The sequence below is a fragment of the Castor canadensis genome, chromosome 1 (genome assembly GCF_047511655.1).
Source record: "Castor canadensis chromosome 1, mCasCan1.hap1v2, whole genome shotgun sequence".
Lineage (NCBI taxonomy): Eukaryota > Metazoa > Chordata > Mammalia > Rodentia > Castoridae > Castor > Castor canadensis.
In genome coordinates, this window is record NC_133386.1 from 163,127,959 (window position 1) to 163,200,047 (window position 72,089).

The following is a 72,089-nucleotide window of genomic DNA, read 5'->3' on the forward strand; positions in this document are numbered from 1 at the left end:
ATTTGATTATTACAGAACTTGGAAAAAGAAAAAAAATCAACATTATAATCCATCATCATCATCTTCCAACATTCATTAACAATTTGCAATGTGCCAGATTTTTTTTTATTTTATTATTCATATGTGCATACAAGGCTTGGGTCATTTCTCCCCCCTCCCCCACCCCCTCCCTTACCACCCACTCTGCCCCCTCCCTCTCCCCCCCCCAATACCCAGCAGAAACTATTTTGCCCTTATTTCTAATTTTGTTGATGAGAGAGTATAAGCAATAATAGGAAGGAACAAGGGTTTTTGCTGGTTGAGACAAGGATAGCTATAGTGTGAGATTCCTCTCATTGCTTTCCTGTACATACATGTTACTTTCTAAACTAATTTTTCTCAAACTGACCTTTTCTCTAGTTCCTGATCCCATTCTCCTATTGGCTTCTGTCGCCTTAAAGTTTCTGCATTAGTTTCTCTGCATTGAGGGCAACAAATGCTATCTTGTTTTTTGGGTGTCTTACCTATCCTCATACCTCCCTTGTGTGTTCTCACTTTATCATGTGATCAAAGTCCAATCACCTTGCTGTGTTTGCCCTTGATCTAATGTCCACATATGAGGGAGAACATACGATTTTTGGTCTTTTGGGCCAGGCTAACCTCACTCAGAATGATGTTCTCCAATTCCATCCATTTACCAGCAAATGATAACATTTATTCTTCTTCATGGCTGCATAAAATTCCATTTTGTATAGATACCACATTTTCTTAATCCATTCGTCAGTAGTGGGGCATCTTGGCTGTTTCCATAACTTGGCTATTGTGAATAGTGCTGCAATAAACATGGGTGTGCAGGTGCCTCTGGAGTAACCTGTGTCACAGTCTTTTGGGTATATCCCCAAGAGTGGTATTGCTGGATCAAATGATAGATCAATGTTTAGCTTTTTAAGTAGCCTCCAAATTTTTTTCCAGAGTGGTTGTACTAGTTTACATTCCCACCAACATTGTAAGAGTGTTCCTTTTTCCCCTCATCTTTGCCAACACCTAACAGGGGTGAGGTGGAATCTTAGTGTGGTTTTAATTTGCATTTCCTTTATTGCTAGAGATGGTGAGCATTTTTTCATGTGTTTTTTTGGCAATTTGAGTTTCTTCTTTTGAGAAAGTTCTATTTAGTTCACTTGCCCATTTCTTTATTGGTTCATTAGTTTTGGAAAATTTAGTTTTTTAAGTTCCCTGTATATTCTGGTTATCAGTCCTTTGTCTGATGTATAATTGGCAAATATTTTCTCCCACTCTATGGGTGTTCTCTTCAGTTTAGAGACCATTTCTTTTGATGACCAGAAGCTTTTTAGCTTTATGAGGTCCCATTTATCTGTGCTATCTCTTAGTTGCTGTGCTGCTGGGGTTTCGTTGAGAAAGTTCTTACCTATACCTACTAACTCCAGGGTATTTCCTACTCTTTCCTGTATCAACTTTAGAGTTTGTGGTCTGATATTAAGTTCCTTGATCCATTTTGAGTTAATATTATTGGTATAGGGTGATATACATGGATCTAGTTTCAGTTTTTTGCAGACTGCTAACCAGTTTTCCTAGCAGTTTTTGGTGAAGAGGCTGCTTTTTCTCCATCGTATATTTGTAGTTCCTTTGTCAAAGACAAGTTGCTTATAGTTGTGTGGCTTCATATCTGGGTCCTCTATTCTGTTCCACTGGTCTTCATGTCTGTTTTTGTGCCAGTACCATGCTGTTTTTATTGTTATTGCTTTGTAATATAGTTTGAAGTCAGGTATTGTGATACCTCCAGCATTGTTCTTTTGACTGAGTATTGCCTTGGCTATTTGTGGCTTCTTGTGTTTCCATATAAATTTCACGGTAGATTTTTTGATCTCTTTAATGTATGTTATTGGAATTTTGATAGGAATTGCATTAAACATGTAGATTACTTTGGGGAGTATCGACATTTTTACTATGTTGATTCTACCAATCCATGAGCATGGGAGATCTCTCCACTTTCTATAGTCTTCCTCAATCTGTTTCTTCAGAAGTGTATAGTTTCCCTTGTAGAGGTCTTTCACATCTTTTGTTAGGTTTACACCTAGGTATTTGATTTTTTTTGAGGCTATTGTGAATGGAATTGTTTCCATACTTTCTTTTTCAGTTTGCTCATTGTTAGTGTATAGAAATGCTAACGATTTTTCTATGTTGATTTTATATCCTGCTACATTGCTATAGCTATTGATGATGTCTAGAAGCTTCTGAGTAGAGTTTTTTGGGTCTTTAAGGTATAGGATCATGTCGTTTGCAAATAGGGATATTTTGACACTTTCTTTACCTATTTGTATTCCTTTTATTCCTTCTTCTTGCCTAATTGCCCTGGCTAGGAATTCCAGTACTATGTTGAAAAGGAGTGGAGATAGTGGACATCCTTGTCTGGTTCCTGATTTTAGAGGGAATGGTTTCAGTTTTTCTCCATTAAGTATAATGCTGGCTGTAGGTTTGTCATATATAGCTTTTATAATGTTGAGGTACTTTCCTTCTATTCCTAGTTTTCTTAGAGCTTTTATCATGAAATGGTGTTGGATCTTATCAAAGGCTTTTTCTGCATCTATTGAGATGATCAAGGGGTTTTTGTCTTTGCTTCTGTTAATGTGGTTTATTATGTTTATTGATTTTCGGATGTTGAACCACCCCTGCATCCCTGGGATGAAGCCTAGTTGGTCGTGGTGAATAATCTTTTTGATGTGTTGTTGAATTCGGTTTGCCATTATTTTGTTGAGGATTTTTGCGTCAATGTTCATTAAGGAGATTGGCTTATAGTTCTCCTTTTTGGAGGTGTCTTTGCCTGGTTTTGGGATCAGTGTAATACTAGCTTCATAAAATGTGTTTGGCAGTTTTCCTTCCCTTTCTATTTTGTGGAACAGTTTAAGGAGGATTGGTATCAGTTCTTCTTTAAAGGTCTGATGGAATTCAGCAGAGAATCCATCAGGTCCTGGACTTTTCTTTTTGGGGAGACTCTTGATTGGTGCTTCAATTTCATTTTGTGTTATAGGTCTATTCAGGTGATTAATTTCCTCTTGGTTCAGTTTTGGATAATCATATGTATCTAGAAATCTGTCCATTTCTTTAAGATTTTCAAGTTTATTTGAATATAGGTTCTCAAAGTAGTCTCTGATGATTTCCTGGACTTCCATGGTGTTTGTTGTTATCTTCCCTTTTGCATTCCTGATTCTACTAATTTGGGTTTTTTCTCTCCTCATTTTAGTCAGGTTTGCCAGGGGTCTATCGATCTTGTTTATTTTTTCAAAGAACCAACTTTTTGTTTCATTATTTCTTTGTATGGTTTTTTTGGTTTCTGTTTCGTTGATTTCAGCTCTTATTTTTATTATTTCTCTCCTTCTATTTGTTTTTGGATTTGCTTGTTCTTGTTTTTCTAGGAGTTTGAGATGTGTCATTAGGTCATTGATTTGGGATCTTTCAGTCTTTTTAATATATGCACTCATGGCTATAAACTTTCCTCTCAGGACTGCCTTAGCTGTGTCCCATATGTTCTGGTAGGTTGTGTTTTCATTTTCATTGACTTCCAGGAACTTTTTAATTTCCTCTTTTATTTCATTGATGATCCATTCTTCATTAAGTATGAGTTATTTAGTTTCCAGCTGTTTGCATGTTTTTTGTGTTTACTTTTGTTGTTGAGTTCTACTTTTACTGTATTGTGATCAGATAGTATGCACAGTATAATTTCTATTTTCTTATATTTGCTGAGGCTTGCTTTCTGCCCTAGGATATGATCTATTTTGGAGAAGGTTCCATGGGTTGCTGAGAAGAATGTATATTGTGTAGAAGTTGGGTGAAATGTTCTGTAGACATCAAGTAGGTCCATTTGATCTATTGTATATTTTAGATCTTGCATTTCTTTATTGATTTTTTGTTTGAATGACCTATCTATTGATGATAATCTGGTGTTAAAGTCTCCCACAACCACTCTATTGGAGTTAATGTAAGCTTTTAGGTCTTTTTAAAATTAAGTGATTTGCACATATATTTCATTTGAAGCATGTAGTAAAACAATATGCTATGCTATGTTTAATCTCTTTATAGATGAAACTGAAGCTTGGCCACCATCATAGTACATAAATAACATTTCCAGAGCTTGAATTCTGGCAGCCAGCTTTCTAAACCTAAAGGACTTGTTAATCAGCATACCAATCTCTGCACATAAAACCTGAGATGTAGACTTGTATTAATATTAAAAGTAGTAGAAAGATTTTTAGAAAACTATTCTAATATTTCTCTAGATCTTTCAAGTGTTCATCACATGCACATTTTACCTTCAGTATGATTAGTCCTAATTTTGTAGAAGATGAAGCAGAGAGTTAAGGAAATTAAGAAATTTACATGTGATCCAAAACTAGTGAGCAATAAAAAGCAGATTTGAAAACAGAACTTCTAGGTATAAATCCCAACTCCTAATACTTTTTGAGTTTAAAAATAAGATATATAAATGTTTAGGACTCATAAATTATTGCTAAGGATACAATATATTCTAGACTCATAGAGGATGGGCACATTGGTTCAGGTCTGTAATCCTAGGTACTCAGGAGTCAGAGATGGGGAGGATGGTGATTAGAGGACAGACAAGGCAAAAAGCTAGTGAGATCCCATTTTGTCTGATAAAAACTAGGTTTGTTTTTGCATACTTGTCATCCCAACTACACAGGAGTTATAAATATTTGAATAACAGACCAGGCCAATGGAGGCAAAATGCGAGATCATATTTGGAAAATAACCAAAACAAAAAAGGTCTGGGGGAGTGACTCAAGTTGTAGAACACATGTCTAACAAACACGAGGCCCAGAATTCCAACCCCTGTAACATTAAGAAAAAAAATGGATGGGAGCAGTATGAGTCACTGAACAGCATTTATATGTGCAGAATGCACACATTACAGTTGCAAAGTTCAGGGTGGCAGCATGAGGGAGGGTTAAGATTTACGGCCAACAGAGGGATTTTTGAAAGAAAAACTTTTCTCAGCTAATTAAAAGAGCCAGTTTTAAGTTGATTCTTATAATGGAGCTTAAAATCTTATAATAATTTATGATGTCACAATTCTACCACTAGCAATTTTCCCTTTCAAGTAAAATAACATTTCTTTTAAAATACAGACATAGCAGAGAATAATTAACACTGTAGTGTCTACTTTTGATGCAAAGCCTCTGGAGTAGAAGTGAAAATAAAGCTTCCTCAATAAACATTAAAAAATGTTGTCTTCAAGTACAAGTTTCAAAGGTAACAGTCACTACATTTCCTTCCTTTACTCTCTTCCTGCCTCCAATTCTTTTCCTCTTATACTTTTGTGTCATTGTTTTTTCTGGGTTTTGTATATAAAAGACAACATGTGAGAGTTATCTTTCTGAGTTTGGCTTACTTTGTGTAACATGGTCTCCATTTCCAGTCATTTTTCTGTAAACCCCAGGATTTCATTCTTCTTCATGGTTGAATGATACTCCTTTCTGTTTATATGCCACCACAGTTTTTTATTCATTCATCTGTTGGTGGAGATCTGGACTGTCTCTATAACTTCTTGTTGAGAATAATGGTGCAATAAATATGGCTGTGCAGGATTCTCTACTGCATGTTGACTTTGATTCCTAAAATTATATACTTAGAAATTGTATATCTGGACATACTGAAATTAAAATTCTAGTTTTAAGAGGAATCATCAAACTGATTCCTTTAATTAGCTATACTATTTACAATTTTAAACATTGGTAAATGTGGACATAAAATAATCTGTCAGTATTTACGTCAGCAGAAATTCAGATTGCTAGTTTTGCACCATATGCACCTGATATTTACTGCACCATGTAATACTTAACACCATGTTTTCCTGAAGGTCAGGAATCAGACCCATTTAAGGACACAATGATTGAAAAGAATATGGGAGAGTTTAATCATGATCTTTCAAGAAAAGGTCAGACATGTATGTTCATATATTCATCTCTGTTATTATCTTCATGTGACTGGATGTGTTACTTACTGTCTCTGAGAGTTGAGTTCTCAGCTTCAATTATAGCTTTGCACTGTAATATTTCTTAGGGCTGTAAGTAAGGTTTACATGAATAAGCAAAGTATTATTGCACAGTAAATACTTAATAAATGTTAAAACCCCAAACCCTATACCATTGTTTCAGCTTATTAGGTACAATGAGGATACTGAATCATTTGTAGTTAGTGGAAATCCACCCTCAACTTTGCATCCTGTTAGTATTCAGCTCTCTCATGAGTTCCTATTCCTCCAGCATGAAATTCTGCAGAAATAGATCATGTGTCTTTGTTTCCTTGGAAGCTAATATCTACATGCTTTACAACTCCATAACATTAAATGACACCTTAAATGTTTTATATAGTTATCATATATCCATGATTGTCTAAATTAAAACTCAAGGAGTTTGTTTTAATTCTATGATAAAATATTAAGAATTTTATAAACAAAATGTTGGGTTTCTAAGGCTATTTACACAAATGTAATCACAAAAATGTGTTCAACACTTTTCCCAAATTAAGGCATGCATTGCAACATGGAGAATAAGTTAAATTTACATGATAAACTGAAAACGTACATATGCCTGTACATTTTACTATTCTGACATAAATGTTCAGATTTCTCCTTCAGGAAAATACCCATGCTTTTTAGTCTAGGTTAACTCTAATATACTAGAATAAAGACCATTTTTTAAAGCATGGAGTTGTGATTTAATTTGTGTCAAAATTAGGACTGTTAATTCTGCTCAATATATTGAGATGGAAAAGATCTCATTTAACATGGTGAAAAATAAATAGGGTGAAAACCTACCAATAAAATGGACAAACACGGGTATTATATGGATATAGATTTCCTGAGAATAAAGTGAGCACAAAAGAGCAAAGTCAAGAGAAAGTAGTCATCCTTGAAGTATATAATTTGAGTTATTTTAAGCCAGCTGTTCTTGCAAATAGGTTAGTCATGTCCTTTTGGTCACATGACTTATGATGTTTTCACTTATTTTACTATGAATTTGAATTCTTTCATTTGTATCCAAGAGTTTTGACCAATATAGAGCCAAACAATTCCAAAGAGCATAATGCATTTATCCTCATCTATAATGTTAAATTAAATCTATAATTCTCAAATAATAACTCATCAAATATTTATTAAATCTTTCTCATGCAAGGCTTTCATACATATCTAGAAAGGTAGGTGGAATTATGAAAGATCTTTATGAAGGATCATTGTATGATATTCTGTGACCTGAACTACAAAGAAATAATTCACACTATACTTAGAAAATACCAGAATTAGATATATTTTTAAAAGAATTTTTATATTCATTATATGGAGTAGATATTTAAAAAAGATTAAAAATAGTTGAATGAGATAATCAGACTCTCTTAAGTCCTCCTGCAGACTGGTCTATAACATTTGGCTAGTATATTGTAAATATAGTTATAATAAAAATACATTAGATTAGTAAATGAGAGTAATGGAATCTAAAATTAATCAACTTCATATTGTTTTTACTAAGGCTGATTTATGTGCATTTATTGCTTTCTGTGTCTTTAGAACTCTCCTAAACCTTTTATATAGATGTCATTAATTTCATTTTTAACTTAGGTGACTGAATTCACCTTGTAATAGTTTTTTTTATGATACCCAAAAGTATTTGTTAAATTTATGAACAAATACCAGAGAAGGTTCAATACATTCATGATTACTATAGTAGACACAAGCTTGTGAAATATACAGCAAATGCAAAAGTTGAAGTAATGTAGAGAAGTTACACAAATAGCCAGGAAGAAATGTTGAGAATGCTGATAGAAATGTGAGGTGGGTCCAGAGAGTGGATACAATTCTAAATTTTAGTTATCTAAGTACTAGTAGTAAGGAACTAATGAAAATGGAGGCAACCACTTTGGGACAAAAATTTTGAGAAAAGTAAAATAATATAGTGAAAGAAGAGAACTTTAAATAAAATAAACTCCTCTTATACTATACATCCAAGTGCAATGGTTATTTAATAAATAATAGTTTGTAATGGTTACACTGCATTTATTACTGAGTTCCCCAAATAACATTATATAGAAATGATGACAAAGCACTTCAGGGTTTTATACTTTTTATTTATAGAGAAAATAGAGGCTCGGGGAGTTAAGAAATTTGCTCAAGGTTAAAAGAGACAGAACTTCAATCCACAAAGGTTAGATTCAAAGTCATATGACTTTTTATTACCCTTGCTTTGCACAGTGTGATACCATCTGTGAGTCTGTGAGATGCTTATTTGTTGGGAACCAAAAGCCACAGCCTGACAAGGTCACTGTGGCTTAGCAGCATTCCAACAAGGTCGGCATCTGTGGGTGTACCATGTCACTATCATGGTGGAAAAGAACACTAAATGGTTTCCCTTAACTGAAAAGAAGTTTATACTTAGTCAAGGACTCTGGAAGTAAGAATGCAGGGTGGCCAAAACAGAAAGGTTGTAACTAGGTCAGAGTGTTTTTGATGTTTAAGTCTCTTCCTCTTTTGTATAAAACCTGCTGAGAAAAATAAAATTTTGGCAATTGGTCATCAGCCTTCTGGCCCTCTTGATATGTGTCTTGTCATTCATTTTCTGAATGAGTGAGTCTTTTTGTGTGTCTTGTCTGTTCATTCCTTTCCTGAGTCCTTTTGGATCAAGGACCTCTGTGATCCCTGCACTTATTATTCCCATAAAAGCAGGATACACTGCTTACTATAGTTACTAAGGATGTATCAAAGGCTCTGATCATCTTCTTAGTAAATAAAACTATTGAATTTTGTCTAATAACAGTCTTCTCCAAATTTGTCTGGTTGAGGACAGAATTTCTTTCCATATAACATCTGCTGTACTGCAGGCTGCTACAATTGATATCTGCATATAGCTGCATTGGCATCTTTAGGAAATGGAGCTTTCTATTCTGGTACAGATATTTCACAAGGGGGACATTGTAGTCAGTCCTTTTCAGAAATAAGCATTCAGTTTTATAGAGAGATATAAAAATGAGGTCTCATATAATGCTGAGTTTTTCTTATTTGAAAATTGACTTTTCTGAATAAGCCAAACCATGCTTAGCTACAGCTTATATTCTAGCTGGAATAAAATAAAATACTTTGAAGAGCATGTTTCACAATCCCTAGCATTCTTGAAAACACCACTTTTTCTATTTATTAGAAAAGTTAATTTGCTATTCACACAGTTTTCATGTCTTTGTGAGTTTCTTACAGATATGAATATCTATCTTTGATTCTGGGATACAGAATCAAAGATTTGCATTTCCAAAGCTCCTCATTTGCCACAAGGAAGTGAACTGGATGGCTACATTTTTATTAAATCTAAATAAATGTTTATATGTTTGTGTGTATGTGTATGTATAAATGATATATAACATGTAATTTATAAATATATATATTTGGGTATGTGTAAAGTTACTGGATTAATAATTGAATTCAGGAGTCCAAGTTCTGGGTTTATCACTCACTAAATGTATTCTTGAGGAATTTGGATAAATCCTCTCTGCCTAAATTTCATTTTCTATAAAATGAAGATAGTTATAATAACCACACTAATTTTGTGAAAAGACTATATTCCTTGTCCTCATGTTTGTATCTGTGAATATTTTAAAAAGCAATATAACAATTGCAAAATAACCACTTAATGTTGGGACAAAGATACATCTGAATTTCATTCAGGCTTTGCTCAAGTCTTCTTTTAAACCCATATTGTCCTCTATGGTATCAATAATACCATGGAGACTCATTAAGGTTCATGTTATTTCTGGAAAAGGATAAGCCATATTAGGACTAGGGTATTGCTCAATTGGGAAAGTGCTTGTAAGCACTTGTAAGCCATACTGAAGCTCCTGGATACATGACTACTGATAACTGTATTACCTGGTGAGACAGTGTCTGCTTATATTGCCCAAAAGGGTTAGGAGCTCTTGAGTTCAAGTGATCATCTTACCCAGTACTGGAATACAAGTTTATACCTCCAATGCTTAGCTTTTCAATGTTACTGTCTCTTATTTAACCCAAATTTATTAAGAAAAGTATTTTTTCTGCCTGTGTAAATAGTGTGAGTTAAATTTACCTACAGACATTAGGCGATAGCAAGTTAATAATTGTCTTGGCTTAGTCATCCTGTAGACTTTATTGGGAAAATAATATTGTCATTATAAAGTGAAAAAATAGTCTATTGTACCTATATTAAATTCCCCATTAAGTCACTTTATAAAAGTAGAGAGGAAACTCAAAGCTACTTTGAAAATATGAAAACTCAAGACAAAAATAAATTAAAAAATTAGTATATTTTTCTGGTCTTGAGAAATTCCAGTGGCTCTTTGATAAATTTTGGCATTGGTGTGTTCTTCAAATTCAACAATGTCTGAAGGCAGAATTATTTCAAAGACCTTCATATATTTAAATAGTTGAATCATGTATTATAAGGTGGATTGTATCTTTTCCCAAAAAAATTGTATGGGAACTCCACAACCTTTAGAAAGTGACATATTTTAATTGTAGATGTAAATCAAATACTTTAACATGATGCCATTAAGTTGGTCCATAATCCTCAATGACTGATGCACTTATAAACAGGAGAAATACAAGCAGAAATTTGAAAACATACATATATACATACAGACAGACACACACACACACACACACACACACACACAAAAGAATATCATTTAAAGATAGGGTCACAGACTGGAGTGATTTTTCTAAAAGTCACAAAATTGAAAAGATTACCAATGAATCAGAAGCAGCTAGGGAAGAGACATAGAAGAGATCTTTGCACTCACAGAATCAACACTGCTAACGTTGATTTTAAACTTCTACCCTCCCAAATGTGAAACATTGAATTTGTGTTGCTAAGCCACCACTCTTTGTGGTTCTTTGTTCTAGCAGTCCTAGCAGACTAGAAGGCCATCCTTAGCACTCAAGTCCAAACTATGAGATTTGCTTACCCTTCCAGTTTTAGACGGAAAATAAGCCTATGTAGTTTGAGTTTTACAAATCTCCACATGTTCTGGTTATCATGCCTGATTCCTATATTACCAGTTAATTCTGCCATCTAAATAATTGCCTTGGAAATTTTATTTCAATACTCCTGTTAAGACTTAACAATATTTACTAAGTAACAACTACACACATAGCACTGCTCTATGTGCTTTTCTCATTTATATTCAGGGATATTGCCTTGTTTTAAAAAAATCTCAATGAGTTACTGAGACAAATGTACACAAAAGGTTTTATTTCAAGATGAGTCAAGTAAGCACCAGGTAATGGATACTATTATCAGAACACTTTCAACATTCCAGAAAGTGTTTTAACACTTCACATGGGTTACTCTAAGTCATCCTCTTCCAATTTATATGACATAGATACTGTTAAATTTCATTTTACAAAATGAGATATTCAGACTTATTTCATTAAATAATATGCTAAAATAAAGGATGGAGATGAGTATAATTAAACAATAATAGAGAAGAGTAAGATTTATATATGTATTTAGAAGGAATACAGAGATATTTCAGAGAAAGTTTTAAAAAATATGTCATTTAAACTGGATCTTAAGATGCACAGCAGTTTGTAGGCAGATGGTCAGTGGAAGATTCATTCAGGAGAAGTTTAGAAATAACGTGTAGAAAAAGGGATCAAAAACATATTTATATATTTAAGTTGGAAAGGAAGCGAGAATATATATTTTGAAACAGAATATCTATCATCTATCTATCTTTCTATCTATCAATCATCTATCTATATTTCAGTATAGGGAGGAAAAAGCATTCATGCAGACCTCTGGATATAGTCCCTCTTGCTCATATCATGGAAAATTACAAGACTGAAAACATTAAAATATCTCCCCTTGCAATAATACAACATTTATGCCTGCATTTTAGAGCTCAGAAGACTGGCTCTTCCTCTTTACCAGTCTTGTGGATCCTACCTCAGAAACTTTACTTGTGCTATTTCTCCATATATATCATTGTCACACTGTGGTGATCTCTTCTCTGATGCACCCATAATTCTAGAGATGATAGAGGATGATGGAATCTGAATACACAAATCAAGGGCCAGGGCCTGGCACACATCAGAAATGAAACTCAGTTTGAGGAGTAGCACACTTCTGAAATTGATAGAGTCTGAAAGTTTCTTTTTTTCTCTTTCACATATAACTTTAGAAAGTAAAAAAGGAGATTTACCTTTTCTTATAATATCTGCCCCAGTCTACAAGTATCTTGCCAGTATAAAGTTATAAATATTATATACATATACACAATATATAAATTACATATATTATAAAATAACATATCTAAGCATTAAAAGTAAATGTTACCTTGAAGTGATTGTGTAAGACAACTATTAATTTTAATTTGGTAGGTAAAATTGAATTTGTCTTGAAAATACAAATGAAAGTAACCCCTTAATATATCTATTTTTATAAAAACAAGCATACTTCTCTTGTTAGAAAGATACCAGGAATGTTCATATATACACATAGGTGTAACATAATGTCACCTAACACTTATTCTCAAACCAGAACTCCATAAACATTTTTTTTCAGTCTGTAGGTTTTTGCTTACTTAGAATTTGTAAAACACATATTTTGGTTCTGATATCAGAAATTATGAAGTAGGAGAGACAAGTGATACAAATAATTTATAGTTTTTAAAACACCCTCAGTCTAGTCCATTCCCAGCAAAGTGTTAAAGGCACCAACCATCCTAATGCCATGTGAATTTCATAAACCAATAGCTTCAAAATACAACCGAAAATCCTTATTACTAAATTGCATATTACAATCTCAGATTCTTAAGCATTCTCCTAACATGGCTGCATTCTGAAGGATGCAGACACCGACGATGTGCAACTTAAACTTTTTTAGTGCTCTTAATGCATGCCAGATTTAAAAATTGCAACACACTGCAATTTTGCCTGCTGAGTCATGAATAGCACAACAAAAGAGTACCAGGAACTGACCAGGGAAAAGACTTCTGCAAAAGGATTTGTGTTTTATATTTTGTTTCCTATTACTTATTCTAACACAGATAAAACACACTGAGAAATTAAATATTACTACAGTAAATATTCAAATAGCTTTATGGTAGGCAATATGCTAAATATTTCTCTACTCTGTTTTCCTTTGGATGAACTACTTGGGTAGGTTTTGGATAGCTAGTACTGCATTCATAAATACTCTAGACTCTATCTTCCCTTTATTCTACTAAGTCAAATATAATTATACTAAAAATGTATTATTTGACAAGATTTGTGAAAAACCCTGCATAATATTTGAGTCTTTCTTTTACATTTATATGCTTTTAAAGCATTTTTGCAGCTCTGCTCTGTTGGTTGTCTACTTGCTCCATCCTTTTGTATTTGTAAGTACACTTTGACATTTTCAGAACTGGTGCATCTATTTCTTTTGGGGATTTGAGTAACCTAATGACTCCGAGATGAAGATGAGCCTCGATTTTGGGCGAAAAAGCAACATCTTCCTACAAAACATGGATAAACCATTTGTCTGGGTCAAAACCATGAACACTCTTCAGTTTATCCATTTTATTCCCAGACTACATTCCACAGGTGCATAATAAACCTTCCCAGAGATACTGTTTGATTCTCTTACTTCTGCTTTATGTGATTCATATGTTACCAGTGTATGCTAGCCTATATTCAATCATTCACTGCAATTCCTCAATACTTTAAAGCATGGAACAGAAGATTGAAACAAATGATCAGTGACAAAAGTGTGGGACACTTTATATGAAAGAGTATATTTGAATGTGAGAAAAAATTTTATTTGTACTGATTTAACTTTTTTGAGGTGTATTTATTGGCATCAGATGTAGATGCTCCATCAGTATCTGGCTGAATGTTTAACACTTGAGAGTAAGGTGTATGTTGGTAAAACATATTAAATAGTACTTAGATATATCAATAGCTTAGTGTAAAAATCATGTTGTTTAAGAATTATATCCATTTTTTTTCATTTTTTCCTACATGCATTTTCCAGCAGTAGTAATTACTTTCAACTAGAATCTGCTTTTAGCCCCAATCTATGAAACAGATAAAAAAGAAATTTCTGTGATTTAAATGTGGCCTGTCTTTTCAGGGTCAAAGACCATTTATTCAAGTTAGGAACTTCAAGGAAAACATTGAGATGAACAATGAACTAGACAGTGTTGACTTTTTTCTGTCTTATATTGCATACTTCTGTAACACTAAAGGAAGAACTGAGCTGGCTTAACATCTGTTGTGTAGGTCAGAATTAATATTTAACTCTATGAACTGATTTTCCCTTGAATGAGAAAATTGTCCTAGAAGATCAGTTTAAAGGAAGAGATAAAAAATTCATTTCAATAGCTGAGATACTTCTATGCATAAATAATTCCTAAAATAGTTGCAGCTATTGCATAGTGCAGCTTTTCTTCTGCACAGGGAGCAAAAGTGTGAAGATAGTAAAAAGATCAGTGGCTTCCAGTGATTAGAAAGGGAGAGGTATGAATAGGTGGAGCACAAAGGATCTTTAGGAGAGTAGATCTACTTTGCAGGATTCCATAATGGCAGATATGTGTCATGGTACCTTCGCCAAAACCCACAGAATGCACAACATCAAGAGTGGACCTTAACTGACGTGCGGAAGTAGGCTCTCAGATTGTAACCTATGTACTAACAGTGGCAGAGGCTGAGTTTTGTGTTTGCGCACCAAGACATGAGAATTCTGTACTTTTCACTTAATTCTTCTGTGAACCTAAAACTACTCTAGAAAAAAGTCAATGGCATCAATCACAATAATAATAATTAAAAAAGACTTTACTAGTAATTAAATGGGAAGATACTGGCGTTAAGTTTTGCTTATGAGAAATTCCTAAGTTAGCATAACTCAATTATAGAAACCAATGAGAAAACAGGCAAAATGTTACCTACAAGAAGAGAAAATAAACTAACTCAGACTTCTTCCAAACATGTAGAGGAATATAGAAGGATAATGTCATTTCATTAGTCAGATATGTTCTCAGGCACATATTTTTCTGAAGCATAGTATAGACAGATGCTAGAGACAAATATATCTGTTTCATTCTGTACATGGCCAAAGTTTCTTTGAAGTTATTGAACATGTTGAGTAATTACATCAGTAAAATGTTAACAATTAAAATATCATATTCAACTTATTGAATAAATAGGTCGAATATTACCACAGACATTTTATAGTCAGAGTTTATATATTCAGATTCTTACTTGGATATTTAGCAAAAGTTTGGCAAAATATGAATTTTTCATTAGAAATTTGATGCATAAATAAATTAACTACATAACTTGAAAAAAAATCACTCAATTTCCCAGCTTGAATCTTGCCTGCTGGGTCATTTTACTTAATTTTCCAATCAATAAGGAACTATTGGAAAAACATTAATGAAAAAATGTCTTAAACAGTTTTGAGGTCTGGCTCAAGTTGTAGAGAACCTACCTCCCAGACACAAAACCCTGAGTTCAAATTCCATTAGCACCAAAAATATTATTTTAACTGTGTTTTCAATTATGGATACTTTCGGTACAAAGTGTGAATGTATTCTGTCTCCAGAAGTGATTCAGATTGTAAGGCATCACAGTGACAGGATCATTGGAAGAAGCAACTACAGGAGTAATTATTTAGATTCTGACACTACATGTAGACATTTACATACATTTTAAGAAATAATTTTCATGATAATCTCACAATTAAAACCTCTTTCCCATTTTGTACACATAGAACATAAAGCCCAGGCAGGTAAAAGTTGGTCAGCTACTGCATGAATGAGCTGGTGTTTAAACACTGATATTTCTGGTTCTGAAGATCAATCTCCTTAAACTAAATTGGAAATTTATTTCCCCATCACAACCAATAAACATAATTTCCTGCCCATGTTTTTCAAATTTTCAGGGAAATTCCAAATCTCTGATTTTTTGAGTTAAAGCACTTGAACAAAAATGTACCATTTAGACCATTATACTGGGAGGCACTCATGCTCCCATGCACTGTGCACTAGGCCTATGCCTCATCTATCTCCTATGAACTCCTAGATGTACTTGCATGTCAATCTGTAAAGGCATTTGGGGACAATACAAAGTATCTGCTTTTTATACTAATTAACTGTGTGATCACAATGAATACATTTTATCATTCCAAGTCTCAGTTCTTTCATATATAAAATAGGGACAATACTTATCTTGTAGGAATAAAAGTTTGTATGTATGTATGTATACTTGCATGTATGTATGTATCTTTCTATCTGCAGGTTATATATAAAGATTCTACCAGAATATATGCATTATATATAAAGAGCAGTTGTTCAATAGACTTCAACAGTTGCTATTAAAACAAATCAAACTCAAAAATATCTTGCACAAAATATTGGGCTTGCGGTTTAAAATTTCAGATGTAAGATAAGTAAAACAGAATTTAACCTTTCTAGACCCATCTTTCTGAAAGAATTTTTCTTACATTGACCCCAACTTATATTTTTATAAAGAGGGAAAGCACATGGACTCCCATCTTAGCATGTGACCCATGGCCGTATGACCTAGGGTGAAGTATTATTGGACTTTATCTCAATTTTTGAGATAAATTTTGAAAAAATGAAAACCAAAGAGCACCCTCTCTTGGGCCCCCCTCCAACTCTGGGGACTGTACTTTTCCACTTTACACTTTTCTATCACAGTAAACTCTCCTGTTTTACTCATTAAAACTGAATAAAAATAAAAAAGAAAACCAAAATATCCTTTACACATTTTTGTTGTTGCTGTTGTTATTTTGAAGAATGAGTATGCTTCACTTAAATATTTTCATTGCCTATAGTAGTGAAGAGCATAGAATATGAACTTTGTAATGTTGGATCATTCATATTCTTTCTGAAATTTAGGATACTTTCTTTACTCTTTTTCTCTATTCTCCAGTGAATCCTCTGTATCCTATTTCAACTGAAATAGTTTTCTGTACACTAAGTCATTCACATATGGCTTTTATAGAGTCCCAAATTAGTTTCTGTTCTAACTTCATTTTTAGTATATTATCCAAGGATTAAATGTCAAATAATCCAAGGGAAATAGTAAAGCGATTTAGAAAATAAAAAAGCAAAGCACAATCCAGTAGACATAATTGAGGTAAGCAGAGGAATCTGCTTTCCTTAGTAAAAATGTCAGAAGGAAAGTGCATGAAAAAGCACAAAAGAATTATTTTAGGTAACAGAATGTAAGATGAAAAAATTGCCAAATTAAAGTGGTGTGTAACTGAATGATAGTTCTGACCTAACTACTGTTGGAGGTTGAAAACAGATTTCTGCTCTATATTGTTAAAGAAATAAGATAAGCTATGGAGAGTTATAGTAATTGTCCTCAGCAAATAGTCTATACCCTCTTAGCTGTTAAAAATATTTTTAGAGCAGTAGGCAGAAACAAGAACAAAGGAACAAAGCATTGCTTATAGAATTACCAGCTGTGCAAAGATTAGAATACAGGAGATTAATACAGCAGAAAAATAATATTTTAGTTTTACAATTTTCACCAATTTCAAGCTGAAATGTAATTATTTATTGACATAAACTTTTATATATTTAATATTTATGTAAAAGTAATCAAATGACTGAAATTATTAATACTAACACGTTTGGTACAAAGTTTTAGGTGTACTCAAGTCCTTAATTTTTAGCATGATACTCATCTTCCTGTAAGTGAGGTAAAAAGATTTTGGATCTTAAATTTTAAAATTATGAAAAGATATTCTGTGTTCATGTATTAGATGAAACAATATTTTTTAAAATGTCAATGCTACACAAAGTACTCTACAGATTCAATGCAATCCCAATCAATAAACAATGTCATTATTTAGAGAACTAAAGAAAACTTTGTTACAATATGTGTGGATACACAAGAAGCCCAGAATAGACAAATAAGTACTGAGAAGATCGGAATGCAAGAGGAATTACACTGTCTGACTTCAAAATGGACTATGAAATTAGGGAAAACAAAGCAGCATGGTACTAGCATAAAAACAGACTTATAAACCAGTGGAAAATAAACCCCTAGAAATAAATCCATGAATTTATAGCTAACTTTTTGTTTTGTTTGAAAAATGTGCTGAAATCACGCATTGGAGAAAGGGCCATCTTTTTAGTGAATGGTTCTGGGAAAATTGGATATTCGTATGCAGAATAATGAAACTGGACTCCTATTTGATAGACAGTTACAAAGCTCAACTTAAAATAGATTAAATAAAAATATAAACTGAACAATGAAACAGCAAGAAGAAGACATCAGAAAAATGATTCAGGACATTGAATCATTTTTCAATTCAGGACATTGGGATGGCCAAGAGTTTTAGACAGAAACCCCCAAGTCTAGGAAATAAAATAAATAATACAAATAGGATTATAGCAAATTGAAGAGCTTCTGCATAGCAAAGGAAATAATTAACAGTGATGAAATAATGTACATTATGGCACAGAAAAATTATAAACTGTACAATGAAGGGTTTATTATCTAGAATCTACAAAGATTTAAAATCCTCAATCTAAATAAAAGTAATGTGATTAAAAGTTAGGAATACATCTAAATAGTCATTTTTCCAGTGAAGGGATGCAAATGACCAACAGATACATGAAAAAACACTCAATGTCACTGATCATCAAGGATATACAAATCAAAACCACAATGAGATATAATCTCATTTCAGTGTCAATGCCTCTTACCAAAAGGCAAAAGATAACAAGTACTGGAGAAGAAGTGAAAAAAAAAAAAAAAAGAAAAAAAGAAACACCTGCCATTTTCTTTGTGGGGCTGTAACTTACTATTGGCATTTTGGAAAACTGTACTGAGATCCTTGAAACAAAATTAAAACTGAAGCTATCACATGATCCAGCCACTCCACTGTTTGGTATACATCCAAAGGAAATAAAATCAGTATGTGGAGAGACATCGACTCTCATCTTCATTGCTACACTTTTCACAATTGCCAAGCAATTAATAATCAACTGATGAATAAATAACAAAAAGATTTTACATCTATCTAAACAATGGGTTACTTTTGGCCATAAAACAGAGGGAATCAAGTCATTTGCAACCAAATGGATGGAATTAGAGATCATTCTGTTACATGAAATAAGTGAAGATGAAAACTGGATGATTTTGCTCACATGTAGACTCTATAAATTTGATCACACAAAATTTTTAAATACAATGATGGTCACCAGTAACTACAGGAGAAGGGGTAAGGAGTGATGGGGAAAAGTTGATTAATGGATACTAAGTTACAATTACAGTAGAACAAGTTCCAGGTTGTTATCATACAGTAGGGTGACTAAAGAAAATGATAGCTGTCGTATATTTCAAAAAGGATTTGGGATGTTTTCTAGGAATAGCATTTGAGTTAATTTTGAATGAAATTTAGACAAGAGAAGTAGATATATAAGAGGGAATATGAACAAGTGTGAAAAAGCCGTTCAGATTAATATATACTTGAGTCAAACATAGAATAAACTTAATTTCATTTTCTTTTATTTCTACCATCCTCTTTATCTTTCCTTTTCCTTTATTTTGGCAGCACTCTCAACCCCAACATCAATGTATACTTTCACCAAATAAAGAGAAATTGAGCTACTTAGAAAAGTATTCCACTGTTATTCCTCAAACTGCAATAAAAATCAAATTCTAACACAACACTATGTGAAAAGATGCCATGCATGCATACAGGGGTTGGCACACTAACTTTTCCTCTCTTGACAATGTTATCTTTGTCATTTTGTATTATGTTTGTAAAGTCTTTTACAAGGCTGTGACATGCTTAATTTTTAGCTTAAGGTACTGATTTGAAAATGTGAGAAAAATTTTCAAGCCGTGGTAATCTATGAATGTTTCTTACCATTTAACTCATTCAACTTAAACTAAAATTGAAATATCATTCTTTCTTTAATTCTGAGCTAACTCTTCTACATTACTATGTTGGGAATATTATTTAAAATCACTACTCATTTTACTTATCTATCACTCATATTTATTGTTATTAAGTATAATATCCCTATGAAATATTGCAAAATCTTTTAGCATTTCACAGGAATGTACCAATAATATGTAATTTTAGTCATTTTAATAATGAGGAATCATTTAATAGGAACTAAGGATAATTGTTTTATGACATTATAAGATTTCTAACATACATATTTATATGTCATGCAAAATGTTAACATATTTGTTCATGACTTTACATTTTTAGTTTTGTGTCAGTTTGTTTCCTAGTCATTAAATGTTTGTTTTCTACTTGTCAAATTATTGCCTGTTCCCCTACAATATATCCAAGAGGTTTTACTATTCATAAAACATTCCATAATCAAGCACATTTAAGAAATATTACAGTTTTTGTCCTCACTAGAGATATATGCAGCATATTTGTATCTTTAAGGCTTTGAGAAGTCTTGCATTAAACCTTTCTATTGTATTTATTTAATCAGTGGTTGCAAACTTTGCTACAACTTTTTTTTTTTTCTGTTTCTGCTGTAGCCATTACTGCTAGTTTTGGCCACATGACTTACTAAACACCCCAAGAAATAAATACTCAGGATTACTGAACTACAATATTACCTATTAAATGTTTCTTCCTTTGGATTACTCTGGCTAAGCATAATTGTCAAATAAATACTTGCTTTACTTAACTACATATTTTTCAGTGACTAGTTACAGATGCCTGCCGACTTTCTTAAATTAAAATTGAAGTTTAACTTGGTACTTTAATATGAAGAAAACCTCTCTAGGACATATGCATTTTAAAGAAAGATTGGGAAGGAAAATTATCTATGAATCTATTGAATGACAATTCCAATTTTCTCTTTATTCATGTTAAAATCTTGTAGTCATTCTTGACATGCCTTTTTCTCTTATATTCAGCTTCCAAGTTATCACAACTTACTTTGTTTTTAACATATACATACTCTTAGAATCTAGAAATATCACACAATTTGTCCTTTTCATATCTTTTACTCATGTTAAAACCATCTTAACCTTCTACTTAGATTATAGTAATAGCATTCTGACTCACTGATTCATCCCCTGCTTCTCCCTATGCTCTTAATGTATGTTCAAGCAAAAATCTCCAGTAATTCTATTAAAATACAGTTGAAACCCTGTCATACCTCTGTTCAGAAACCCTCTAGTAGTGTTTATTTTCTCTCAGAATAAACAACAAAGTCTATAGTATGATTTAAAAGGCCCCCTACATGACCGGTCTGTTGGTTACTTTTCAGTTCTCAATCCTTCCTCTTTTTGCTTCTTATTGTTTTGTCCCAGTCCTATTGGCCACCCTGTAGTTTTTGTAACATAACAGCAGAGCTTTTGCACTAGAAGTTCCTTTTTCCTTGAGTGAAAAATATACAATTTAACTACATGGTCTACTCCTATAAGTCCTTCAGGTCCATATTTAAGTGTCAAATGCTTAAATTAATTCTTGGTCCAGTTAATTTATTTCTAAAATAAATTAAAATAAAAAACATGCCCACAAAATTCTGAATGAAAAAAGAATTAATATAAACAATAAATATTTATATACCCACCTACACAGGTACACATACACACAGGTACACACATACATATATATACACACCCATAGAGCATGTATTATATATTAAGCATTGAATAAATGATAATTTTATATTGTGGTTACATATCTCTATGTGGAGAAAAATTGAAATATTTGTAAGCTATTAACAATAGAAGTTTAATAAAATTAACAGAATAATATAATGATATGCATGCATGATATGTAGATTTCAAAGTTTATTATAAAAATTAGTAATATGGAATAAGAAATAAATGAAAAAAATTCAAGTTTCTATGTTCTTATTTCTGAATCAGCTAGTGTTGTATATCTCTCTTTAAAAAATCTATTCTCAGTTGCTGTATATAGTAGGGGATTAATAAGTGATAATTTAGTTAAAGAATAACATGCAGTTATATATATATTTTATATCTATTTAAATTTATCTTGATGAGAAATGTATAGACAAAATCTAATTAGATCCATTAAAATGGTCAATTATAAGTTTTGTTAAAAATAGTTTTTAAACTAAAATAATTTGCCTCAGTCAAGTTCATGACTATCTAATCTATCTTCCTTATTTAGAACAACTTCATGACCTGGTAAAACACTCATTTATGAAAAAAAAAAGGAAATGACATTTAACACTTGAACACCGAATTCAATGTAATACATCTTCACAGTCTTCATACCAATAACTCTCTTTATATACATTCCACCTGTTAGCTTCAGAACTGCATACTCCTTCTAATACTCTGGTGTTCAGGTTACGTTTCTTTCTGTCATATTAAAATGCTATCTGTTGTTTGACACTCTGTATGCCTAGAATGGAGAAGCTTTCTGAATTGTCTCACCAATAAAATGCTCAGGAAAATGGGTTATGTGAGTTTAGAGACCAGGTTTTGGGTAACAGTCAACTGTAATTTCTAATCTCCATGAGCTCACTTTGACTGGACTGATCTTTTTGGAAGAAGTCCACCTATCCTGAGAACAACATGCATAGGTACACCAAATGAGGTTTTAGATTAGCTCAGCCATTTTAGTCATTCCTTAAAAAGAATCAAATATGCAAATGAAGACACTTGGGATGCTGTCCTCAAACCCATATTCTAGCTCGATATTGTGAAGCAATATGAACACAACATAAAGGACAAAAATGACCTAGGGTGGCCCAGCATTAATATCTAATCCTACCAAAAATATGACATAATAAAGCTTATTCTGAGCTTGAATCCTTCATTTTTTTCCTTTCCCCATCATACGAATTCTAAAATCATGGAAGTAGGAAGTTCCAGGTCTGGTAAGGACCACACCACAAAGAAATAGTATAAGAGGCTACATTCCATTTCCTAAGAGCAAATCATAAAGTTAATCTTTATAAATGAGGAAGAAAAATAGATATCATCTCCTTATTGTAAGAATTGTTAATAAACATCTAAAGAGTAATCCCCCAGAATCTCTCTGGTTAAAAATACAATAGTATTTTCCATTACCAATCATACTCACTCTTTTCTCTGTGAGTCACAGCTTGTTATGGGATCAAGCTCAAAGCCCAGGGCCTTGTGCTTTGCTTTATTTCCAAATGTAACAATAATGTCATTACTTAGTGTTGAGAAACATCAACTAAAATGACAAGCTATTTTATCCCAAAGGAATAGACAATATAGAATGAAGGATAGAAACACAATGTATATCTTAAATACTCTCCTTCAAAGGCTTGGGTTGGAATGTAAGACGTACGGAAATAATATGTCTAAGGCATTCTGAAATCCAGCCTCAGGTATCTTGCCAGTTCCTCTGACTCCAGAAGCAGGAAGTGGGTCAAAATTCATGCCTGTCTTGCAGCTGGCTTTTAATTTATTGTTCCTCATAGCTCCTGGTTCTGTCCTTTGTGTGCATCCTTTGTCATTCATGAAAAATGGAATGATTTTATTAACTAAGCATCCTTTCAACCTGCTTCCTACTTAGATATGTGGGGTCCCAGAAGTTGTACTATCTTTTTCCTTTTTAGTACTAAGGTAGGAAAACTCCCTTAAACTTTTATGGGGCTCTTGTGTAACAAAATAAAATTTTCCATTAGGCAAAAAAATTGAGCTGCCTACAAACTAATCTAAGGAATTCATACTTCTGCTCTGTGGTATGAAATTCATAGTTCTTTTGACAGTTGAGACAACCTAAATCAGCTTACATACTTCAGTGACATCAACAAAATTTTTGTAGAGATACTCAGTGGCCATATTTTACTGTTAGAGACCTGGAATTGGTCCTTGATCTTAGTGCATTTGTGTCCTGCCTGTGGTATTGCAAACATCCTGGCACTTGTATGTGTCCATCTGTGTGTTCATATTCTATATGCTTCTTACAAACTTAGGAGTTCCTTCTATGCTATCAAAAAGGCTAGTTATAACCAGTAGTATTCTGTCTATAAGTTTTTGTAAGTAAATCTGGATTTTTATTCTTTTTTCTTTTTTTTTTTTTTCTTTGTGATGCTCGAGGTTGAACTCAGGGCCTAGCCCTTGGTACATAGGCATTCTCCCACTTGGGTCATGGTATGAGACCATTTTGTGTTTGTTATTTTTGAATCAGAGTCTTACTTTATGTTTAGGTCAGCCTAGATTGTGCTTCCCAGGTTGCTAGAAAGGCAGGCACACGCCAGCAGGACTAGCTTTTTTAGTTCTCACCAAATTTTTGCCAAGACTGGCCTCAAACTGTGATTCTCCTGATCTGTTTCTATAGTAGCTAACATTACAGGCATGACCCACACTCCATGCTGAATTGATGGCTTTAATAGACATCTTTCTATCTTCTATGTTACCATTGTCAGTGGTTTCACTAACTGGTATGCCAATAATCGTCAGGACACCATTACCTAACTTACTTATGTTACTAAAAAGCTTAAGTGAGAAATTTTCTGTTGTCTATTGTGTTGATAGACAAATGTGTAGTTTTTATTTGTAGCTGTTACAATAATTTAAGCTAAAAATAATCATCATGCTATTCAAACCTGTATCAATCAAGATCACATATAGCTATCAAACCACTCTTCCATAACCATTTACAGGAAGCTCTTATTACATTCAAATTTGTGTAATCACTTCATGTATGCTGTCTATACATTCAAACTGATATGATCACCAAATTTACCTTGGCTTTTATGTACAATTTTCCCATCTAAAATTTCTAATTTCTTCTCTTATGCACTATATACTGTTCTCCCACCCCTAAAGCCTTCTAAAATCCTTATAATATATATTAAGCTTTCCATTCTGTATTTATAGTATATTTATTTTCCGAAATAATATAATACTTTCTTCAGGAAAGTAGTTAGTTCAAATGGATAATATGTGCTTTTAAAAATAAAAGGTAATGACTATGCTACATTTCACAAGGTGGCAGTGAGGATCGCGATTTTATCTGAAAGTGTACATAAATAGAGTAACAAGAAACATATCATTATTACATACTATAACATGTAATACCATGAATGACAAAGTCAACAGAGGTTATCGTGAGAAGGGGATCAGTAACCACTGTAAGGATCAATTAGAGATAAATCAACATGGGTCATAATACATGTACATGAAAGCAGTGCTAGGAATATTTCTGTATAGCTATCCTTTAACTCAACTAGCAAAAACACTTTGCCTTCCTTATTCTGCTTGTCTCTTTTCTTCAACAAAATTAGCGATAAAGGCAGAACAGGACTTGCCTGGAACTGAGGGGGGAAGGGAGGAGAGGGTAGGGGAGGGGGACAGGGGGGAGAAATGGCCCAAACAATGTATGCACATGTGAATAAATGAATAAAAAAAAGAATTAATTGGTTTTGGAGATGTCACTCAACGGTAGAGTACCTTCCTAACACAGATGAGGCCCTGGGTTCTTACACCAGTGCTGCAAAAAATTAGTAAGCAAAAAATAAATAATTGATCAAGTCAAAATCATAAGAATATATATATATACAAAGATAATAAAAAAATTTTGATACTAGCTAGAAGTAAAGTGCATCAAGTTTCATATTTGTGAAAACAATATCTGAAGGGAAATTTTCTTTCTCCTTGTCGTAGACATATCTGCTCATATTTTCATAACTATTGAAAGCCTTTTACCCATATTTTGTAAAACATCCAAAATAAGCAATATCGCCTCTGGGAAAAACACAAGAAGTATCTCATCTTATTATCAGACTAATACTGCAACATGAAGAAAGGAGAGAGTCCACCATAACAAACAAAGGAAAAGCATACAGTTTGTTCAAATGTATACACAGTGATCCTCATTGATGACTATAGTTGACACAAACATGAATTGTATTTCATGTCCTCTCCACTACCAATTTTCATGCACTTAATTCTCATAATATAAAAAAGGGAAAAAAAGCATTGTGGACATGCTATGCAAGTTTTTATGGTACAATTCTTAGTATAGCTACTATTTCCACTTATTATGCCTGATCTTTGTAAATGTTACCCATTGGGCTTTGAGGGAAGCACCACATCATAAAATTTATTTTGCCCTACAGTGTTCAAGATATGTCAGAAATGTCATGACTTAAAACAGAGGTTATGTCTCGGTAGAACAAGATTTTCACTCTTTTAACTTACTTCCTAACATCAACTACAACAATGTGATATTTCAGCACCACACAGTAATAGAGCCGACATTAAAAACACTAAGAATCCTCATTGTGACCTTGTGAGATATAGTCTAATCATTATTATTTCTTTTAAACATTAATAGTTAAAATATAGATTTTAATAAAAGGTGCACATCAATTCAACTCATGTCTTTATCCATCAGTTATGACTTGGATTAAGTTACCCTTTATTTTCATGTTACTTTTAATTCAGGATAAGAAGAATTGCTAAAATTAATGGCATAAAGATTAAATGAGATAATGTTCCTAATATAATTTGGCATATTATTTAATAAAGTTGTTAATAATGATGATGAATTGATAGTGATGATTCACTAACCTCTAGTACTCTTTCAAAAGATCACATGTCCATTCAATAATTATTAGAAAATGTAGAATACTTTTGCTAAAAGTAGCTGATGGCATATTAAATGAATTTATCTTACAGCATGTGAGGTGATAGCCAATTATAATTAGTTGTGCTTTTGATATTATATCTAAGGATTGATTGCTAACAAATTGATCATGAATCTTTCTCCTACATTTTCATTCATGAATTTGGAATTTCACATCTCAAATTTTTAGTCTTTAAAATTTGAGTTATTTTTGTGCATTGTACAAAATAAAAGTCTAACTTCTTTCTTTAGTGTGTGGATATCTACTTTAAAAAACCTATTTGTTGAAGAGGCTATCATTTCTCCATTGTGCATTCTTGACACCCTTACAGAAGACCAGTTGATTGTACACATGTAAGTCTCATTCTGGATCCACTGTTCTGTCCCAATAGTCTATGTATCTGTTTTAATGCCAATTGTATATACTGTTTTGCAAAAGATAATAAATATTAATGAAGATATGAAGAAACTATAACCCCTAAAAAAAGAAAATATAACTCTCATACACTTTTTGTAGGAATATAAAATGGTACATCTGCTGAGGAAAGAAATGTGAAGGTTCATATATATATATATATATATATATATATATATATATATATATGAAACAGATTCCAAATAGTTCATATATATATATATATGTGATATATATTCCAAATAGTTGAAAATAGAAACTTAAAGATATTTATGTCTTCTTGTGCTTTTTACAGTACTATACATACACAATAGTTAAGATATGGGAATGTCCACAAATAGATGAATGGGTAAAATGTTTTATAAGCACACAGTAAATCAGTTTTCTACATTAAAGGAAGAAAGTATGCCACATGTGCTATTAGAAATTAACTTGGAAACTACGCTAAGTGAAACAAGCTAAGCACAGGACATACAATGTATGATTCCACTTACATGGAGTACCTAAAAGAGGCAAATTTACTGAAGCAAAATTTGAATTATGGTTACCAGAGTCTGCAAGGGAATAGGAAATGGGGAACTGTTGTTGAATTAGTATAGAATTTTATTTAGACAAGATGAATAAGTCCCAGGTATCTGATGGAAAACATGCATTCTGCTTTAATGATACAATGTTGTGCATTTAAAATTGTATCAAGAAGATAAATATCATGTTAAGCATCTTTATCACTGAATAAATACATAACAAAATGCTGATAAATTAATTTCAATGCCATAGTTTTAATATACTTCCTAGATATGCTACCCATCAAGAGTAAAGAATAATTTTCTGAGGAGACTTTTTCACACCCTCCAGCATAAATATTGTCTCCTTCCATCTTTGAAGATGAAAATAAGCATATATGTAAAGAAAAAGTATGGATGGAAAGATGCAGACTGTGGTTTTAGGACAGGCACATCTTGGCAAGAAAGTTAGTGAGAACCTATCTCAACCAATAAGCCTAGTATAGTGATACATGTGTTAATTCCAGTTATGTAAGAGTCCTTAGGTAGGAGGCTTGCCTGAGACGCTGAGCTCAAACCCCAGTATTGCCAAAAATACATATTAAGAAAAATCAAAATTCAACTTTTATAACTTCTCATTTTTCATGAAGCAGATTGACCCCACAGCCATTATCCATTCTCAGTAAACCAAATTGCCCCCATAACCATTATTCACTCTCTTCAAATTGATCAAACACCAAACTTTCCACTTCAGCATTTAAAGCAGTGGATTTCACTTTCTTTTTTAGAGAAAAAATATTATGATTAATGTTAAAGCTGATAGTATATGTATTAAATTTGAGTTTTTATATCAGTTAACTTACTTGTGCTATCTTATATTATCCTCAAAATAGATATATGGCGTATATTCTGTATATTCTATTGCTATTCCCATTTTAAACTTAAGGAAACTGAGGCACAGTGAGTTGATAAAACTTGTTGAAGACCACATAACTCCTAAGTATTTCCAAGTATTAAATCCCTAGTTTGATTTTTCAATGGTTGACATCATAATCTTAATTCTCAACCATTAGGCTCTATCACTCTCAACCCATCAATTTTGAATATTGATCAGCACTAACTGATCAATATCAAAATCCCAAACATGCTGGCATCTACACATATTCTTTTTCTCTCTTTCTCATATTATAGGAGAAAACATTTCTCCAAATCATAGATAAAGCTGTTTCCCACGCATGTGCTTGGGAAGGTGTACCTAACCTACTGTGCCTCATCCTTAGAATCCCTGAACCAACTGTGGGAGTTAAAGTTTTTCACCATGCCCAACTTTCCATTCTTATTGCCTAATTACTCACAAATATGATTTCAAAAATTACTGAAACTCCTTTTTAAATCACTCTGAAATATATTGAATTTTAAATGTATAAACTGTGAATTCACCCTATATGCCAGATGTGATAAAATAATTTGCATAGAAAATTCTGTTATTCAAGGACCTTAACATCACCCAGAACTCTAAAGGTAGTACAGGAAAGAGCAGGGAACACTTTGGAAGAAATAGGTATATACAAACACTTTCTCAATAGAATTCTGGCAGCTAAGAGAAAGGATGGACAAATGAGACTACATGAAATTAGAAAGCTTCTGCACAAGAAAAGAAGTGGTCTATAAACTGAAGAGAACAACCACAGAGTGGGAGAAAATATTTCCTAGCTATACATGAGGCAAAGGACTGATAACCAGAATATACAGGGAACTTAAGAAACTAAACTCTCCCAAAACCAATGAACACATAAAGAAATGGGCAACTAAACTAAACAGAGCTTTTTCAAAGGAAGAAATCCAAAAGGCTAAAAAACACATGAAAAAATGTTCACCATCCCTGGCCATACAGGAAATACAAATCAAAACCACACTAAGAGTCCACCTCAATCCTGTTAGAATAGTTATCATCAAAAACCATTCAACTGGAGCAAGCTTTCTCTCAGTCCTGGTTATTACTGAACCTAACTGGGAATAGCTGGTTGCAATGAGAGATGAAGAAGGGATACAGAATATACAGAAAGACAGAGAGTTGGGGCCAGGTGTTTTGGCACTTGGGTGGAGATGCACAACAGCCTTGTTGCTTCTTATCTCTTCTCTTTACTCTACTTCTTTTCCCTATCTTTATTCTTTAAGGCCTTACTCCTTTACAATTCTTTAAAATCTTGCTTCTAAAGTCTTCTTTAAAACCTTGCTTCACTATTCTTTAAAATGTCTTTCCTTAGATTCACTCTGTCCCATGTTTTCTCTTAGCTTTTCTTTAGCATATTCTCTCTTAAAGTCTTTGCCCTCAGACTTGCACTGTCCCGTGTTCTCTTTAGCTTTTCTTCACTTAGCTTTTCTAAAACCTATGTATAAACTTCTCAGTGCAGACTTTCTATCAACCCCTCTTTACCAATTTCCCTTTAGCAATTCTCATTCAGCAATTCATTTCCCTACAACAATCCTCCCTCCAGCAATTCATTTTCCCTCAGCAATTTCCCTTCAACCAAAAACCCCTTCAGCAAAGAGCCTCCCACACCCTTCAGAGAGTTTTTATATCCAGTGGTAAACAAGGAGGTGGAGCAACAGTTTTGGGAGAAGGGTATGGCATTGGAATAGGGGAAACCTGCTTTAAACAACTTAGCAAAAGTAGCTGAGCTGCATCTCACATTCTAGCTCTCTTCTGTGGGTGGGGCTGTGCCAAATCTCAGCATACAGATTATTTGACCCAAACATCTTAGGAAAAGCAGCTGCTCTGCATGGTAATCTAGCCTTATTCTGTGGCTGGGGCTGTGTTGAACTCAGACTACAGAACACTGAGTACAACTGAGCTTCTCCTACTCCGCTCTCCACAACCAACAACAAATGTTGGCAAGGATGCAGGGAAAAAGGAACCCTCATATACTTCTGGTAAGAGTGTAAGCTAGTATAATGATTTTGGAAAATAATATGGAGACTTCATAAAAAACTAGACATAGATGTGCCATATGATCTAGCAATATCACTCCTAGGGATATTCCCAAAGGAATGTGACTCAGGTAACTTCAGATGCACCTGCACACTCATGTTTATTGCAGCACTATTCACAATAGCCAAGTTATGGAAACAGCCAGGATGCCCCACTGCTGACGAATGGATTAAGAAAATGTGGTATTTATACACAGTGGAATTTTACTCAGCAATGAAGAAGAATAAAATCTTGTCATTTGCAAGTAAATGGATGGAACTGGAGAACATCATCTTACGTGAAGTTAGCCAGGCTCAGAAGGCCAAAAATTGTATGTTCTCCCTCATATGCAGACTTTAGACCTAAAACAAATGCAGTAATATTATTGGACATGCTTCACATGCTAAGGGGAGAACACATACAGGAGGAATAGGGAAAGGTAGGGAAGTCAAAATTTGAAAGTGCTTGATGTCCCCACAGTAGAGGAGCTAATATAGTAATCTTAAACTGACAGAGGCCACTATGGGAAGGTAACTGGGAAGTAGTGAAGCGGTTCCGTAGAGATGAATCAATTCAGATTGTAATACACATGTGAATGGAAGCAATGCTAGGAATCTCTCTGTAAAGCTATTTTTATCTCAAACTAGTAAAAACACTATGTCTTTCTTATTATTGCTTATGTCTTCTTTTCATTAAAATTGGAGAAGAGGGCAAAACAGGTTCTGCCTGGAAGTAAGGGGTTTGGGGTTGAAAGGAAGCTGGTGGGGGAAGGGGGCATGGGGCAGGGGGAAGAAATGGCCCAAACAATGTATGCATATATGAATAAATGAATAAAAAGAGAAAATTATGTTAATCAAATTTAAGCAAAAACAACAATAAGCATGCTTGGTTTAATTGTTAGAAGCTCATTGTGTTTTGAAATTTCTAGCTTATTTCTAATGCATCTTTGATATCTATTTTTTGAATGGAGAATATGTTACCCAATGCTTGATTTATTTGTACTGCAAATTGGAAAATAATACATTATTCTGTTTGTGCAGGAAACATCAATCCTGTATTAGCTGTTTGGATGGGCATGGGGGCATAGAAGATAATCTATTGTCAGAATAACTAGTATACACAGTGCATTCCAAAGCTGGTAAAGAATTGATTTGTGTGCCATGGTAGGTCTAGAACAAGAAGAGACAAAGCAGTTTTGAGTATAGCAGTGTCAGGCAATGGCAGACCATTCTTCATCCTCTCTCCATAGCAGTATACCCTTCCTGGACAGAGAAATATTTATTTTTAATGACCAAGGGTAAAGGTAGCTCCATTTTTTATTACTACTGAATTGACAAGAGTTTTGAATATTTTTGGAAAGATGAAATTATCCATAGGTAGGAAAAAAGGAAAAGAAAGAGAAAAGGTGAAGAACAAAAGCAGGATATAAATGGCATGGTTAGAAGTTTTTAAGATTCATAAAAGAATACCATAATATTTAGTGGTTAACACTAACTAACAGAACTATATTTAGATAAGTGTAGTGTGTGCTTTGGTATATGCTATCATCATCTCCCAGAGACCACTGCAAATATTCATCAATACGAAAATAAATAAGAATGCATTCCTATTTTAGAATATTATTAAGCCGTTAAAAATAAATAATTAGCTGTGGAAGATTGCATTAGGGTGTGAAATGTTCTCTACTTATTCTATTACTTGAGCCATGCCCCCAGATTCTCTACCTATTCTAAAATAATTTCCTGCCCTGCTGATGACAGACTTGATCTGAGTCTTGCTTTAACAATAACACAATAACATGTTAGTCAAAATAATAACCCATTGTCAGTAATAAAAATTATCTACCAACTGAGACAGATTTCCCCCACTCCCCCTTTTCTAAATAAGCTCTTAAGAACCAAAGCATCCTTACTCTAGGGTCTCTGCAGATTTTCACCTTCAATGATAAACTGAGGGTATAAATTACACTTCAATAAACCTATTTTGAAAGACTTAGAAAATACATTTTATAAAAGGATGTTGATATAAATTTAATGATATTTTCATGCTTTCCACTAACTAATGGTAATATATTGAGAACATTTTCTGATATTATTCCTCAGGAAATATGTGTTTTGTATGAAGGTTCAATCTGCTTAATTTAATCAATTAATTTATTTGTTTACTTATTTATCGTTAAAGCAAGAACTCTACCACTAGAGCCATGCCTCTAGTTTATTTTTCTCTAGATAATCTGGAGATGGGGGCTTGCAAATGATTACTGGACTAGTCTTCAACCACAATCCTCTTGACTTCACCCTACCAAGTAGCTAGGATTACAGATATGATCCACTGGTGTCCATTTCCAATTGCCTTATTTTAAATGGTAATATGTAATAATTAATATAGTGCATTGCACCATTCATATCTATTTTCCAACAGACTCTGAAATCTTCAATGTCCAGTTTTGTACCTTATGATATACCTGGTTCATACAAGCACTCAATAATGCCTTGACAAATGAAAGACTTAGTGGTAATGGTCCTATAAATAAAAACATAATTTTAATGGTATATTTTATGTGCTATTACACTCCTTTTTGGAGATACGAACAGGAGGTACCATTAAGCATAAAGTGCTTCAAGTATCAATTGATAGAATATGAAAGGTCATACTCTACAAAGCTGTGGATAGGCATATGGTGTGGCCTAAAAAAATTAAGCCAATGGGCTGTGGAAGTGTTTCAGTGGTAGACAGAATTGCCTTGCATGAGCAAAGCCTTGGCTTCTATACACAGCACTACAAGAAGAGCAAATGTACAAAGTACTCATTCATATGCAGAATATTCACATGGTTATAACTGATTTTGACAAGAGATCTCTATATCATGACATGTTTCCTGTAATTAGTCCTACCAGTGCTCCCCTCATAAGAGAATTGGTACAGTTGCTGCTATAATATGTATAATATAGCTCATTTTAGAAACTCCTAGAAAAGGAAAGACAAATTGGCAGTCTACTTATGATTTAAGAGTCATGAAGAAAAACATGCAGGTAAGCGTGAGAAAACCTGTGCTTAAATGGTGAATGTAGCAGATAAATGTGATAAGATCAACAAAGCATCTTGATTTTAGTGTCAAACTCTCATCCACATTCACTATTCAAATGCCTGAATTGGAGAATCCTAAACAGTTCATGTTAATACTCTCTGGGAACCATGTACAAACTCAAGGATTATTTTAACAAGACAGTAAATTTACAGCATCTACCCACTGACATACAAAGAACAATTCAGTTGTTATTTTCTACATGGTAGAGAAATTCAAATTGATCTGTAATACGTGATGTAGTAGTCTTAAGAAAGGGAATTGCATTTTTTTTTGTACCAAACTGCTCCCTAAGAATCAGATACTTAATCAATACAAACTTGGCCTAAGCATGGAAGAAGCTTATGAAGCATGTCTATCTTGCCATCCCAATCCTCTTTATTCCTTAGGCAAACACTACATATTGGGAGTTTCTTGGTGCGATATCTTTTAACCTTACATATGAATAAGCACAATTAATTTAATTCTCACTCTTCAGAATTTTAAATATTGTAAACTTACTGGGCTTATATTTTTAAGTAGTTTAAATAAAATTCCTTTTTTTTATGGTACTGGGGATTGAACCCAAGGCCTCAGAATTATTAGGCAAGAACTTTGCCACTTAGATATATCCCAGTCCTTGTCTTTAATTTTTTTTTTTTTGGTTGTATTGTGGAATGAATATAGGGCTTTTCACTTAGTAGGCTCTGCCAGACCCAGCTCCTTTTACTCTTGAGAAAGGGTTATTTTCGAGATAGGCTCTCATTTTTGCCCAGAACGACATGGACAACAATCATATTTTATGCTTCTGGCTATAGCTGGGATGACAGTTGTGCGACACCAAACACATCTATTTCTGTTGAGATGGGGTTTCACAAATTTTGCCCTGCTGGCCTGGAAATGCAATCATCCCAACCTCAGCCACTTGTGTAGCTGACATGACAGGTGCACATTAATGCTCTCAGCTTCTGGTTGATATGGGGTCTTATAAGCTTTTTGTTTGTGCCAGCATGGACAAAAATCATGATCCTCCTGATCCCCTCCTCCTGAGTAGCTAGGATTACAGACATGAGCCACCAGTGTCTGACCCCATTTTTAATTTTGATTTTGTGTTTTTTCTTTTTAAATTTATTTATGTTCAAATTTTACTATCATAAATTAATTGTACAAAGTGGTTTGATTGTGCTATTTAAATACATGTATATAATGTACTTTGATCAAATTCTTCCAATCTCTATTATTCTCTCTTTACCCCTCTTCCTCCTCCTCCCTCCTTTTAACAGTTTTAGTGGCTTATTTTCACACATATATGATATATACTTCTGTCATGTTCACATCCTGTCACCCCTCACTTCCCCTCCTCTTCTAGCCCTCCCAATGGTTCCCCTTTTATAATCATATCATATTGCATGTGAGCAAAAATGTGAGATTTGTCTTTCTGAGCTTGTCTTATTTTACCCAACATGATTATCTTTAATTTTTGAGAGAAATATTTCACCAGTTCATTGAAGTGTTCTAGCTAAATATTCTACTAGGAAATATAAAACTTTTGTTGTTTTAACTAAACTCAAATTCAGTCTACCTTTAGAATATGTTTGTCCACATGTGCATGGTGTAAGGTACTGCCGAATAAAGACCACGCCACATGTAGAAAGGAAAGATTTATTAGGAACCAGACGGCAGGGCTGACCCCCCAAGATCAGGGAGTAGTGGCTTGGCTGAAATGAGTAGTGTGATTTATAGGAGGAGCCAAGCCATGGGGGAGGGAGAGAGTTTATGGTCTCTGATTATCTGTGACCACCAGATGAAACAGGTCTTCACGCCTGGTGAGTTGAGTAACTGGAAGTTCCTGAGTTGTTTTGCAAGCCAAGAAACAATCAGAGAAGAAGCAGGGGAGTTGGACAAGCAGTCATAAATCAGGGGGTCTGATTTCGGTGCTAGCCTCTGGACCTTCCACCCGCACCAAGAATGCCCAGGACCTAACAAATGGGAAAGAGGTTTGTATTTTTACAATTGTCCATTTATGAATGAGTACATTCATATTTTATAAATTCCACTAGTGTACATATTTAAGTTTAATTGCATGCATTAAACTAAAACTATATGAAGGACACTCTGAAGATAATGGTATCTGGCTTTCAAAAGAAAAAAAATTTACATTATTCAATGAATAGCATCTTTGGGAACTCCAATTTTTTAAAAGATGCTAATTATAAAACTAAAGTAAAAAACACCATCTCTAGATAAATCACATTATAGGCTAATGCGTAGTCTAACTTTTAGGAGTGAGGAAGTACATTTCCATATCAGCTGTGGAACAGAAACCCATATTACTCCCACCTCAAAGCTTTGGGCCCCTAACATGGAGGGGTGAAATAACATAACTAGTAAACTATGTAGCCTGGATGTCACCAAGGTATGGTTACCACAGAGCGCCTTCTCTTTCCCACAATGTATGATACATTTTCATTCTAATCATATAGAAATTACTTTTGGGGTAAAGATACATCATTTTCAATAACACGTTTAATATAATTAAACGTGCTAATGCACTCATAATACAGATGTATATTCTTTCCTCATATTATAATTAATAGAATACTTATTTGAGTACCTTTATGTGAAGATGTTGAAGGGCCAGTGTTGTGTTTTACTCACCTCTGTGACACTTATAATGGATTGGATAGAGTCCTATAAAGAAATGTTACTAGAGAAAGTCTTGTTATTTAATTTATTTAACAATATAGCACAGTAAATGTAAGGTGAAAATGAAAGCTTAGGAAGAGTCAATATTTCTGAAAAAGATGCTTGAGGAATTTAAACTGCTATATGAGACAATTAGGATCTGGAGACTTTTAAATCAGAGTTTGGTATGATTAAAAAACAACATTATGCTTACTCAAAATAACCCAATGATCTTTAGGAATGCCAAAAGCAACAAACTCAACAAGCCAGGGAAATGGGTTGAAAGTAATTCCTGATCCATACAGTGCAGGAGTTATTCCTTCACAAGAAACTTCCTTTGATTTGTTAAAACTTGAAAGCAAGGCTAGGAATCTCCCTGTATAGCTGTCCATAACTCAACTAGCAAAATCGCTTTGACTTCCTTATTATGCTGTGTCTTCTCTTCAACAAAATTAGAGGTAAGGGCAGAACAGGCTCTGCCTGGAAGTGAGGAGGGGAGGAGGGGAGGGTGAGGTAGGGGGGCAGGGGGAGAAATGACCCAATGTATGCACATGTGAATAAATGAATAAAAAAAAAGAAAGAATAAATTTTTATAATTCAATAGGCGGGGTAGAACTGAAGTACATATAGAAAGAAGAAACTTTTGCTAATATAGAATAGTACTTGACCAAGCTCATGGGTTGAAATGAAAACTACTTGCAAAAGGATCTCTGCAGCTCCTCCAGCAAGCACTTCTGAGAATAATTCACACTTGGGATAAGTACACAGTGTGGAACTCTAGTGCAGATGTGTAGCTATCTTGTTTTCCAGTGTGTGATGTTCACAATATCCCTTTAGAAAGAGCCCTAAAATCCCAATGTCAGAACTGGTTTCTGACCAGAAAAACAGGAAAACAATCACACTCAGTAAGGATAAGTAAGTGGAATGCAAAAGAGAAATAAAAATTAAGGAATCAAAACACCTGGAGATGGAGCTTCGGGCAGAGCACTTGCCTGGCTATGGAAGTCCCCCAGTCTGTGGTACTGGTGAACACCACAAGAAATCAAAACCAAAACCAAAAAAACAAAGTTTCTTTTCAAAATGTAGGAATTAAGTATAAAAGTAAAACTTCTCCACAAAATAAAACATTGAAGCCTTATTGAAAGACATGTAAAATTCGACTTCTAAGAAAGGTGGTAAATGAATCAAAAATAGAACACATGTTAACCACAAGAAAATCAGTTTATGGAACAGATAGATAAAATTTCAAAATAATATTGAGGAACCTCAAAGACAGAAATGAAATAATAATATTTAAAATATTATTTTGGGTTAAAAAAAAAAAGCCTGGTTCATGTAAGACCAATTGTGAAATGTAGAAACATTATATTATTGAAATAACATAAACTCAAACTAGTATGATATAAAAATTTGACTAGCTGGGATCAAATGAGAAATCAAAGATTTGTTAAGCTGAGCACAGTGGCTCACAACTGTAATATCAGCTACTCAGGAGGCAAAAGTGGAAGTGTAAGGCTCATGGTCTGAGGCAGGCTACAAGTAGAAGTGCAAGATGCTGTCTGAAAAATAACTGAAGCAAAAATGGCTGGAGGTATGACTCAAGAAACAAAGTTCTCACTTAGAGAGCACAAGGCATGAGCTCAAACACCACTATTGCCACTCCAAAAATAGAACTTGTTAAGAAATACACTCAGAGAGTACTGGGTGTGGTAGCTCATAACTATGATACCAGCACTCAGGAGTTAGAGATTGGAAAAGACCACTTCTAGAGTCCAGCTTTGTCAAGAGAAAGTAAGACCCCATCTCAAAAAAGCAAGCGAGACATGGTGGTGAAACTTGTCATCCAAGCTATGCAGGAAGCATAGGTAGAAGGATCATGGTCTGAAGCTGGCCCAGGAAAAAAGCATGGGACCCTGACTAAAAAATAAAAAAATGAATTTCTTTCAGAGACACAAGCAGAATTATACAACTCCTTTAACACCTTGAAAACAATTCCCTTATTGCTAATGGCATTTTATATAACTGGAATACAATGTATATTGTCATACCTCCCTAAGCCACACGATTTACAAAACTGTTATTTCTGATAACATATGCTTTCATACTGTTCTGGTGAGGTAAAAAACTAGAAAAATTTAAATTATCTTGGTTAAATGAAAGGTAAAGAGCAGGCATGATAGGAAGCTTCCTTCTGAACTTTTAGTAGTTTTATTCAGCTGTTTTGAACTATCACATTATGCATAAGCTAGAAATAAACTAAGGTACAATTGTTTAAGGAGCAATATCTGGAAAGCTTCAAGCAACATAAAAATAATCAACCAGGTGTCAATGCAACCCTTCATGAGTTAAAATGCTTTTCTTGGTAAATTTTGCTCACTGATTGTTAGAGGTTGCACACAGCATTGTTATTTAAGCACCTGACTGGTACCTCTGAAGCACACAACACACTTTTCTTACAAATATGAGAAAATGTAGTATGTTCTTATATTCTGCACCTGAGAAAAGCAGCAGGAAAAATTTGATAGCTTTTTAAAAACTAATTTACTTTCTCATGAGCTGAAAAGAGAAATAAATCTTTTTTTAATCACAATATCACTCTTGTGATATTGGGAAGGTCTGGATGATAACACCCATAGCATAATTCTATGAAACTACTCATCTTTTCTAATTATTTCATATCATATTTATTTTCCATAAGTTCTCTTCTGAGAACAATAAAACCTTTTAAGACATAGTTGCTTATATTTCTAACTCATGGGGTTTTACTATCTGGTGAACACAATAGTGTTTTGAGCGTGAAAACTCATTAATGATGAAATCAGGAGATAAATGTGCTTTGTTCATTGAGATTTAGTTTATTTGTTCAGGAATGAAGTGTGAGACCTAAAAGGCTTGACTTTATTTTCTTATCTCAAGATGGAAAATGGCTTGAGCTTAAATCCAAAATATTCACCTTAGCATCTGACTGTCAATAGGGAAAGAAAGTCAATGGGTTGAGCCACAGATTTATGACCAAGCAAGACTAACATTTGCAGAGTAAATGGGTTAATTAAATATAATGACATATTAAAGCATTGTGGACTGCTTATTTATTCATTATCCCTCGCATGCCTTAGCAATGCACAACCCATATCCACAAAATGTCAATGGATTGAAGCAATAATCATTTCCACTTGCAGAGGACTCTGTGCCTCTGCTGAACAGGCCTTCTCTCTGGCCAACACCCAAATGAACTCATGATTATTGGTAAGCACGTGGTTTGTTGGCAGGACAAAAAGGGATTATCTGGTCTCAGATGCCTTTGCTGAGTTGAGTTGGCTCTGGATTCTTGGCTCATCATCCAGTATGTTATCTGGTTCATGTTCTCATAGTGATAAGTGTGCTCATGGGGACATGGGGTCAAAAAGACTGAAAGTGGAAGTTCCCAAGCCCTCTGAAGCCCTTGGCCTGAAAGTAGCATGCAGCTATCACTGTGGCTTTCTATTGGTCAGCACATGTCACAGGTCTATATTTGAGGTGAAGAGAAATAGAATTTACTTCTTAGTAGGTTTTCTGATGTGTAGTAAAAGGAGAAAGATTAAGATCCATATTTCTAACCAATCTCCTAGAATCTGGTTGAAAGGAAGTAATCAATAAACATAAAAAATGTAAGTCCTCTATATGAAAAATGTATATTAATTAATTACCAGAATCCTGTAAAGAGACAATATTGAATGTATTACTGAATATTATGAGTATTACTAAACTCATAATCTAGAGCACTGATTTTTTTTTACAGCGTAAACATTTTGAAGGCATTCCCACTGATGTTTTCAAAGGATTACATTTTCTTAGCAAAGAAGACCATATGTGGATTCCAGCTTATGACACCTCATCAGGTTATCAGTTAGTCCTCTCACCAGTCCCTTATGTCTTTACACAATGAGTCTAATACAGAGCTTTGTGCACATGTTCTTTTCTTGTTTGTTGTCTGGTAGATATCTTCACATAACCAAACTTAATGCTCGATCACATAGTATGCTTCTTTCAACTTGTGAGATACTATTTTGTTACCTTCCTTCACAATATCATGAACTCCTACAGGATAATTTTCACCTTCATCTCTGTACTTCTACCACCTGGAATGTAGGAGGCCTTTATATATGACCGATGAAAGAAGAAACATGTCTTTTACAAAACTGTATTCTGCAGTGCATTATGTCTGTATTTATTCCACTTTTTCACACACCAGCAGAGACCACCATGATAAAAATGGAGTATAGTAATAAGAAATAGATTGCTGTTTTAGAGGAAGAAAAACATCCAGATATAAATACCATCAATTCTATACTTAAAAAACTGTAAAGAGTCCACTAGAAGACTCTTAGATCTGATAAGTACTTTCAGCAAATAGCAGGATACAAAATCAACATACAAAAAATCAGTAACCAACAGCAAATTCTATACACCAACAGCAAATTCACTGAAAAAGACATCAGGAAAAGAATCCTGATAACAATAGTCTCAAAAAACACGTAGGAACGAGCCTAATGCAAAATGTGAAAGAGTTCTATAAACGAAACTTGTGAATCAGTGAAGAAAGGGAAAAACAGTAGAGGTAGAAAGACATGCCACACTCAGCAATGGCAGAGTCAATATTGTTAAAATTTTCACATTACTGAAAGCCACATAGATCCCCATCAAAATTCCACAATCCCCATCAAAATTCCAATGACATTCTTTACAAAATTAAAAAATACACAATCCTGAAATTCATTTGGAAGCATAAAAGATCCCAAATAGCTAAAGTAATCCTGAGCAGAAAGAGCGATACTAGAGGTATCATCGTACTTTACATCAAAATATACAATAGGGCCATAGTAACAAAAATAGCTTGGTACTGGCATAAAAACATGTAGACCAATGAAAAAGAATAGAAGATCTGGCTAAAACTTTTCACACCTACAGTTATCTGATTTTCTTTTTTTTTTTTTTGGTGGTGCTGGGGTTTGAACTCAGGGTCTCAAACTTGCCAGTCAGATGCTCTACTACTTGAGCCACTCCACCATCCATTTTTTGCTGTTGTTATTTTTGAGATAAGGTCTTATGAACTATTTGTCTGGACTGGCTTAGAAACAGGATCTTCCTATTTTTGCCATCTCAGCAGTTAGGATTACAGATATTAGCAAAGTAATTCTAATTTAGCAATCCTATATTTGACAAAGGTGCCAAGACCGTACAGTAGACAAAAGGCAGCCTTTTTAACAAGGAATACTGGAAAAATGAGATATACATATGTAGATGAATAAAACTAGATTCTTACTACTTAACATGGGAAAAAAACAGTAAACGGATCAACAACTTTAATGTAAGACATAGGTCCTTGGAATAGACTGGAGGAAAACTTAGGGAAACACTTTAAGATGTAAGCAAAAGCAATAATTTTCTGAATAGCGCTCCAATAGTTCAGGAAATAAGTTCAAGATTTGACAAATGGTAGTATATTAAATTAAAAAGCTTCAGCACAAGAGGAAATAATTAGCAGAGTAAAGACACAGCCTAGAGCAGGGGAGAAAATCTTTGCCAGATGTACATTTGATAGAATTATTATCCAGAATATATAAATAGCTAAAAAAATTAAAACACCAAACACAAACACAAGAGTAGAATGGTGATTATTTGAGAAGAAGGAGGGGACCAGCAGTAGTGGTAAAGGGAGGAATAAATGAAGGTGTTATGAATGTATGGATATGTCATAATGGAATCAAGTATTTTTGTACAATTAAGCTATGCTAGCTTGGGATATGGCTCAAGCAGTAGAACTCGTATCTACCAAGCTTGAGACCCTGTGTTCAAACCCTGGCATTGCCAAAAAAAAGAAAGAGAAGTTAATAAAAACTGAGTTGACAATGTATTATATAAACCTATTTGGAATTGTTACAATGTATTCCCCATATACAATGCATATATCTTCATAAAAAATTAGTGAAAACATTGAGTTGAACATTTTTTTAAACAATCAAGTGCTATGTTTTGCAAAAATTCCAGTTTGACAGTCACTCTAGAGTTTTCATTAACCTTGATGCTTTCTCTAATAGAATAAAATAGCAGTAGATATGGATTGTAATAATTTAAAAAACTATTTCAATTTAAACAGAAAATTCTTATGAGAAATAGTTAAACTTCCTTTGAACACTAAATAGCAGGAAGTGCTTAATTTCAAACAACTGCAATGTGCTATGTGGTTAGCTATACTTTGAATACTCATCCTCCTACCATCTCCACAAAGATTTATATCCCAGTTGCTGAGATATATTTGTAAAACGATAATTTCAAAACAACATGGTAAGTGTAAGAGCCCAGACAGACTCCTTCCATTCCAGAGAGAAAACATCAGAGACAAGACAGTTAGGGGGACCTGCTCTAGCGAAGGTGCCACCTTAGCTGAATCTTAAAATAGGATTGTTTACAAAAGAAGGTGAGAGATTCTACAGGCTCAGTGACAAAGTTTATGCAAGGGAAATTTTGACTTGTTTCAAAAAAATATTTTATAACTGGACTATCTAAAAATGGATTACTCACAGAGAAGCTCTGTTAGAAACTTATTTTTAACATTGTTGATACCAAATACAAGTTGTGTTGTAGAAATGACAAGGGATGCAAGCTTTCAGTTCTCACCACGATTGGAAGTAACACTAGCAGAAGTGAGGGAGCTAGGAATTCTACAATGGCCAGGACAATACTAAAATCAAATTGGTCCATATCCTACATGACTTTAAGTCCTCATGATATCATTTTGTAGACTAGTGTACATGAATTCTTCCTCCCTCCCTGTCTCTATTTCTTCCTCTGCCTCTCTTTCACATGATTACCCGAGTCTAGACAGTAATAATATAATTCCATTTTTATAGGTCATTACAAAATATTTTGCCAGGGATTCTATAAAACATATCATAATAATTTGAAATAAATTCATGCAACTATAAATTAAGAGAAGATGACATATAGAATTTTATCAAGAACTGTTCAATATTCAAAAATCATGACATAAATTATAGTACTGCATGTGAGCTCTGAATTGTCAACCTAATACTCTTATAAAAGTCTACTCTTACAAAAATTGTTGCATTTATGACTATTTTACACATAACTACAAACCTCTATCCAGTTCATTTGATTTTCAAAATAATGCTTAAAAATTTATGTGTTGAAATATGTTAATTTGCTATAAATAACATTTTGTGTATTTTTATATTATAGTGAAAACATAATTTTGACTGTTTAAATTATATTGTGGGATATACCCTTCACTTATATATTTTTTAAGAAGTGAGTAGTAACTTTGGGGAAAATGGCATATTGGTTTTGGTAAGGTTGAGGAACCATTCTGTATAGTGAAGATAAAATAGTTTCATTACATTTGCAAACCTGTAGAGACTACTGTAATTGTCCCTGAAACTTAAAACTGTGACCAAACAACATGAGGTAGAAAATATTATATCAGTAAGTGGCTTAAGAGTCAGCATATTTTTCCCTTACCTGTGCCATCCATTCCTCTGAAATGATTCTAATGGAGAAAAAAATCAGTAGAAGACTGGATTGACAAGCTCCTCCCTTAGAACTTCCCCAATGTAGCTTTTAGATTCCCTAAATTCAGCCATTGCTGCTGGCAATTATGCCAGTTACTGATCTGGTTAAAGAAAAATCTCTGTTGTGATCAAAATGTGGCCCTAAAACCAGAAACTGTAGGATCACCTAGGAACTTGTCAGATAGGAAAAATATCTGACCACATCCTAGTGTAAGAGACTCGGAAATATGGGGGATTTGTGAGGCAATTTTTTTAACAAGCTTCTAAATAATTCTATAAGACTTGTCATAAAATTGTCATATTAGACTTTCATTTATTTCCAACTGAAAAAGCAAGTTCAGGTATGCCAAGTATGACCACAAAGAATTTACTATAGCTAAAAAGAATGGCCATTGGGGAGACACATGAATTCAAGTTGCCCAGAATAAGTGTTCCCAAAATGGTATCTGAAGGATATGTATTTATAGACTTAAAAAAAAAAAGCAAGAAAGTTACAGCAATTGTAATGAGTTATAGCAATTGTATTGGTTTATAAAAAAAAGTGAAGCTGTTGATGGGTCATCTGTCATTCTGTTATACACTTCAGGTAAAATTTGTGACAAGCAAAAAATGGCTTTCTTGGGGTCACTTATTTTCTTTATGACATCAGGGATTTGGCAGCTCAGAATGACTTAGGTGAGTCCTTCTTATGCCTCATGGAGTAAGGAATTTTGTGACACCATTCTTGTGATATTTTAAATCCTTTCTCACTACAAAATTTAGTGTGTTAGAAGCATACAGCTTACACAATTGTCTAGAATTCCTGACTATGAAGGGACAAGCATATCCTTGAAAATTTCTACGTGATTATGTAGGTAACAATGACCAAGTCCAAGAGTTTTCCCTGTGGAAGTCCAGGTGCTTTGGCCACAACCACATAAATACTTTTCCTAAAACATTCGTTATGCTATCTTATCACCTTGGAATCTGTCAGAACACATTAGAGGAAATTAAATTATCTTTGTTACAACAGAAACACACTTATTTCTGTGTCAATCATTATTTTTCATCAATGAATGTGATTAAACCACATCGTCTGCAAGATACCTTCTAGATGTAAAAAGTAGGTGAACACTGAATAAATTTAAAAGTGTGTTAACTACACATTGACCTAATACCAGAGGTGAAATAGGAAGGTAGATTGTTATAAAACTCTATTGCAACATATTTTTGATAACAAGGATACAAAGTTATCAAAAAAAACATCTTTGGTTGAATAATGACACAATCAGCAGATGAACTACATGTTAAAAAAGAGGTAATGGAGCATCTAAATGGTCAATTAAGTACTTTTTATTTTTAACAATGTCATTCTAGATGAATGCTACACAAATAACTGTACAGATTTTTTTCACAAATCTGTTCTGTTACTTTGATTATTAAGATGACTAAATAGAATCATTATAAACTAAGCTGTTGTTTCTGTTTTCTTTTCTCAGTACCAAAATCAAACTCAGGGCCCTTTTGCAAGGTAGGCAAGTGCTCTACTCATAAGCTGCCATTCCCAGCCCTACAAAACATCATGAAATAGTTCCTTTATTAAAATGATATATTGAAAGGAAAACAACCCAATGCTTTCGTTTAATATTTTGAATGTATCCGGAATAAGGAGACAGTGTGATACATTTCATTTTGAGAAGTCAGTTATGTGAATAGTTTTGACTATTTGTTGTATTTGAGTTCTGATCCTCAGCCTATGGTTATGATTCTTTCACAGTGTATTTAATCAATTCATTTAAAAGAACCAATGAATGCCTAATTTGTTCTAATTAGTTAGGATACTGTGCAGAATTTTAAAATGACAAGAAGAAAACAGTGAAATGTAAGGGACTGCTACTCTAATGAAAAAGAGAAAAACATTAGCAATAGAGGAGAGTCTGCTTCTGAGCAATGCAGTGCTTTGGGGAGCACACTGGAGTTAAAATCTACTGTGGGTTTTTTATAAGTTCCCAAAGACATCAGCGATGAGCACATTCAAATACCACTGCATGGCATTTATGACAAAGTTTTCACATTTACGTGCTCAAGTTCTAGGAAGACCAAGTGGAGATTATAAGTATTTTACAAAATAAGGATTTACAATTTTTACTTGTTAAGTGATGCAATAAAACACTTACTGTCATTCTGAGGCACTAAATTGCTGGGTCACTACTTGTTATCAGACTCATTTTCAATGACAAGTATTTGCTGAAAACAAACTACAATTGCAGCATTCTTCCTGGATTGGAGACTCAGGTAAATATCAGACTTAACTTTCAGTTTAAATGAGAGACCAGCAACAAAAATATAAACAAGTATTAGAATCCAAAGCCTTGTCTACTCATTTCCTTCTTTATTATGCATTGTCAGCAGCATGTTTAATCATTTGTAACTGATGTAATGTATTCTCCATAACTGGTTCAATATTTATATTTAATTTAGATGTCTACATTGAAATATTTAGAAATAATTGTGGCAACATTGATATATTATACTTTATTAAAATATGAACATAAATATATAAGAAAATTTCCCATAAGCACTTTAGCTAACCATTTGAGGACTGACATTTGCACATTTTTCTTTCCAATCCTTAAATTGTGCTTGTTTAATCTTTGCACATATAAATGGAAATTATTAATACACATAGTTGTCTTTTCCAAATACATCAAAAGAGTTGTATGCACTTTTTCCATTTTTAATGAAATTGTATGTAGCCAAGTACCACACACACACTCAAACATACATGTATGATTTATTTTGCAAAAATGGGCTTTTAATCCACATGAGTATTTACAATTTAATTTTCTCACATGACAATGGAATGCAGATGTCCTTTCAGGGCAGTACTTATATATCTAATTGATTTTAAATAACTAAATATTTTTCATTACAGTATTATTTATACACATATGCACATATACACACATATAAAAAATTAAAAGCATGTGGTTCTGTATTCTAGTTTGTGCCTTAAGCTGACAAGTTCTGGAAGTACAGAGGTCCTTATATTTATATTTCTACAGATCCAAACAAAATGTGTGGCTCATAGTGAGTGACAAGTGAATATCTGAATAAATTAATATATATAATTGCTGTTTACTAATCATAAAATGGCACCAATTTTTTTGTGTAACTAAAGCTTGAAATTAGAAACACAACTCGCTTCTAAACATTGGATGACATCAATTTTGCTGTTTGAGAAGAGAATTTTCTTGGGCTTTCCGTTGAAGAAAATATAACTTTAACGTAGAATTGATAAACTGTTTAATTTTTAAAAATACCAGTACTTTATGGTTTTTTCAGACATAAGATCTTCAAATGTGAGATGGAAAATATATGTTTAAGCAAAAATTATAACTTCATTGTTTCAAACCACTGTAAGGAAAGAACTAAGGTGGAAAGAGGAAAAATAGAGGAGATGAACCAATTCAGGCTATAACGCATATATATATATATATGCGTTACATATGTGTGTATATATATATATATATATATATATACATCACACACATGAAAGTGTCACAGGGAAACTCATTATGTAGCTTTCTTAAATAAGGAAAAATGTCATTTTTTTCTGTTCAAAATTGGAGAACAGGACAGCAGAACATGTCCTGTCTGGGTGGATTGGTACCAGTGGTGGTGGGGAGGATATGGGGAAAGGGTATAGGAAGGTGAATATCATGCAAACACTGTGTACACATGTATGTAAATGGAAAAATAGACCTGTTCAAACTGTTCCAGGAATGGGAGTTGGGGGAAATACAGGAGCATGAAAGAGGGTATGAATTCAAGTATGATATATTTGATATATTGTAAGACCTTTTTTAAATGCCAAAATGTACCCCTACTGAGAACAACAATAAAATATATATTGTTTATTCATTTATTTAATTTTGAATACATTCACAAAATTTACATTCTTTTCAACTCTTCTGTCCCTTTTAATGATCATGTTGCAATTAGCATGACATTTAGAAAAAAATAATCTCTGCCTCACTTACCTGTTTGGACTATTGATTTGATAAATAATTCAGTAATCATACAGACTCTTTTCCATAAAACTGTATTATATCTGTATTTTTCCATATTAATGCATAGGTGATTAGTATATTATTGCTGCATCATGTTAAAATAAAATGCAATATGGTCACTATAACTGAGTTTTTTGTTGTTTTTCATTAACGAGTTGATTTAAGCCTTCCTAGGGAAGGGTGATAGTTTTTCACTTTTAGGGAATTTAATTATAAATTTATTTCATCGAATCAATTCAGTTCATCAGTAATTAGTTTTAAATCTGAGATACTGGTACAGGTGGCAAAATTACCAAGATTCATTAGCTAAATAAATGAGCCCAAATAATGAAACATAAAAAAATATAAATTCCACTGAAACTGGCATAAGATTGTCCTTTTTTTCCCCTTGCTGCCTCATAATGCTGAAATGGTTAGCAAAGTATTGTCACTGCACTATTTTTCCATGAATGAGATGTCATTCAAATATCTTAAAGGAAAGGAATAAATAATTTCAGAATAAAAGATATTCTCCTAAATTGAATAAATTAGATCATGAAAAAAGACTCATATCATTTATTTGTACTATATATATATATATATTTCCTTCTTCAAGATGAAACCTCTGGTTTCCAATGAGCAATTTATATAATCACATTTGACACTATAACCTTGAAATATTTGAATTCCTCAAAATCCAACTATATTAACATATCTGTTGTTTGAAGTTATGACTAAAGAATTGAAACGATACCAAAATACGGTAAGAAAACTAAAAAGCATCGTCAAAATATTAGGTGCAATTACTTGCAAAGGCAGAGGGCTTTGCTGAGATTGTATATATTTTTGTATTTACTATTTCTGGAATGAGATATGGTTTCCAGTGCACTGAAGATTAAAAACACGAAGCTGAGAATATTGGCTCTACAGTACGCTCAGCAGGCATACCATTCCAAAGTCTTTTTCAATTTATTGCACAAAATTTTTATTATTAAAGGAATTTTAAGTAATAAAATGAATTATTTCAAGTACCCTTCTGATATTGTTTTCCTTTGTGTATTCTATTTATTGCAGTTTTACTAAACATTATTTTAAAATTGTTTTTAATTTAAAAAAATTTAAGAAGATAACACTGCGAGTTTCCATGTACCTCGCACCCAGCTTTCTTTATTATCAACACTTCACATTTGTGTAACACATTTCTCATAGTTAACCAGCAGATATTGATAAATTATTACTAACTAATGTCCTTTCTTTATTCAAAATGTGTTGATGTTTGTTTTTTTTCTGTTCCAGGATCTCATTCATGAGGCTTCATCAGTTTATCATATCTCTGAAGACACTCATTAGCTGTGATAATAATTTAAACTTTCCAAACTCAAAGATAATGTTATCTTTGAGTACTGACAAAGAATTTTGTAAAACTATATGTCAATTAGTATTTAGCAGTTTAACATTAAACAATTTCCATGTAAAAGATTAGACTATCTATATTGCATTTTTAGAAATCTTTTATAAATATTAGTATGTGGAATGGTTAAAAAATCATTTGATATTTAAAACATTCAGAATTAATTTTATGAGTTTAAAAATGGGAGCAATGAAGAGTCATGTATAGATCCACTTGTGATTGGCAATCCCTCATTCACTACTGACAATAAATAATGAGCGTAGCTGTCTATATTTTTTTAAAAAAACAAACAAGGCTTCAAACCACTAGAAATCATGTTTCTCCTGCAAGACCATCCTAGCTGTCAAGGAATCCCAGACAGCAGATAGGTAGAACAGGTAAAGGATGCAAATCAAATTTCCACAGTTAGAGACAGATGACAGTAATGGTCCTTGTTCTGACATTGGTAACTCAGATTTAATAATAGTCCTATAAATTGGGAATTATCCCAGAGACAAAATTAACACAAGAAGACAGCAGTCCTGGGTCCAGACTCTCATTTTATTGAATCACTTCACAATCACATCTCTTGGCTTGTTTTTTGACATAATTGGCAGAGGTGATCCTATAGCAGAAGTGAAAATCCTTCCTTTTAGGTCTCCACTTCAAATACCAGCATTCTAATCACAAAAACTCAATGCTATCCTTTTGTCTCCTAGGCATTATTTCCTCTGCTTCACTTTTTCTACACCTATCAAGAAAGAGAGAGGAGGCATGCTTATAAAAAGATAAAAGTGTTTATTGCTTTGTAAGAAACAGCAGTTCTCACATCTTCAGGCTAAACTTGAATTATTTCATCTGGAAGAAGCACAGCTATGGTTTCCTTTTATGATCCCCAGATACCTGTGTCAAGTTCCTGATTCAGTAAATGTGGAAAGGTGATGGATTACAACAGATAACTTCTCTGGGGAACTATGCTACACAATACTAGAACTATGCAATGTTATCCATTAAGAATATTTTTCCAAGGCCAGGCACTATTGGCTCAAGCCTGTAATCCTAGGTACTCAGGAGGCAGAGATCAGGAGGATCGTGGTTCGAAGCCAGCCGGGGCAAATGGTTTGTGAGACTCTATCTTGAAAAAAAACCCATCACAAAAATAGGGCTGGTGGAGTGGCTCAAGGTGAAGTCCTTGAGTTCAAACCCCAGTACAGCAAAACAAAAAGAATATTTTCCATTTGTAATTAGCATTGCTTACACCATTGGATACTACATTACAATTATGGCATTTTTTGACATACTCTACATTCGTAAAACTGCACATATATGGTAGGATTAAAACAGTACTCATTATAGTATATTATTCCATTATAGACTTGATTAATATTCAAGGTACACCCGATGTATGTCAGATAATATCATTTCAAAAAATTAATGGGCTTCTCTTTTTATACAGAACTTTTGTCCGAGTAACTTTTAATGGCAGTGATATGTAGGATCACATATATTTATTGTGTTTATTTCTTCAATACAGCTAGCTGTCACATTCATTTACCAACTTTTTCTTATATGGCTATGGCAACTTGTTTTTATTTGATTTTTTTCTTCTTAAAATGAAGAATCAAGATCTCTGATGTTTGAACTTTAAGTGCTAATAATATGGAAATACGTTTGTCAGGATGTTTGACAAATGCTCATTTTTCTTTTTCTCTTTTATGAGAGTGGGACAGACTTGAATTCCCTTATATGCCTCATGAGAATATTCTGAAACAAAAATGGTAATAGGAAAAGAGAAGTGTTTTGACAAGTCCAGAGCTTGCTCAAACTATAAGGAATTATATTTAAAATCTATTATCTAACTATATGTAAAATCTTTTCCTACATTTGTTACATGTAGATAGTTATTGATACTATTTCCATTTTCCAATAAGGGATATTAATCCAAGACAGGTTAAGTAAATTTCCAAAATCATCCAGATAGTTTACAAATAAGCCACTATACCTATGAGTAGATGTGTTTGACTATGACAATGTAAGTTCACAGAAATGGTAGCTTAGATGTCAGAGGTAGGAATCCCAAGTTCTTTGCTGCACCTGCCTTACACTCTCCTTCCCTTTGACTCATAAGTCCTTAGTTTCATATTCACCCTGATTGCTGGAAGCCTGAACATTTGAATTCCCTTCTAACTCTTTTCTCTCATCTTCCTATTGGCTTATTTTAGCACAATGTTTTTAAAATTCTTCTTTGATCTATCTTCTGATATTCATGACATTATCAGTGTCTATACATTGTACTATTGATCTACTTCCTAGTTCCAATGTTTATGCCTACTTGTTTCTCAGATTGCTATGACAACATTTTGGTCCAGCTGTGAAAGATTTAATTTCAACATATTTTGTTTGTTTTAGGAAAATAATTGTTACTTAGTTTATCTGAAATAAGTGATATTAGTTTTCCAACACTTTATTCTCAGATTCATTTAGGAAGTTTTGGAGATCTATTGTGTGACCTTAACTGTACTGATTCTTGAATTAAAATGCTGTAAAAAATGCATTCAATCTGAAGTGATTAGTGTGATGTATACAATTGAGGAAAAACTTTAATGCTTAGAACAGTTATTTGTGTTTTTCTCTTTTTCTTGATCCATAGTTCCAATTAAATTACAAGGAAAGATCTTGCTTGACATAAATTTACAAGCAAATAAATTAAGGGTGACAAAGACAGATAGTTAAGAAAGAGGAAATGCCTACCTACAGAACTGTTGAAAGCTCTTTCTGTACCATTAGGGAAGCTGGTCTGGAGATAAAGGCCAAACTCTAAGAGAGCAGAACTATGAGAAGTATAGAAAAAACAGAATTTATTACAGATGGAATCATGAAATTCTGGATCAACTGAATCCTAAAGAATTAGCTACCTGAACTTTCTGAAAAGCCCTTTTTGTAGACTTTTCTTAAGGCTCAATAAAATTCTGGTCATTGCATGCCAAAAATAAAGTTAAATACTTATTAATAGAAACAAAACTTCCTTGTTAGCAGGATGAAAACCCTTGTTAGAGCTTTTTATTAACATGTTTATTTATTGTATATTTCCTAAGGTTAATTGACTTAAAAGAGCAGTGCTGATGAAAATGTATTTGGTAAAGGATATACTTATTGAATAAATTTATCCACAGTTATATCAATAATTATTTATAATATTTCCTTTTACCATTGGGCTGACCATATCATTTAAATGTTTGTATTGATAGAACAATATAAACTCATTTATTGTGTAGGGGGGTCAAACAACAATGGGGTATGTGTTTCCAATGAAAGCTGTGTTGAAATTCTCTCTCCAAATATTTCAGGCCTAATTAAATTGGTGTCCCACTGTTATCTAACATGGGAATTTTTGTCAGATCATAAGTACATGGTGGTATTACCACAGATATTTTCCAGAAAGTACATCAAGAAAGTGGCAGATTATTTTCCAAGTGCTTGGCACCTTCTATATGGGAAAGACATTAATCAAGTTGACCTTAATTTTTAAGCCCTTGTGTAATTTAATGTAATTTTGTGCATCTGCTTCTAAATTGCATTTAAAACATCAACATGTTCTACCAGCATTTAATGAGCACAAGAATTTAGGGTTCTATTTATTTGTTAGAAGTTTTGTCTCCAGTTAAATGATTTTCAGCCCTTAAGAAAAGATTGAAAACCTTGCAGAAAAGATTAGAAACATTTAGTGAGTATTTTTTAAATATAATTCCTTATAGTTTGAACAAGCTCTGGACTTGTCAAAATGCTTCTCTTTTCATTTCATTTCATTTTTGTTTCAGAATATTCCCATGAGGCATATAGGGGCATACAAGTCTGTTCCACTCTCATAAAAGAGAAAAAAGATAGTCCACAGATATTCAAAGAGTTCCCCAAGGAGCAGGATACTCAGTCATAGTTGGATTCTAAACGTAGTCTTTTAAATTCATTTTGCTTTTTTCCTTGTGTATATTTCCACATATAAGCAGTATCAAAGGTAGATATGCACCTTTGAAATATTGTGAAATAAGAAATATTTGTCTAAAGTATAGTATTGGCAATATGTCATATATTTATACGTATACGTATTTATATGTATATGGTATATATATATATTGGGGGAGACGTGACTGGGGTTTGAACTTAGGGCTTCATGCTTGCAAAGCAGGTGCTCTACTGCCTTGAGCCACATCTCTAGTCCATTTTGTTCTGTTTATTTTTGAGATGGAGTCTTGTGAACTACATGACTGGGCTGGCTGCAAACAGCTACCCTCAATCTCATCCCCGCAAGTAGCTAGGATTCAAGCACAAGCCTGGCTTGAAAATTTTATTTGATCATGTGAAAAATAAATCTACAATGTCCACATGTAAGCAAAACCACTTCAAATCAGAATCCATATGAATATGTGAAACATTTTATATTAAAATTGAAGTATATCATTTATCCAGACCTTCACTTGTCAACCTCTCTCTTAGTTTCTCTCTCTCTCTCTACCTCCCTCTCTCTTTCTCACACACATAAATGCACATACACATAAATAAATGCATACACTTATAAAGTTTTTTTTATAACACATTGTCATAATTTGGAATATTTTCTGTTGCCAAGGAACAACAGAAAAGTAGGTGAGATTGTTAAATAAAGTTCTTTTACCTACCATGTCCAAAAGAAAGTCAGTTTCCTGATAATATTTCCTTTTCATACTGGACATTCATTTCATACTGAAGGCTGACATTTCATTGAGTGGGTTCACATTCTAACATGCATCCTTGACTGAAATACATATAGCAACCCTTGAGTTGTTATCAGAATTTTGGAGGAAAACACAATCTTAGTGAAATTGCCTGTGACACATTTACAAACTGTTAAATACATAAATCAATTAGCAAAATGCTTTTCTTTTAGAACATAAATGCTACCTTTACAAGAATAGTTTGGTTAAATAGTCAAGAATTATTTTAATACCCCAAATAAATTGAATGACCATCACTAACACTATCTCTCTCAGGATTAAAATTTAAATTTAGAATGTATTCCATTAAAAATGGCATTCAGCAATTTTAGAAGTATGCCCCAAGGACTCATTGCAGACCTTTAAAAGACTTTTTTAAACCACTAACCAAAACATAAATAATTGACATGTGGATCTGTATATTAAATCTTAAATTTTATTACCAGTAAGTTAAAAAGAAATGAGAGTGAAAATATACAATAAATTTCACTCAGTTTTTAAGTGTTTTATATTCTATATAATTTTATTAGTGATATCAACTGAAATTTCAGAAAACAAGAGTATATTATTTTAAATGATGTTTTTCATCCACTAACATATCATCATGTTGTATCAGAATTCATTTTTCCTTGACATAATTGTTCTTCAGTTACATGGGTATTTATTACTCTACTAGTTAAAAAAAAAGAAGCCAAGTACCTCTGAAAATGAATGCAATGAAATGGCAACAGAAAATATGTAGTGAAGAAAGGTCTTTAAAAAACAGTTTTAAAAGTACTGTAGCTGGTCAATTGGAATTTCAACTCATAAAAACAGGCTGAAGACTACATTTTTATCTTCTAGAATTTTTGTAGTGTTGATCAACACTTATGTCTCTTATATGGAACGTGATAGGGAAGATCTCTTGAAGAAGACTTTTCATATCATTGAAAATAATTGACTCAAACAAGATCTGATAGCTCATTATACACCCTTTTTACAGAAGTCTGAAAGATTTCAAAATCCCCACTTTTGAAGGACACTGAAAATGTTCTAGTCTAGCAACTTACAAGATATAGAGAGTCCTCTCAGCCCCTACATGTGCCATACAACCACTGCTTATAAGTAAATATCAGTGACCAGAGAACACTGAAACACATTTGAATCATTTTCTTCCTTCCAGCATAGTCTTTTTGAAAATGCTTAATTCTTTTCAGGGAAAGATCTGATTTTGTGGAAAGCCACAGAGAATATAGGCTCACATTGCTGAATAATGACCAAGGAAAGCATCTCTCTTCTCTGCAGTATTTGCCTTCTGCTACTTTTGCTTTTCCTCCTTCTTTCTCAATGATGCAACTAAGCAACTATTAAAAGATGAAGGCAATCCTGAACTACAACTACCAATGTGTTTTTCTTTATATTCTGACTTACAGGATCTCCCTTTTCTCTAACTTTCTGTTATGCATGTCTCCTTCACCTTTTTAGTCTCCATATGACAAGAAGGATCAAAATTTACAAGTGCTTCAAATATTCAGGTGTAATCATGGATATATTTTTCACGTGAAAACAATTTTGGTTTACATACTGTTAAATACTTTTTGTAGTATCAATAATTCCTTCCCTCTAAGAAGAAATGTATAAATTACTATAAAGAAATATCTCTGAGGAACCAGGAATCTGCTAAAAATGATAACACCAAAAACCCCCTTACATTTTTTTTTTTTGTGGAAGGTATTTTTCACTTTTTTTTTCATTTTTCTTTTATTATTCATATGTGCATACAAGGCTTGGTTCATTTCTCCCCCCTGCCCCCACCCCCTCCCTTACCACCCACTCCGCCCCCTCCCTCTCCCCCCCAATACCCAGCAGAAATCACCCCCTTACATTTTAAGAAAACTATTTTACAACTTTAACATAGAAATTTCCCAACATTAGCTAGAGGAATATATCATTCAAACATGTTACCAGGTCACTGCATACATGAATCATTTTTTCCTGAAACCTTGCAAATTCTTGACTTTGAAGGAAACTGTAAATTGGTATTTTTGTTTGTTTTTGGTTTATTTTTTTCTGAAGTCAGATAGTATGGGTTCTGTTTTCTGTCTTTTTATTATTTGTAAACTAATAAAATATTAATTTTAGTAAATTTTAATACTCGATGTGGAGCAAAAATGTTGAAGAAGCTATTCACATTGTAAAGTAAAAAAAAGGAGAGTGAGAAAATAAACAGTAAAACTGATTGAATATCAAATTCATCATCTGTAAAGGACATGATTGACATATGTTCTATGGTGCCATTTAACAGTCCAATGAGAGCCCATGCATATATGCATTTTAAAAATATTTTACTATTCCTGTGCAATACTATTCTATTAAATAAGATATTTCAAATTCACTATCTTCCTCTGCTATCAATAGATTGTGATACATTTTTCCAACAGGCTGTTTTTTAAGAAATATATATATATATTCAAATATAAAACTATGAATGATTCTTTCTTTCATGGTATGTGTATATATATATATATATATATATATATACATATTGCTCCTTCTTAAATAGAGCCTTATATTTTTCAGCCTCTGAGATGTATTGAACTGTATTCCAGGCAACTTTTCCCCATTTCTATATTTGAGGTGCAGCTCATGCAATAGAGCGCCTGTGTTGCAAAAATGAAGTCCTGAGCCCATGGAACCTTCTCCAAAATAGATCATATCCTAGGGCACAAAAAAAAAAAAAAAAAAAAAAAAGAAGTCCTGAGTGCAAACCCCAGACTCGGAGAAGTATCCAAGATGGTGATGGAGACAGAGTCACAGACCTTGTGAACTGACCCTGAGATCCTGAGGAGAAGCTGGAGACAAGCCTGACTAAGGTAAATCTCCAGGGACAGCCAAAAACCTGGCATTCTAAAGATTTAGATCACGGAAGGCTTCGCACACCACGATCTAATAAAAGAACAGTCAGCCTGCCGAATCCCCGCACCATAGTCTGCAGAACTGCTTCTCCTTGGCTCTCCGCCCCTAGGCTGTGCCAGGCCACAGCCCTGCCAGACCAGACCCCACACAGCGGGAGACCCTGTCCCTCAGCCATGCTGGCCTCCAACGCCAGACCACACCACGTGGGAAATACCCGCCCACCAGATCCAGGACCACTGTGATCCCCGCCACCAGTCTGTGCCAGACCCCAGCCTGGAGCTGTTCCCAGAGCTCACTAGGATACCTGCCCCTCTTCCCGAGCCCACTGCCCTTCAGGCCCTGCTGAGCCCCAGCCACGTGTGGGATGACCGGACCCCTACCATGCCCATCAGAACCTACCTAGCATCAGCTCCATGTGGAACAACTGGAATCCTGCCCCACTGGGACAGGCAGCATCCTGGTGTGAGACAGCCGCACCCACCAGCCTGCCAGGACCCCCGTCCCCTGTGCATAGCCGGCCCCAGCTCTACAGGCTTCCCAGATAACCGCTCCACCAGGCTCCCACTCAGACGCCACTAGAGGGCTCCAAGCATGCTTAAGGGACACTCACAGACTGGACCGCACACTAAAGAACTAAAAGCAACTAAGCCTCCAGTCCTACTCTTCCAGAACTGGTGACTTTTTTTTTCTCCCTTCTTTAAGGGTTTGGCAGCCTGGTTTGCTGTTTGATCACACATCATCTCTCCCATTATTTTTTCCTTTATTTTTTCTTTCCTTTTTTTCTCTCTTCTCTCTTCCTTTTATCTTCCCTTCTTTTTCTCTTTTTTATCTATGTCTCACAATATTGTTATTATTAACATTGTAACCCAGTTAATACCAAATTACACATAGTCCAGGGACAGAAACAGTACCTAGTGGAAATATGGGAAGAAAAAGAGGGATGGAAACCATTCTTCCCCCCAAAATAAAGTTGTACAGGATTTAGAGCAAAATGAAGAAAATGGATATCCAGACACAGACTCCAACAAAACAAAGATAAACTATACCAACAAACCCAATGAAGAACACAAGAACACCCTGAAAGAAGAAATCTACAAATAATTAATGAGAATTTCATAGAGATGCTACTAGACATGGTTAAACAAAATGTACAGGAGGCACTCAAGAAATTCCAAGATTACAAAACTCAAGAATATCAGAAAACACAGAAACAAATAAATGAAATCATAGGAGCCCTAAACAAACACCAAACTGAAACAAAGATCACCATAAGCAGAGAGATAAATGAAGGGCAAAAATTGACAATATTAAAGAAATAACCCATAATATAGAAAACGTCAAAAAAAAAAAAAGAATGAAACAGAGCTACAAAACAAAATGGAAAGCAACTCAAGCAGAATAGAGCAAACAGAAGACAGAATTTCAGAACTTGAAGATGAAATGGCAATTAAAGGAAGAAGAACTGAAGAACTATTAGTTAAACAACTCAAGACCTGTGAAAAGAAAATGCAGAAACTCACTGACTCCATCAAAAGACCAAACCTGAGAATTATGGGCATTGAAGAAGGAGAAGAGATTCAAGTAAAAGGAATGCATAATATATTCAACAAAATAATAACAGAAAATTTCCCAAACCTAGAGAAAACTATGCCATTCAGATACAGGAAGCCTCCAGAACACCAAACAGACCTGATGAAAATATAGCTACCCTACAACATATCATCATTAAAACAAAAAGTACAGAGACTAGAGGAAGAATATTGAAGGCTGTAAGAGAGAAAAAACAAATAAAATACAAAGGTAAACCCATCAAAATTACAGCAGACTTCTCAACAGAAACATTAAAAGCAAGAAGAGCATGGGGTGAGATCTTCCAAGCACTGAATGAAAATAACTTCAATCCTAGGATACTTTACCCAGCAAAACTATCATTCAAAATAGATGGAACAATAAAAGTCTTCCATGGTAAGCTGAAATTAAAACAATATATGACCACCAAGCTACCACTACAAAAGATTCTCCATGGAATTCTGAACACAGATAATGACAGCAAACAAAGCCATGAAAGGGCAGACAATACCAAACCACAGGAGAAGAAAAGGCAAAAAAGTAAAGAGTAACACTGATTCAGCTACACATAATCAAACTCTTAATCAACAAAGGCCACTACATGACAGGGATCACCAAGTACTTATCAGTACTAACACTGAATGTTAATGGACTAAATTCCCCCATCAAAAGACACCAACTGGCAAACTGAATTAAAAAGAAAGATCCAACAATCTGCTGCCTACAGGAGACCCACCTCACCCACAGAAATAAGCACTGACAAAGTAGACTTCAAACCTACATTGATCAAACACAATAAAGGACACTCCATACTAATAAAAGGTGAAATAGACCAAAAGCAAATAACAATTATCCACTTATATGCACCCAAAGTCAATGCACCCAATTTAATCAAACACACTCTGAAGGACCTAAAAACATATATAAACTCCAACACAGTGATAGTGGGAGACCTTAATACTCCCCCATCACCAATAGATAGGTCATCCAAACAAAAAATCAATAAAGAAATTTTAGAACTAAATCACACCATAGATCAAATGGACCTAGCTGATATCTACAGAATATTTCATTCAATTTCTGCACAACACACATTCTTCTCAGCAGCCCATGGAGCCTTCTCAAAAATTGATATTTTAGGGCACAAAACAAGCCTGAACAAATATAAGAAAGTGGAAATAATCCCACGCATTCTATCTGACCACAATGCATTAAAACTAGAAATCAACAACAAAAACAGCAGTAAAAAACATGTAAAGAATTGGAAGCTGAACAACACATTGCTCAATGATGAATGGGTTATTAATGAAATAAAAGTGGAAATTAAAAGGATCCTGGAAATTAATGAAAATGAAAACATGACCTACCAGAACCTATGGGTCACAACAAAGGCAGTCTTAAGAGGAAAGTTGATAGCCATGATTGCCTACATTAAAAGGACAAAAAGATCTAAAATCAATGACCTAATACTACAGCTCAAACTCCTAGAAAAACAAGAACAGGAAAATCCCAAAACAAGCAAAAGGAAAGAAATAATTAAAATAAAGGCTGAAATCAATGAAATAGAAACCAAAAAAAAAAAAAAAAATACAAAGTATTAATGAAACAAAAAGCTGGTTCTTTGAAAAAATAAATAAGATTGACAGACCCCTGGCAAATCTGACTACAATGAGGAGAGAAAAAGCCCAAATCAGTAAAATCAGAAAAGCAAAAGGGGAGATAAAAAAAACACCAAAGAAATCCAGGAAATCATCAGAGACTACTTTGAGAACCTACACTCTAATAAATTTGAAAATCTTGAAGAAATAGACAGATTTCTAGAAACTTATAACCACACAAAACTTAACTAAGAAGATATTAATCACCTGAATAGATCTATAACATAAAAAGAAATTGAAGTAGCAATCAAGAGTCTCTCAAAAAAGAAAAGTCCAGGACCCGATGGATTCACTACTGAATTCTATCAGACATTTAAAGAAGAACTAACACCAACTCTCCTTAAACTGTTCCATGAAATAGAAAGGGAAAGAACACTCCTTAATTCATTCTATTAAGCAAATATAACTCTCATCGCAAAACCAGACAAACACATTTCCAAAAAGGAAGAATCCCAACAATACATCAGAAAGATTGTACACCATGACTAAGTCAGCTTTATCCCAGGAATGGAGGGATGGTTCAAAATATGTAAATCTATAAATGTAATACAACACATTAATAGAAGCAGAGAAAAATGTGACTTGATCATCTCAATAGATGCAGAAAAAGCAATCTACATGTTTAAGGCAATTCCCATCAAAATCCCAATGACTTTCATCACAGAGATAGAAAAATCTACTCTAAAGTTCATTTGGAAACACAACAGACCGTGAATAGCCAAGGCAATACTCAACAAAAAAAGCAATGCTGGAGGTATCACAATACCTGACTTCAAACTATGTTACAAAGAAATAGCAATAAAAACAGCATGGTACTAGCATAAAAACAGACATGAAGACCAGTGAAACAGAACAGAAGATCCAGATATAAATCCACACAACCATACCCACCTCATTTTTGACAAAGGTGCCAAAAACATGTGATGAAGAAAAGACAGCCTCTTCGACAAAAGTTGCTGGGAAAAGTGGTTATCCATCTGCAAGAAACTGAAATTAGATCCATGTCTATCACCCTGCACTAGTATCAACTCAAAATAGATCAAGGACCTAAATATCAGACCTGAAACTCTGAAGTTACTACAGGAAGGAGCAGGAAACACTCTGGAACAAATAGCTACAGGCAAAGACTTCCTCACTAGAACCCCAGAAGCCCAGCAACTAAGAGAAATGATGGACAAATGGGGCTTCATAAAATTAAAAAGCTTCTGCACAATAAAAGAAATGGTCTCTAAACTGCAAAGACCACCCACAGAGTGGGAGAAAATATTTGCCAGCGAAACATTAGACAAGGGACTGATAACCAGAATATACAGAGAGCTTAAGAAACTAAATTCCCCTCAAATCAAGGACCCAATTAAGATATGGGCAACTGAACTAAGGAGAACTTTTCAAGAAATTCAAATGGCCAAAAAACACATGAAAAAATGCTCACCATCACTGGCCATAAAGGAAATGCAAATCAAAACCACAGTAAGATTCCACCTCACCCCTATTAGAATAGCCATCATCCAAAACACCACCAACAACATGTGTTGGTGAGGATGTCGGGTAAAAAGGAACCCTAATCCACTGCTGGTGGGAATGCAAGCTGGTAAAACCACCCTGGAAAAAAAATTTGGAGACTACTAAAAAAATCTAAACATAGATTTGCTATATGATCCAATAATTCCACTCCTGGGGATATACCCAAAGGAATGCAACAAAGATCACTCCAGAGGCACCTGCACACCCATGTTTATTGTGGCATTATTCACAATAGCCAAGTTATGGAAACAACTAAGATGTCCCACTATTGATGAATGGATGAAGAAAATGTAGTACTTCTACACAATGGAATTTTACTCAGCCATGAAGAAAACAAAATCTTATCATTTGCAGGTAAATGAATGGAACTAGAGAACACTATCCTGAGTAAGGTCAGCCAAGCTCAGAAGACCAATAATCGTATGTTCTCCCTCATATGAGGACTTTAGATCTAGGGCAAATGCAGCAATGTGGTTGGACTTGGATCACATGCTAAGGGGAGAGCACAAATGCTAGATATAGGAATAGGTAGAAACCCAAAGCATGAAAGTGTTTGATGTCCCTACTCCAGAGGAACTAATACAGAAAACTTAAAGCAACAGAGGTTATCATGAGAAGGGGATCAGTAACCAGGGTAAAGATTAGTTAGAGATGAATCAACATGGGTCATAACACGTGTACACGAAAGCACTTTGTCTTCCTTATTAGGCTTGTCTCTTTTCTTCAACAAAACTAGTAATAAGGGCAGAACAGGACCTGCCTGGAACTGATGGGGAACAAGGGAAAGGGTGGTGAAGGAGGGGGGAGAAATGACCCAAACAATGTATGCACATGTGAATAAAAGAATTTTTAAAAAAGGAACAAAAAAGGAAGAGAAATGGAATAAACTATTATATACAATAAAAAAAAACAGACTCACCAAAAAGAACATATTTTGGAAGAAAAAAACATAAACTCATTTGACAAGGACTTAGCTCATGGTCTATGTTATGTATCAGCCTACGAAAAACCAATGTCTTCATAGCTCTTCAGAAATGAGATTGTCACCAGAATATTTTTCTTAATTTACAATTTTCTGAAAGTCTACTTATAAAAGAAAATAAATGGCTATGTGGAAGAATGGCAAAATGTTATTCATGAAATTAATTGAATACAATTACTACCAGGAAAAAAATCTGAACATTTGTAATTTTCTTATCAATTCCTCTAAAATTAGAGACTCAAATTTTGATTAATATATGCATCGGTTTTACTATAATGCCTGATTTCCTCTTGGGGGCAAATCTTTAGCAAACTTCACATGCTGATTTTTCTTATCACACATATATATATTTTGTAAACTTATCAAAAAAAAAACTGGAAAAGTACCAGAAACTGTGAAGTTGAAAAGGTAGATAGTACAAAGAAGATTTTAAAGAAAAATTAAATGTAAAAGTTAACTTAGAATGACAGGAAAGAGTCAGCTAGTTGCAGGAATTGGGATAGGATAGCTGAGGCAGAGGTTATGGCATAAAGAAGTAGATGCCTAGAGATATGACAACAAATGGAGAGATGTGATTTGACAAAGAGCACAACATATCAGCGGTGGCCTGGCAGGAGTTGAGAAATGCTGGATCACTTTGTATCCCAGGCTAATGACCTTAAATACACAAGGTTACCACTACTCATCACTACTGATGAATTTAACTGAAATTATGTAGGGATAGAATATCTCTCATAAGATTTAAATATGTACAATTATGTCTACAAAATATTCTAGTTAAGAGGAAATGATATTGAAAACTGCAAGGACAGATTCTTCCTTTCGAAGTTGAGCAATGAAATCCTAAATCCTTGGCAACCTAGGAAGCATATCTCAGCACTAATTGCCAGCTGCCACTGGCAAGAAGCATATTGCTCAGAATAGACTCCCATTTGCCAGTTTTAGAGATTCAGAAACACGTTCAGGTGTCAAAATTCACCCCTTCCATATCTTTCTCCACTTCTACCTGCTGTTTTGATCAAAGAAAACCCAAAAGCAAAGAAGCAGTTGTTCATACTTCTCTAATTCAGAAACAGAAAATGGAGGATTTTATTTAATAATAATTGTGCATTTATTTATGATACAAAATTAAAATAAATATTTCATCCTAAACATTCTGCATTTGAAAACCACTGTTCTTTTCCAGACCTGATCATCTTCTCTGAATCACAGAAGAAATCTGCCACCCTCTTCTTCCTACTTGTCTCCTCCATCTTGCCTTCTTTACTGGAGGCCTGTACAATAATAGGTCCAAAATGCAAATAAGCCTCATTCCTTTCACTCAAGTTTTCTTTATTTCTCCCCATTCTGTTAAAGCTCAATCACTTTAGCATTTCAGCAAAGCTCCCCATAAATCAGCCTCCTAGCTACATTCCCAGACTTCTAAGCAATAAAATACTACTCCATAAGAGTTCTGTATTCTGCACCTGTTTTCCAAGTCTTATATTTGTACCATAAATATGTACCTGCATACAAGATATGTGTTTGCAAGACAGATGTCAAACTAGACAGATACAAAGGAACTTTCAGCCTACAATTGATAAAATCTTGAAAGTAGGAGGAACAGATGGATTTCAGAGCTGCCTCTAGAATGAATGCTTTTTTATTTCAATCAACTATGCTTATAATATGTATGGAAACATATAGAGGAAAGTGCCAAAAGGTAAAATAAAGTTAAATCACTATAAAATAGACATCATTAAAACCTTAATTCTGCTGAAAAATGGTCAAAAGATTTTTTTTAATATCAACCAACCAACTCAAAAAATTTCCATTCCAACTTCAATGAAGAATAAAAGAAGGCTCCCAACTGTATTTTCAATATGATCCCTCTTACCCCCAGAATATGGAGGAGATTTCTTATAAAACTGTTAGGCTATTACATAAAGAAATCTAATTTTTATTTTTCTTTGATAATTGTTAGATATAAAATGCACTCTTTCTCACTTTATTAACACGTGGCATTTTTAAAATTACATACATTTTGAATATATTGGCATAGATTGAGTTCAAGATTTTGCATTGTATGATGTCTAATTAAAATACTACACATTCTTCAAAAGGAATATTTTACTAACTGGAAATAATATTGCAGGATTTCTCTGAAGCCATTTGTTCTTATTTCTAACTGAGCAAAATTCAGGAGAAGATATAAAAATATTATGATTAGTCAAAATTTATGGATAACCTGCTTTGAATCTGAGTATCTTTTACTTTTCTCAAATTCCACAGGTAATTTTCTTCTTCTGGTTATATCCCTCTGAATAAGTAGATATGAACAGGTGAAATTTATATTTGGAAACCATTAGCAAATTTCAAAATTGTGTAACTAAAGGAAATCAACCTTATGTCCTCTCTTGTCTGAAATGAGATTAACACAGATTTTCTGTTTGTTCCACAAGTGTCTGCTATGATTTGATGACTAGCTTTCAATGAGCTTTAAAAATGTTGGCTGAATGTGTGGATAACTGTGTTAGATAGATGAGTAGATGGATAGATAAGGTTTGGTGGATGGATTGGAAAATGCATAAGTATCCACTTCCATTGATAACCACAGATAATCCAGTGAAATATAAAAGTGAGTAGAAGATGAGTGATTAATGTATGGTTACACAAGTCACTCTGTGAATGAGTTAGAAAACTGTTGAAGGAAGGACTGAATAAATGAGTGAATTGGACAAAAGAAGATGAAGAGTCAATTCTTTTAGGATTTCCTTGCAATATGTAATCTATCACATCGCCTAAACTAGATTTTTTAAAAAATATTTTATTTTATCACATTGAATATAATAATTTCAATTTGGAGATGTTTGTTAATAAATTTTCAGAATGTGAGTTTCATCTTATAATACAGGAACAATCTAATTTTAAAGGTTGCTGCCACAGATAAAATTGATGTCAGAGCTATGACACTCATTGGATAACCATTTCAACCCTCGTTTGGCAGCAGTACTGCCAAAGATTGTAGCATCTAAGTTCAAGAGGAAATCAATAATGCATATCTGCATCCAAGCAATCCTTTCAGAAGTACACAAGGAAGCAATGACAAGAAAAAATAGTTCTATAGTTATAAATAATATTTTTATTGAAATTACAGTTATAAACTGAATAATATTCCAAGGGCAAAAAAGCAACAGTTTGCTCTGTGTTATTTTTTAGTTTCTCAATCAAAAAGTAATGGATTCTTAATCAGGCTTTCCATAGAGTATTTTAAGCCAGAATTAAATATTTTGAACTATGAGTGCTTTAATTCCTACATACAGAAACAGAACATGTGTTTCTCAGAAGAGAATACACATCCAAAGTTAGAGAAAGATTGTGTTCAGATCCTATAAGATAAAGATATTTACTGTTAATTTAAGAACATTTAAAAAGTAAACTTAAAATATTTAGGACCAGTGGAGTGGCTCAACAGACTATCTGGGTCCCATCCTTTCCACACCTGTATGGGTACATGTGTCCTCTTTCTAATATTAGTGGAAATTTCCATTACTGCTTGACCATTGTCATCTATGTGGAGGCAACAGTCTGATCAGTTGAACTTGCCACATACTTCCCCTTCCTCAGCTAAAAGATAGTCCAAGGCCAGGTGATTCTGATATATAGTAGCTCACATTTGAGTCTGATGCCTGGCCAGCAGCTCTAGGGCAGAGGTAGTCTGGTTGTCAATAATTTCCACAACTGCCTATAATTTAATGATTCTGTTGAACATATAGATAGCAGTCCAGTAAACCCAGCTCCCATCTTGTGCCCAGGTGGCTGATCAATAAATCTTGATAATCCTCTGTGCAGGCCATTTGTCTTCTCCCCATTTCTGTTTCTCGACCTCAAGGTCCCTTTTTATTTGGGGCCCCAGAGTTTCATAAAGGGGAACTCCCAGTTGTTCCCTTGGAGGTTGGGTTAGATGAAGCATCCAGGCTGGATAATTCCTATAGTACAGCTTCCCTTCCAAGTTCTAGGGAGTTTGATATAAGCTTGCTTCCCACATATTCAAAATAACCCATCTGGTCTCCTCCACTATCCTGGATCAGTATTGGTGAAGTTGTGCCAATATTTGCTGATTGCATGGATGCCTCAGAATGTGTTTACCTTGCCAAGAAAAGAACAAATTAAGAGGCTGTCATTGGTGGGAGAATCATGACATTGGGAACTATTTACTGATGGGGGCAATGCCCAATACCATTTAGGACTATTGGGCCACCAGGTTAGATTAGTACCATTCCAAGAGAGTACCCTCCTACAAGGGGTTTCTTCCACCCACTTTTCATATCCTGGCCTAGTTCTTTTGATATATTTTTCCCCAATTACCTCTAATGTGAGAATTCAAGTCTGAGGTTGGTTACTCTCTTGTCTAGTTATAGATTGATTTCACAATAAAAGTTGGTAAGCATTTAAACCAGTCCTTTCCAAGACCATTCCTCACTCACTAGAGCACCTCCACACATCCAGCATTTTGAGACATTTAGTTCTTTAGCAATCCTTTTTGCTAGATCTACAAAAAGATTTTTTCCTGTCCTTGGGATGTAGAGAAAGGAGGAGGCAAGTCCCTTCCATATAGTCTTCCTGAGTTGGTCCAGCCAGCAGGAAGTCACCTACATACTGGAGGAGTGTGTAGCAGTGCTGGTCAGCTGAGAAGGCTTTGAGGTTGGATGCCAAGGTAGTTTTGAAAATAGTGAGCAAATTTTTGAAACTTCATGGCAATTGAGTCAGGTTAGTTTCTCCCTATCTTAATTGTTTGGATTTTCCTACTGAAAGGCAAAAATAGACTGATTCTGTGAGGCCAGGTGGATGCAGAAAAATGCATCATTAAGATTTAGACAGGTGAAAAACTTTGCCTCAGCTTGTACAAGGCCTAAAATCCATATGGATTTTGTACTATGGGGCACAAAATAACAATTGCTGAATTTACTGCCCGGAGGTCCTGAACTGGCCTGAAATCCTTGGTCCCTGGTTTCTGTACTGGTAATAAGGGGGTGTTCTTGGATGACTGGCAAGATTGGAAGATCCCATATTTAAGGAGTTTGTCAAAGTGTTTTTGAATTCTGACTGTGCCTTGTGGGGAATGAAGTACTGTTTCTGCCTGACAGGGGTGGCTCCTGGCTTTAGTTACACCACTACTGGGGGCACATTTTGGTCCAGACTGGGAGGGAGAGTTATCTTAAGCCCATATACTTGGAATCTTGATGGAAAGCTCAGGGGCATAAAGCCTCCATTCTCCTTCTTGTGCAACTGTGAGTGTTTGTCTAAGGTCTTCTCAACTTTAAGGCGGCTGTACCATCCAAATCAAAAATTATCTGTGCTCTCAGTTTACATAATAAGTCTCAGTCCATTAGGCCCACAAGACAGTCAGGGAGATTAAGAAATTAATGACTTACTTCATGACTCCCAAGATTGGATCATCTAGCCAGTAAAAAGGGGCAGCAGGCCCAGTTCCCTGTAGCCCAGATAATAGTTGTATGCTTTTTGGGAAGGTGGTCCCTGGTTGGGTCACAGCTGAATATTCTGTGCCTGTGTTTCCCATGAGAACAATGAGATGGCCCCCTATTTTCATTCAGACAATAGGCTCTCGGGGGCCCAATAGTATGGAGCCGGGTCTGTCCCATCCTCCTCATGTCCTTCCAAGGCTGCCAGTCCAACAATGTTTTCCTCCAAGGGGCTGGCTTCCTTGGAGAGGGGATGATGGTTTCCCTAGACAACCTGGCCTCTGCCCCTGTTCTGGGGGGCTTTGTGGGAGTCCCTCACCCATTGGAGACATTCATTTTTCCAGTGTTCTTCCTGATGGAAGTAGGCACATTGGTTTTTCCCTAGTTCCTCCCTAGGGTGGGACATCCTGGGGGCATTGGTCACCATCCACAGTGACTGCTTTTGCCTGGATTACCTCCCTGCACCCCACCTGACTGTTCAGCAAAGACTGCTGCAAGGAGATCTACTTTCCTTTACATCTTCCTGTCAATCTTTCACCTAGACTCCTGATGTCAATTGGTAAAATCCTTTGTAGCCATCTCCAGGAGCTGGCAGTTGTTCATTCCAATGAATCCCTCCAGTTTCTACAATTTTCATCTTATGTTACCCTTACCCTGGACCTAGCCATTACAAGTGGGATTAATCATTCACTGGTTTTCAGTGTCTCAGGTCAAATGGGGTGTACAAATAGAAGGCCTCACACAAATGTTCATAAAACTGGCTGGGACTCTCATCTGGCCCTTGAAGGCTTTTTCTCTCCTTCCTTCATACCCCCTAATAGTGCCTCCTGATGCCATTCAAGCTGCTGGTGGTCTCATTTATCACTGGGGTCCCAGGGGTCCCAATGGGGGTCTTCCTTGGGGAAATGAGTTTTAGCTTATACTTGGACATTTAGAGTACCTTCAGGGGCATCAGATTCTAACCATTTTAGTGCTGCCAATGTTATACTGCATTGCTCTTCAGTATTAAATAGAGTCTGAAGAAGCTGTCAAACAGTCAGTCAACAGTTTCTAGTCTGGACAGTAGACTGCATCAAATCAATCAGAGCCTGAGCTTTTCTGTGAAGGAGGGTGTATGATGTTTCCAGTTCAGGAGGTCTGCGGTGGTGAAGGGCTGGCAGACAAATAACCATCCCCCATGTATTTGACTGTCCTGGTCATAATACAATGGGCCTTGGACCTCCCTCACTGACAACTGCAGAATGGTGGGTGTCTGAGGAGAGGATGGGTCCTTGCAGAGACTGACTGGTTGGATGCTCCTTATTGAATGAAGGATGTGGGTGAGCACTGGTAGACTCAGAGTGGCTATGGAGTCCATAGGACTCAGGGAGGTTGTGGGAATTGAGGACCCAGTGCAGCAGAGAGGAGCATCAAAAGAAAACAGTCTAGGCCTGAGTCCTGAGAAAGTAGGAGGGAGACAGGGATGGCATAACAAAGAGACAAAAGTTGAGAAATCTAAGCATGAGGAAGGTCATGTAGCACCAGGGAGGGGAAAGTCATATAGCACTAGGATAAAGTAGCCAAAAAAATTAAATATAATGATATATAGAATAGACCTTGCTTTTTGTTTCTGTGACATGCTTGTAAGGATATATAAGGTTGAGACCCCTTTGTCTTGGGGCTCAGCCTTTGGACATGATTCCACTGAGTCAGTGTTGGCACAATAAAATGTTGCTTCCTGCTAATTGCCTCAGAGTCCTGTATCTCAGCTAGCAACCTCCCACAACATTTACTGGGGGCTTGTTATCAGGGATTGAGGAGACATGGTGAGTTATCACCTCCCTTGTCACCTGGGTATGTCCCCAAGTACTGCCGGGAGGAGATCACACCAGGCACCATGAGACAGCTTGATCTGGAGCGGGATTCGTCCTCCTGGAGGGTTGGGATGAGAGCCTTGGATGCACAATGGAACCCAATGAGGCAGATGAACTGGTGAGGGGAGGGGAGCACCACTCAACAGACTGCTAAGAACCTGGGTTCAAATTCAGGCCTGCCCCAGGAGGCAGAAGGGGAGACTGATCACCTCCCAGAGACCACTAGCAACCACTTTTTTGGAGTGAAGCCATGTCTCTCAGGTCCAGGGCGTAGGGTGGAAGCACGATGCTGTGTAAGAATATATGAAAACGCGAGCTGAGATGCAGCCCAGCTGCAAGATGAGTGAGGAGTTCCCTCCCACTCTGTGTCTGTCTTGCAGTCTGGTAATGGGAGGAGATGGATAGAAATCAGAGTAAGAACACTCTCTTGGAGTGTATGATTAGTAACATTAAAAAGGGATTTAATAGAGACTACCAAGTTAAGTTAACTCCTAACAAAGTAAAGGTCCTTTGTGAAGTAGATTGGTCTGCTTTTGGTGTAGGATGGACCCCAGAAGAGTCACTAGATAAAACTGTGGTTAATGAAGTTTATAGGGTAATTGAGAGAAGCCTGGGCTTGGGGAAACTTGAGGGATACTCATACCTGTAAAATCTGGCTTGGAAGCCTCTGGTGTTGTGGGAGGTTGTTAGCTGAGATACAAGACTCTGAGGCAATTAGCAGGAAGCAATGTTTTATTGTGCCAGCACAGACTCAGTGGAATCATGTCCAAAGGCTGAGTCCCAAGACAAAGGGGTCTCAGCTTATATATCCTTGCAAGCAGGTTACAGAAAAAAAAGCAAGGTCTAATCCATATATGGTTATATTTAATTTTATTGGCTACTTTATCCTAGTGTTATGTGACATTCCCCTCCCTGGTGCTATGTGACCTTCCTCATGTTTAGATTTCTTAAGTTTTATCTCTCTGTTATGCCATCCCTTCCTTGCTGCCACTTTCTTGGGACTCAGGCCTAGTTTGTTTTGTTTCCTCATCCTCCTCCCTGCTACATTATTCCCCACTTTGATGTTCAAACTCACCTAATGTCAAAGAGCATCATCTTAATTTAAGGGTTTGCATTTTTACAGCATCATTACTACATGTGTAAATTCAGGTAGCAATTTATTGGGTGAACTGAGGAGAAATCATCAGAGTCTTTTAGTCTTGATGAGTAGCTTTGGTGACACATTTTGCAAGTCTTCACCCAAAATGGGCATCCTGAAGGAGGACTGAGTCTCAGCACTAGGTGAGCTCTAACAAAAATTAACACATGAAGGATGGACTTACACTAATACATAAGACCTGGACTGACTTAAAAGAAAAGGAATGTTGCAGAAGGGCTGTGAATGTAGAGAGGAGGAAGTGAAGGAATGGAAACAAAATTGGGATGAGGTCTTCATGAGTGAAGCGAGGAAAGAGAGATTAGAGAGACAGAGAGGAAAGAAAAAAATGAAATGTCATAAAATGTTTAGAGACAGAAAAAGATGAAAGGTTTAATACACTCCTTCAATTGAGTTCTTATGTCTTGAAAATAAAAATTGACTAAAAAACAATTTAGGATTATTAAAATATGCCAGAAATACTAAACTTGCTGGTACCTTTACTTCTAAGGAGTATGAACAAGGAGAACATACCTAAAAGGGTGAGAAAATAGAGGAGCAACTTTGACTGTTGCTGGTAAAAAAAACTGTTCCAAAGGTTGGTGTAGTAAGCTTGGTCTATTATTGAGACAGTCATGAGATGCTTATGTTTCCCTTGTTAATGGCTGGTCAAATTATGAATCCATCTAATGGTGTGCTCACGGTGTGTGTGTATGTGTAAGAATCTTCAAAATGGTTCTTAAACTGGTGCTATAAAGATAATATGATATTCAAGGTAACCAAAAACACAGGGCATTTATTTTAAAGATCTCTTTTATAAACTGCTTAGACTTTTTACACCTAAATATATAAACATCTTGAGAACAGTTCTTGTTACAGAGTCAATGTAAAGCATTATTACTCTATTCTACTGCTACTGTTTAAGAAAATCAGTTTTTAAACTTATTTCAATCAGATCTTACTAAGATGCAGGCATTCGGGTGTTAACACTCCAGCTCAGACCAGAGGAGAGAAAAAA

General features: G+C 34.5%; 1 long non-coding RNA gene across 1 annotated transcript; it reads right to left on the reverse strand.

Annotated features, from left to right (window-relative positions):
* Positions 1–49,785: 49,785 nt before the first annotated feature.
* LOC141421503 (uncharacterized) lies at positions 49,786–57,387 on the reverse strand. Its single transcript, XR_012446060.1, has 3 exons — positions 57,288–57,387; positions 53,919–54,034; positions 49,786–49,996 (listed from the first exon to the last, which is right to left on the reverse strand). It is a non-coding gene; the product is annotated as an uncharacterized lncRNA (long non-coding RNA).
* Positions 57,388–72,089: the final 14,702 nt, after the last annotated feature.